Source organism: Fringilla coelebs (assembly GCF_963513975.1).
Source record: "Fringilla coelebs genome assembly, chromosome: 1".
In the NCBI taxonomy this organism is placed as follows: Eukaryota; Metazoa; Chordata; class Aves; order Passeriformes; family Fringillidae; genus Fringilla; species Fringilla coelebs.
Window position 1 is genome coordinate 56,699,881 of NC_140028.1, and position 72,089 is coordinate 56,771,969.

Genomic DNA, 72,089 nt, shown 5'->3' on the forward strand with positions numbered 1-72,089 from the left:
TCAGAGTTTTCAATTAATCTGTCATTGAATTTGCGACATTAATTGATGATGATGATGATAATCATTAAGCAAAATTTTGAATCTTTCCTCCCAGTGTAATTCCTAAAACAATAATTCAAATATAGGCAAATTAAAGCCTCATAAAGCAGAATTTTAATATCAGCCTGAAATTTTGTCTTGTAATGATCTGGTATAATGAAAGAGATCTTGTTTCTTCCAGAAAAAGACATTAATTATGGAAACAGGCGTTTATGTTCTTCTACACATTTCTACTTCGCAGCATATGGTATGCCTAGGTGCTCTATGCAAGTGTTTTACACTGGCTGATATTTTCTGGCCGAAGAAAACATTGCTTTTCTGATAGACAGCTGCAGCTTTATCTTTGTATTGAGTATAGAGTCCAGAATTGAAATTTCAATGAAACAATTTTTAAACTGTCATAAGAATCTCTAAACCTTGAGAAATTAAGGAAAGACTACAGTTTACCTGTCACCATACATGTAGTATTGACATGGTGTTGATTTTTGAGTGATCACCCTAAAGGGAATTCAGCTGTTGATATTTAACACTGTACACATCTCACTTCTCACCACTATTAGGAAGTCTCCACAAACCCTAAAAACCAACCAGCTCCTAAAAAGAACAGAGTATTAGACAATTTCACCCTCTTACCTTCCCGTGGACCCAGTGTGACATTCACACTGTCTTTCCAAAACTGATCCATTGGGCAACCGCTGTAGGTTATAATTTGTGCGCACAAATTGAACTTCAGGGTTTTGTTCTCATTACGCAAATTTTCAAGCAGCCAGTTCAGTTGGACATCTTCACCATACATTGGGCAGTTGGCCATCTTTAACCTCATGTTAATTCCAGAGTCACTCAGAAATGGGTTTTTCAGAGACGATAATTCTCTGTCGATATGGCAGTTGGAAGCATTGCAATACCCTGGGTGAATCCTTCTGTAAGCCCGGTAATAGGCTTCTTTGTTTTTCACAGAACCTGTTGAAGAAGATATATGATAATGAATCTGCTGGAGGCGCAAGAACCCTATTATTATTCTACCCAAATAATAAAGATAATTAAATTTATTGCTTCTTCTTCTTGAAACCCAAAGTAGCAGGTTGTTGTAGAACAAATGCACCAGATAATGAAATATTAAATACAGCAGACTGAATGCATTGAAGAAAATGAACACCTTAGGGAAAAAAAAATTATAAACCTTATTTTACTTTAAGTAGTTAAATGTAAAAAATGGTCATGTAAATCTCAAAATGTATGGTTAGTACAAAACGGAAAATATGACTCTCTAAAAGGATAAGGGTGAATATGAGATGCTACCATTCTCTCAAAAGACAAAATATGCCATTAAAACAAAGAAACTGTTGATTGTTTTCCAGCCAACCAACCAAAAAGAAACAAAAATCCCCACAGAGCTTGCAAATGTACAATCAGCTGTGATCTGCTGTTCATTCCTTTATGCAGTCTTGCTGGTTGAACTCCTCCCACCTACTGGAATATGAAAATCAATAATCCATGGCTCAAAGTAACAACAGCAGGATATGCGAATAGTACATTAATTTAGTAAGTAGGGATATTTGCTGACAGACCCAGTACAAGAAGCAACAAGCAAGATGTTAATCCTAGGTTTAGAAGAATTTGTGGGTTTTTTTAGATTATCTCGAGTCTTCTAATCTTTTAAACTACTTTCAAGGTGAAACCAAAACATGTACATATAAACAGTGTTATTTAAAGGGCTGGAATGCACATCCTGTGAAGAGCAGGTAAGAACTTTGGCTTTATCTTGTTTGGAGAAAAGGAGGCTAAGCAGCAACCGCATTATTCTTCCTTGCTTCCTGAGAAAAGGAAGTGGAAAAGGAGGTGCTGAGCTCTTTTTCCTGGTGTCCAGTGACAGGAAGCATGGGAATGGTTCAAAGCTGTGCCATGGAAGGTTTAGTCTAGATATGAGGAACAATTTCTTTATTGTGAGTCTGGTCAAACAGTAGAACAGGCTTCCTAGAGAGGTGGTTGACGGGCCTTAAAAAGAGGTATTTAATGGTATGTTTCACTTAGTCCTGACATGTAAGGCAGTTGGACGAGATGGTCGCTGTAGGTCCTTCCAGCTGAAATTATCCTATCCTGTCCTGTCCTGTCCTATCCTATCCATTAGTATGTGCTTTGTTTGAATTATCTAAATATATTTAGAAGTTTTAAAAGCAAGATCTTTGATGCCTCTTTCTCAAAAAATGAAAATACTTTCTTCACATTTAAACACAGGAGAGATTACTTTGATACTTTTATATGATTAGCCTGTAAAATTTCCTCTAGCCCATTCAATATCTTTTCGTCTTACCTAGTTCATACTTGTAAGCTCCAGTGATATCTTCAAATTGCTCACTGCCAACACTCTTGGTGATTAGACGTTGTCCACACGGCCATGTGTCACAGAAAAATTTTGTTCTTTTGGCATTGTTTTGGGAAAGCCAGCCAACATAGTTTGAATTTACTCGAGAAAACATATGATGGCCATCATAATCCAAGTCCAGTTCCCCTTCCCTGATGCTTCGAACCCATGTAGGACCACTGCAAGCTGAACCTAAACGAGAGAATAAAAATGTTATAAAACATTGTAACCTGAATAGTAGGGAAACTCAGCAATGTAATCTGAGGAAAATCATTCCAACTATAGAAAAATTACCTCTGCCTGTTTCCAGAGGTGTTGGATCCAGACACTGCCAGTCACCACAGCACTGATTGATATCTCTGCGAGCCATCCAAGATTCATTCCAGCAGTGGTATCGCCTGTAGAATGAAGGAATATACAATTAAAGATGTCTCTTGGATTACCAAATTTAACACCTATGACAGAGGAAAACTATGTCAGCATTGATCAATTGAAGATTTTCTATGTCTAAACACTGTTAATGACGTTTATGACAGGAGTGGTTTTGTTCGCTTTATAGCTCTCAGGCTGGAAATTTGTTCCAGAACCCCACAGACCTGATTGCAAAACCTGTCTCTTTTAGTAGATAATATGATGACACTGTTCTTTTGTTTAAGTGTAATAGGAATTGAAAGGTTTATATGAATGAAGCAATCCATTACAAGGAACATCAGGAGGACAACATAGGTATCAACCAAGTGATTATGACTGAAGATAAAAGTCCAAATTAGGGATAAATTTTCCTTAGCATTTAATGATCTACTTTACACTTTTACAGCTTCTAAGCTTGATGGCCTTATTTTCCTCAGCTGAGAGGGATAAGCAGGCAGCATGGATTCTCACAAGAGGTTTTGCTTTTTTCTTTTTTGAAAATCTACATTTAGTAGACTGCCTCTTTCATAATGTCATGGTTTTGAAATGCATTATTAGGAAACTGAAGAGCATTACCCAGATAAAGAAAGAGATGCACCAAAGAGAGACTCTGATCTGCTAAATTTATACTGGTTTTCCTATCTTGTAATTTTTAAAAGGGCAAAAGAGCTTTATATTTTTCTTATTTACCATAGTTTGTCTTTGCCACACAGGTTTTTACCAGTAGAGTCAAAAATCTCATTGATACCAAGGGGATTCTCAATTGAGCAAGGAAAACAGAAGCTTGTGACAACACGGCTTGGAATTCCCAAACACCTCATCACTGTAAGAAAAAAATATGAATGAATCATTACAAATCACAATTAGTCAGGCAAATCCTTCACTTATTTTATAAAAAATTATCTGATATTCTAATTTGCAGTTATAGAAACAAAAGGGATAGGAAGAAATATTCGGGATGCAGTATCTTCAAAATTCTTTTTAGTTCTTGAAAAGCAGTTCGAAAAAAAGCCTAGCAGAAAGGAATGTTTCCTTGCTCTTCTATCTTAAAATAAAAACCAAAAACATCCATGAAACCAGATGGTTTAAGTTCAGTAATCATTAACCTGATTCTGCACTATTAAAACAATTTTTTTTTTTTTTAATAAATAGTGTGGTCCATATAGAGCCACCTACAGGACTTCAATTTATTTTTTTTCATTCAATGTAGAAGCAGGTTCAGTGTTATAATGTTATAAATGTTATAAAGCTGGAACTCAGATCTTCTGTCTGTAGAGCTTAGTGCACTATTATCTAATATTTTTCATTAAAAGGAGAATTTAGCATAATGCACTTGTGTTTTGGGTGAGATATTACTATAGATCTTCCTGTTCGTAACTTAATGTTTTTTCTTATCCTTCAAACATCACCCAAAGCATAAATTTTGGCTCCACAATGGCATTGTGGAGGTTGTGTTGATTCCTTCCAACCCCAACTACTCTATGATTTAATGATGCTGCACTTAGTCTGTGTTTTAATAAAAGTTTCAGTATTGATAACTGTATAATATAAAGGTCACAGAGAAGATGAAACTACTTTTCTTGCTCTTCAACCTGTATAGGAAAGCAGAAGGTTGATAATAAACACTAGATCAGGAGCATGAGAAAAATGTTCAATTTCTTTTCTAGTACAATGCTTATGAGTGAAATTATTCAAGTAGTTTTTAGGGTCAGAAGTTTTTGATCCTTGGTTTCTTTCTTCTTTGCTCTATTAACTAGGTAAGGGCCAACTAAAATATCATACCTGTGCACATTACTGAAGCAAGAGATCCACAGTACCCATATCTGACTGGCCTGCATCTCCCACTGTACCACTGCTGTAGAATAGGGACACTTCCATTCCAGGAAAATGGCTTTGTTCCTTTCAGGTAATCATTGTTTTCCGGAATCTTCATGATACTGTTAGTGGTGTGGCTGCTTATCTAGAAAGAGAACAGAAAAACAACCTTTTCAAATGGCCGACCATGTCTTCGCATTCTAAGCATGTCTCAAAGTCACCAAAGATTAGCATTAAAAGTTTAGTTTTCCTGTGAATCTGAGCACAAGAAGGATTTCCCCTGCTTGCCTGCTGTGTTAGAGTACTGTGCAGTTTGTCCTTCTACAATACAATGAAGTGTGACGTGATCTCTTCAGAGGTCTCACACCCCCATAGATCTTACCATGTGATTCACCACCATGCTGACATGCACAGGGTCATTGCGCCAGCAGTGGTCACGATCAGAGCCATGATGGTAACTCGCACCCATATCTAAGATCTTCAAGCAGATATCCAGAATCCCATCTTCAAACTGAGGAAAAATACAATAACATAGGCATCATGGTATGCTGATGTTGCTAAAGTACCTTTCTTATCAATAATCCAGTATTTTTCAAATATATGAGTTGCCTTTCACCTCTCCTGCCCTTTTTTTTTTCTTTTTCTTTTTTTTTTCTTTTGTTAAATCAAGCACAGCTCCTAGTGGTCTGCGTGGTATTGCCTATCTGCCTGAAGGAAAACCAAAGGCAAAAACATGTCATGTTTACTTATGTTTGACCAATGGAATAATTTTTCTTCTGAAGTACAGTGTTTGTGTCACCTGTTTCCAGAACATTGTGCAATTTCCCTCATTTTACTAGATAAAACTTTATTCCAGTTATTTGGGCTGCAGTGAAATTCTCAGGCATTTGGTTCTTGTATGCATAGTCCTAACTGATCTTAAAAACCTTTGCATTACAAATAGAGCATATATTTCTGAAAAAATACAAACACTTCATTTATCAGTATATGGATATCATCTATTTCTGACCAAGCGTTAAAAAAATACCTGTCCAAAGTGCCATGGTCGAGAGGTTATGTGCTTGTGGACTCCTTCATACAGTATTCCATGTTCATTCAGAACATATTCTTCTCTATGGGCCTGATTGTCCAAATATACAGGGTCATCTGGAAAAGATGAAGGGCTTTCATTCAGACAGAATGTACCTTTCTAGTACTTCTGTATTTCTGCATCACTGGTTCCCTCTTTCCTTTCCTACCAGTTTTTGATGTATACTTTTATGTTAAAGATTGTGGGCTCTTTAAGCGCTCACAGACAATTCATTCCTACTTACAGCTAGATAATATCTTTATTAAGTCTCTCCCTGCTGTAGAACGCATTAATGGAAGAGTTTGCAATTTATCTTCACACTAAGCTGTTCTACAAGTCAAACACTCAGCAACATAGAGTTGTGTATCTGATTTAGATTAAATCAGCACAGACAATGTGAATATTTGTCATGTAATGATTTTGGTGAGGTCCTACAGACTCCAGAATTGCTTGCTACCTGAGCCAGATCTACAGAATTTATTTTGTATTTGTACTGTATTATTTTATGATGGCAAAACAGTATTCACAGAATTACAAAATGGTTGAAGTTGGAAGGGGTCTCTGGAGGTGATCTGGTCCAGCCTCCAGTCAGTCCCAGGCCACATCCAGATGGCTTTTGAATATCTCCAAGGATGCAGACTCCACAGCCCATCTGGGCAACCTGTGCTAATGCTCAGTCACTAACAGCAAAAATGTGTTTCCTGATGAACAGAGGAAACTTCCCAATGCTTTCTATACTGTAAAGACACTGTAATAGTTGTGGAGAAAAAATTATGCCTCACCCCTACTACCACTAAAAAAACAAATTGAAACAGTGGCTTGAGACAGTCTTGAACTTGGAGGAAAAAGATTAAAAATAACAGAATTAAATCTCTCCTTGATTCTCATTGTTTCTGTTACCACATCCTTATGCACCAGTTAAATAATAAATATCTTCAACAGTTTTACTCAGCACTAGCTATTTTTCTTAAAACAATCTGATTGTCATTAGAGTTCTTACCTGCGCACCAAGGGTTAAAAAGAACATAAAAATCTCCAAGACACCGCTGATATGTGTGACCACAAGATGTGATTTGCATATTGAGAATATAACGGCCAATGCAGACATTGGAAGGAGGAAACACGCTGATACTGATGCATTTTGGCTGATGAACTTTGTAGGAAGCACTCCAGCAGGTTTGATCCAGACATCTGCCCATTGGGAAGGTGCATTTTGTCTCATTTGATTCACAGGGTCTGAGGCCTTTTCAGGAAAATAAAAACCACTTCCATCAGACTACTAAACAAAGCACATGTAAAAGGCTAGTAATTTGCTTAGGCATCATTTGCAAGGCGAAGCTCCCAAGGGTGGATTTCTTTTACACTTGTCACTTCTCTAGCAGAGTGAGAAAACTTTACATATTAGAAGAACTTTAGGGGAAGGTAGTCTCTTCACATGGAACCTGAGTAGGCTATGGAATATGAAGACTATGAAAAAAGTCTTCTGAAGTCTATGGGAAATATTAATCAACAAAGGATTAGGAAAGTCTGCAGAGTGTTTGGGAGTGAGTACCTGTCTCCACGGTGAAAGCAGCCTGGTCCACGGAGTCATCCCATTCTCGATTTTGGAAGCGAGCATATAAGCTAAAGGCTTGCCCTCTCCTTATTATCTGTCTGTCAGTTCCAAAGAAATGGGTATTATGTATTTGACAGTTGGAAGGACAGTTCAAGTCGACTTCTCCCAGCTCAATAACTGCAGGACAGAGAAAGGAGCACAAAGAAAAAGCCTCATATAATTAAGTTCCCAGTTTTGACTGCGGTTAAGATTAGGTGAAAGAGGAGACAACAATGAAAGACAGGGAAAACTCTTTCAAAATTCATTCAAGACTTTGTTCAAAATTCAGCAAGACTGAAATTAAGACATACACCCATAAAAGTTCCTTTACAAGTTCACCATTTTCCTAGCTTGCAGATGGAAACTTGTCCCTTTGATTTTTGTAGCTGTGCTACAAGTTTCACTTCTTTTATATAGTGCCTGACACTGAAGGCCAATATTAGTATCTCTACTTGAAAAGCTGACTTTGCATTGTAATATTCTCTCCACACATTACAACATGCTGTCTACAGTTACAGTTTTGCACATGCTATCATTTGAGATGTTTTGGTTTGTTTTATAAAAGAAATAAAATATTAAATAGAATAAGTAAAAAATTTGATAATGTGTATGTATTTGAAAGCTTAAGTGGCACTCCAAATTATTTATGAAAAAAATAGATATGTATAAATATCTATCCAAGACTTAAAATAATGTTAAATATGAATGCAGATGTCTCAGTCTGCACTCCCAAAGTCATAAAAAACTTTGCAGATATCATTGAGGAACTTAATGGAGAAGGAAATATTCACAAATTGTGACATTTTAAAATGCTGACAATCTATCCCAGGTGCTGTGATTAGCTTGACAAAAATCTTGGCTGATTCCCCCTTAGGCATCCTGCCTGCATATCAGTCATTTCATAGGAGTAATTATGACACTGGTGCCAGAAGGATGGGTGGCAACATTCATCTTTACTTATTTGCATACAACTTTTTATTTTCCAAAGTTTTTCATTCTAATTGAAGGTGATGGGAGCCACATATTCTCAGCAGTTTTGGAAATTGAGTTTACTGATGTACAAACTCTTGTATATTATTATAGTTTTAAAGGGTTATGTTTGGTCCTGTTAAGCCTACAGAAAAATCTAACTATGGCACTTCTCTTAACTACGTGGGTACCTACAGAATTAATATTTAAGGGAAAATCATTTTTCCCATCCAAAACCAAGGGTGTATCTACTCAAGGGGAGACTCATAGCTAAGCCCTTAGGACGAGGGAATTTTTACCACAAACCAGTGGAGTTTCCCAGGACCACATCTTGAATTAAATAATAATTTAAATTAGTTGAGGAGGGGGTGGGGGTGGGTGGAATAGGTAGGGAAGAAGCAAAAAGAAAAGCTTTTTTATCTGTTTTTTTTTTCCTTGAATAAAAATAATCTTGTTTCTCATCTAACTATTTAAACTTGGTCATGCATTGGTCATTCAGATTTTCAACAGAGATCAGCAACAAATGTAGAGCTGGGTGCTACCCATGATAAAAATATGCACACAATCAATAATAACCAAAAAAATATAGGAGTGCATTACATCATTATTGCTCATGAATACAACATACCTGCTGACAAGAACAAGCAACAGAACTGAACTGAAAATCTCATATCTTAATGAGAGCTGTCAACCATAACACAAAGTATTCTGGTCAAACCGAGAGTACTTATAGCACACATGGCAAATTCCTGCGGTCAAGAACACTGAAAGAACCTGATCCTTGCCTGGTCTCTGGAGGTGTTTATAAACCAAGACAACTACTCTTCATCCACTCAGTAATCCAGCTGAACTGGAACATCAGGGAATGAGGTATTACATTTCCCAGGGAAGCTTTCTAAAGTCAGCCCACAGCTTGCTTATCAGATTTAAGTATTGCAACTGGATCACAAACGAGCTAATGATTATTTTCTTAAGTAAAGACAGCTCAGAAAAAATACAAAAGGCAATTCAGTTTCACATTTCTTGCTGGTTTTCTGCCTCTGGTAGAAACCTAACCATCAAAACCAGTCACGGGTTTTCTCTATCAATTCATATTTTTCCTTCATTCAAGACAGAATACTTCAGGTATTCATTGGAAAATAATTGCTTCTAGCATGAGGATACTAAAAGCTTGCACTCTGTACTTAATGCTAGCAGTAAAGTTTATTCTTTTCCATGCTATTTTCTATTTTGAGAATTGGCTGTTGTTTCACTAAATCTTTTCCATAGCTTTTTCCTTCACAGTAGTTTTTTTCAAAAGTTGTTTTTTCCTGTCTCACTAGTTCCACAAAGAACATCCAAACATACAAGTAATCCTCACATAAAAATATGTGCAATTTTTTAGGTCTGTACACATGATCATTAAATTATTTCTGTTTTCAGTGCTGGTTTAAAGGACATTAAAGTTTCAAGACACTTACCTTCCATTTTTTCTTCTACATGTACTGGAATCTGAAGCGCAGTACTGGTGGATATACCAGCTCCTCAGCAAGACGCACTGCAAGGTCTGGCCGATCTCCTCTGCCAACCAACCTAATTTCCTCTCAGTAACACTTATATTCAGAACTAAGAGGCCGTCACACGTGTTGCATCAACAAAATACCAGTTTTAAAAGAGGCCCCACCCATGTGTCTACTGATGCTCATAAATGATTCATTTTAACTTCCAGCATTATTAGGGAGAGTCCTGTGGCTGAAGGGAGGGAAGAGATCCTGGTAACCTCACCTATAGCACAGTGCTCTCAGTGTCCCACAGCTTGCCCTGTCTCAAAAATACTTTAAAGCTAGGATGAATCTAAACACATTTCAGGGTAAGCCATTATTTGTAGCCATCCAAAGTTGCCATAAATACCAGCACCTACTGTTCCCTCCTGGCTAGACACCTTCAGACAGCTATGGAAAACAATAAGGAACACTAGACTAAAGCTGAATTTACACTCAGAATGTGATAAGCAGTGGACATTTTTAGCATAATGTAAGCAGAAAGCCCAGCTTTCAGACAGTCTGCACAGCGCTCCCTCCAAGAGGAGGTCAGAACCAAAACAATCAGTTACAAACTTTTCCAAATAAATTGTAAAATATGCAGAGAGCATTGAAGTTGACAATAAAATTTAACCTGAAAATTACATAAGTTGTTTATGCTGTGTATGTGTTTATTTCCTAGCACACGGTTTTACAGTTTCATAGCTTACTCACCTCCCTTCCCCTGAAATTTTGAAAACCATTTCCAACACTATCTGTAAACAAAAACCATGTTAATGCTTTAACACAAAATTTGTGCTATTTTATTTAGGTTTCAGGCATATTTAATAAAATAAAACAAAACAACCACAACACTGTTCTCTTTGTATTCTCAGTGATGAGTAGTTTTGCCTGCAAATAGGAGACATGGATTGAAATTTCTTCTGGCAAAACCAGAACGAACATGTGCTACTAGTTTCCTCCTATCCTTCTTATACCTCTGTGCCAAGCTTTACCCCATAAGCTATCTTTTGAATCCCTTATTCTTTGGACTGAAAAAACCTAACCATAAAATAAAACAAAAAATTACCCTAAACCAAGAAAAACACACAAAAATCATTCATTGATATAGAAAGATTCAGACACAATGACTGAAGTTTAGTGATTTGCATAACTGCCTGGGTTCTAGACAGTGCTTTAAGAAATCATGAAATGAAAAAGCTTAGCAAACAGTGAAATAACTTAGTAAGCATAACCTAACAGCTCAGATATTGTGAAATAACTTCAGAGAAATTAAAGCAAAGAAAAAAAAAATCAGCACGTCAACAGTGGGTTTGGAAGAGAGCAGTTAAAAAAGTTTATATGACTGATACCTATGAAAGTGAATGTAATTTTCAGTGTGCTCATATTTTGAAAATTAGAAATGTTTGGCTAGTCAGTAGACAAACATAAAAAGTCTGAATCCTCATTCACCTCTCATGTATCTGAAAGATTTCATTTCTTAGTATTTGCTATTTGACTATTAAAATTCATCTCACTGAAAAAAGAAAAATTAAAACCACCACTTTTTCATAAGAAATAATTTAGCAGCCATACACACGTAACCCCCAACCAAATTTCAATCAGCCTGCAAAATGGGAATGGTAGTGGTCAAGTCAGCCACCAGAGACCTGCCTACAAGCAGATGCACATACTTGCATCCAGAGAATACAACAGAAAAGTACCAAAGTTGTTCACAGTTTCCAAGAATATATTAAAATCTCTTCAAATACACCTAGTTCAATCTTCTGACTGAAATATCTTGGTAAATGAAAGCCTGTGACAAATAAAAGAAAACAAATAGCAAGCATCAGTAAGTGGCTGCACCTGTGGGTTCAAAGAGACTTAATTAAGCATTTAAAATAATAAAGACCTGAATCAGGAGAAGAACACTTTCTGTATGGATGTGAGTCACCAGCTTTAGTAAGTATGCTTGCTTAGATCCTTGAAGCTGCTTTGGTGCCTATCTGTCTCTGCAGGATCATTATATAGATGCCCAGCCCCAAAGCAAAGCCTCCCAGATACCCGAGTTCCTGCCTATCGGTGTCTGCAGAGCCGTCCAATTGCTGCTGCCAGCTCACAGCTATCAGACTGGTTGGTCCTCTCACTCAAGCCCAAGCCTCATGCACCTAAAGTAAGAATCTTTAACAAGGCAGAAAATCATAGCACTCTGGCTCTCTTGATGCACTCAGTCTGTTCTTACTCCTTTTGCCTGCTAAGCCCTGCATCATATTCCTTGCATTCGGGTCATCCATACAACAGCGCCACCACACAATAAAAGAGCCATGGGAAACTGAGCACCAACAGGAAACACAGCTATGGTTCAGTGAAAGGTTTTGCCTCTCAGTTTATGGCCTCTCCGATGTGTCCAGACTGCTGACGTCCCAGGCAGCTTGCTGGCATCTGTACAAAATGTCTCCTCCTGGATAGAAACAGTTCCCCTCCCTGCCTGACGGTGAGGTTGCCAAGCTGAGGCTGATGAGCCCTTGGTCCCAGCTGAGGGTGCTTTCCCCTCTGCCTCCATCTTTTTCCCTCACACTTACTCATTATCACATAAGTTGTCCTCGAGGTTACTACAGTATTTTGCGCGTCCAAAATTCTCTGACATGTGTAAATCAGATGAATGCCTGATGCAAGCCTGAAAATTCTGCAAGATAGAATAATTAATGAAGATTTAGGCACTTCCAGAATTTAAGCCATTTAGGTTGTTAAGTTTCTTTAATGACCTTGACACTTGCCTTACAACAGTAAGACTACACTTACATTTCACAGTGGCTTGGTCTTCTTTTTAGATATTACTAATGTTGCAATAGACTGACACGTGATGAGCAATTACAAAGTGGGACTGCTAAGGGTCCAAAACCCCCATAGCTTTCAATTACCCATTAAGCCACCAGGAAAGGGTGAGGATTGAACAACAGGGCATTGCAATCACAGAAAGAACACCTGTGAATGGCACTGATGCAGTTCCACTGCATCACTAATATATTTGTGAACAGTAGAGAGGTTGCAGTAATCAAGCATCCAAGGAAGGAATCCTTTCAAGAAAAAGGTACACAAAATGACCACTCAACAGGGGAAAAAGGAAGGAATCAGAAATTACATGCACTGAGATTAGTGTTTTGGTGAAAGTGTCATCTACTGGAAAGCTGGGGTAATTGCAGTTGTTAAAAAAACATTTTTCAACTTATGCGTGTTTCAACAACCAGCCCTAAAGTTCATTTTTTTGTACTTGGTAATATAATTGTATTCCTTTGATCACTGGAGCTGGAGTTGATCTTATAGCAATGACTGACAGAGTAAAAAGATACCCGTCGAGATAGTCTATTTGAAATCGTTAAGTGGCATCACCCTCTGCTCCTGAGAGTTCAGGAGTGTTCATGTCTAACAAGGAAAAGGGATAGAGAAGAAAAATCAGATGCCACAGGTTAACTTTAAAATAAGCACATATGTTAGGAATCCACATCTGACATTTAGAACTTTCATATTACAAGGACTACAGGCTGGCAAACTAATATGAACTCTGTCACAGAACACACCCAGAGTTTCTTAAAATTCATAAATTAATTTGCAATGAAGTTGCCTTTCATTAAAGAGCCTGAAAGCACTGGCAGGTACTCTGGTAAATGTAAGCAAGCATTACAACATCATATTTACGGATGAATTAGGACAAAGAAATGCTTCAAATGAAATCTTAAACAAGAAGTCTGTGTGCTTTAAGAACTACATGGCAGCTTTGTCTTTCTAGAAGCTGGAGGAAATTAGTAGCATTAAATAATTATAGGTGGTTTCTGACACAACAAAACCACCAGTCCTCATACAAAGAAACCAAAAACTCCTTCAAGGGAGCTCCCATCCCATCCAAGCTGGACCATCACTTGGAGTTCTGGTGGAGCTACTTGCTCTCTCGTCTCAGCCTTTTTACTGGGTTTCCATCAACTGTGTAAGCCACTATTTTGCTCCATGCATTAGGATGTTTTTTGAGTATCTCTGGTGCAGATGAGGAACACACACACCTATATAATGTTGCAGTATATGCAGAATTCAGAAAGGTCAATTACAGGACATGTACCTCATGACAGCAGGCAACATCATTTGTGCTTAAGGCATATTGTCAACATATTTAGAATAGAACCTAGGTAAAATGCTAATCCATGTACCTTAGTAACAACAGTGACCAGGTTAACTGAATAGAATATAACCATAAACATTACATAAGTTTCAATTAGTAGGTTATAATAAAAAGAAAAATTTTATTTGTTTACCAAAAAAAAAAACCCCAAAAACCAAACAAACCCAAAGAACCAAGGCCCCCAGCCCCTTTTCACAAACTGAAGCTAGCATTTATAGCTGAGTAATTTGCCAGGTAACCTACTCTAAGTACCATAAGTTCACTTTCAAATGAGCTTGTCCCCAACTATATTTAAAGATGGGACTGGAATAATCTAGCACTACTGTAAATTCAAACCTCAGCTCACTGAGCAGTAACTTTCCCACACCGAGAAACCTATAAATCACCCAACCTGTGATTATAACCCACCAGTCTAACTGCCCCAACAATCCAGTAGATACCATGGATCTGCTACTTGTGAGACAATGCTAATTGGAAGAGACTCAGTCTGAGCAGTGGGAGTTGAAAGAATGAAATGAGGTGAGACATTTACCAAGTTGGATCATAGGAGATTTGAGGCTCTCTGGAAGAATGCAAATTGGCTCCTACTCTGGTAATTTAAAGCTTTAATTTTTAATGAGCCTTGTTTGCTGTTTTAAAATACCCATTTTCTCCTCTAATACTATTTTACTAGATGTTTGCTTAAAATTTACTTATATAGCAGTAGGGTTCAACATCTTGGGGCACAGGTCCAAAATACAGATCTACATCCCAGTAAAAAAGTGAGTCCCAAGTACTGTTATTTGCAATATAGAGAACTCTTGATTTCAGCTGGGAACTACTTAATGTTAAAAACAGAGATGAGGAAATACTTTTATTCTAACAAACTGAGTTCAACACCTGACTGATGTGACTTTCTCAAGATTTCTAAAATTTTCCATGCACTGCTTATTTTGAACTTAAAAATTTGTAGTTATCATCTGGTTTTATTTTAAGCAGTCAGGAGTAGAAGATAAAATAGAGTTATAATTAAACAGGACAGACTCTTAAAATTATCGTCCCTTTCAGATCTCTACAGTAGATATCTTACACATACACACAACATGGTTTATCAAGAAGTCAGTAATGTGTATGAAGAGTAAGGAAGATGCCTTGTATCAGAAATGCAAACCCCAATTTTTATTGTTTTTTTGAACATGTACAGGCACACTTTCTACACTGAGAAACAGCATATTAACTCACTTGTAGGCTCTGGTGCCACTTTGGCATTGTTTGCTTGGCTTGTTCAGGACTAATTAGACAGCAGGATGGGGCAGACAAACCAACACATTTGTTGGAATACGAATCAATGGCATTGCTCTAATAGTATTTGCTTCAGCTTTCAGAGTCTCCCCAATAGTAGGGGATTAGCAATTGATTTTAGTGAAACGTGGAGCTCTGTTTTCAGCAGTATAAACACAGCACAAGATACAGAATAAAAGTGTCAGAGGGTAAGGAGCTGGAAGTGCTGGTTTAGATGGAGACGGGCAGTAGCACAAACCAAAGTAATAACTATTGTTCCCCCTTGATGGAAGCATTTTTATGGGTTTTTTTTAGCTGTGTTATAGGTTCCACTTCACTTCTGATTGCTCATCCAACTCAAACTCTGCTCCCGCAACAGATTTTTACTTCTAGTTCATTACTTTGTCATAAGGGACAGACAGGTCACATCAACCACTAATAGCAATGTATGAAAGGAGGTCAGAACATAAGTCAGGGCTGGCATGAACACAGCTGATGCCTCTCAGTATAAAGCAACAAATACTTCCAGCTCCTGCAGAAGCTCCTGTACAAACATAGTCTTAGAATGATGCAGTAAATACTTCCAACTCTTTTACAAATCCAGCCATACAGACACGGATATAAACACCAACGCCTTTCTTTGAAGGCCCTTTTCTCCCTTTACTAGAAGTTCCTGAGTCAGTAGGCTTTCTTTTACTGCAATAAACATTCTTGGCCTGCTTTGAGGTGTCTGTCTTTCGGCAAGAGGATCCTTGTTGTCATATGTGGTGACACATGAGGTGTCATAAAGCACCTTAACATAGAGTGGCTACAATCAGATTTTTAACACAACCATTTCATAGTATTCTATCTTTTCTACACTAGTTTCTGATACTCACCTAATTTGATATTAAATAAGTTTTACTAAGCAAAACACTCATAGACTATATAGGTGCTACCATCTTTAAAATAGAAAGATACAGGAAGTCTTACTAGATTAAGAAAGGTTTAAGATTAAGAAACTACTTTAGCTTAATTTAGACTCAATATACAGATGTTATTCAGTAAGCTGTCATATGCACAATGCAGGTGTTTTGGCAAAACTTTGTGTAGTTCTTATTGACTCAGCATTAATTTATACCATCAAAAGACATTACAGAATTCACAGGAAGACAGCTATTTTGGTTTTTTGGTTAGAGATTTTTAGCAAGATGCAGTATGTAATGTCATTATGTTCACTGGACTGAATTTTAAGTAAGGTAGTAAACCGGGGTTAGAAAAATGTAAGGTGTTAGTTACATCTTGCCACTCTTTGTTTTGTCCTGAAAATGGGCATGGACAATTCATTTTCACCTTTTAATGAAATTCCTTCACAATTTGAAAAACATACCATAGGACTGAATATGCACTTTTATACCAAGATGATCAGTAATTCAGAAATTATTGGCGATGTACTGTTCCCTTCTGTACACAGGGAACTTCTCGTAATGCAGCTGAGCAAAATTTCATGATGATGAAAGTAGAGGAATGACAACTTAATTGCATCATAAAAGCAAGCAAGGAGACACCTACACACCCAGATATCACATACTTCAAGCAGCACCTTCCAGTTTTTCTAGTCAGCTTTTAAATATGACTGTGTTTTAAAGACGTACTAAAATGCTTTGGGCAAGTTTGCTACCTACAAGCATGGATTCTCTGCTTGCTGAAGTTTCAGTAGCCATAACCTTGGTTTGCTGCATTTGAAACTAATACAGTTGCCTTCAATAATGTCTTGGTCTAATCATGAGCTTAATTATGTTTCAAAGCTTTTTTTTAACATCAAGTTTCTCAGTGCAAAGAAACTGAATACTTACAAGTTCTATGTCAAATAATTTTGCTACACTAAGAAATCAATAAGAATATCGGGTCTATTTTTTTGCTGGTTTCAAATGCCACACATTAGAGAGTGCCATCCTACCAGCCCATACAATAATCTGAAATGAGTTCTTTTTCATAAGCACACATCCAGCTGAGCAGTAATTACAGTGAAATGTCCTGTCATCTTTCCAGAGAATAGTAATTAGGGATATGAGCCTGGATGTCTTGTAGGGTTATGGAAACATTTTTTTTCCCAGCTAATGATCAGCCAAATAATAAATCATTAAAAGGAAAATGACAAAGGGTGTGGGTAGTGACTGTCATCAACCTGGTTCACCAGCCCCAAACTTTGTCATCAACCTTTTGAAGAGAAAGCCTGATGATGCCAAAGTTGCAATTCTTTGTGCTTCTTTGGAGAAGAAAACAAGTATAGCTAATTAATCTTGTTAATTTTTATTGGTAACAAGTCTCTTCCTCTTTACTGATCTGGGAAAACATCTTTGTATTAGACAAACTATCCCTGTTATGGGGGGGCAAAAGGAGTCAAAAGCATCTCACAGAAAATGTAGCACTGTATCTATTACTACTACAACAATTTAAAACACCACCTAAGAGCTCAGGCATATACCTCTCTGAAACTAAGAATAACCATCACCTTCCTCTTTCTAGTCAGACCAATTTTTACTGCTCATGTATTGATTGCCAGAAGGAATGGAAAGGACCTGAGAACAAGAATCGTTCCTGTTACATGCACAGGTGGACATGAAATCTGGAGCTGGCTTTGGTTCAATGTCATGGTGTCAAATAAATATTTAACAGAGCAACTATTACCAACTCTTAGTATTATAATTATTTTTTAATTATTATTTTGCAATTAACACTACCAGTTGCAACTGGTACCTTCTTTGCAGGTTTTTGAGTGATACACACCAGTGTTATATGACCAACACACCAGTAACCGTAACATTTTCTTGGGACTTAGGAGAACAGACTCCAGATATACAGGAAAAGCTGCTTCACACAGTGTAGGTGTGACTTTAGCTCTTATCTTTCAAATTATGTATGACCTAATCCTAAAGCCCTTACGGCAAAGTTTTATCCTCTTCACAATTTCGGTGAAAAATCATATTGTTAATCAAGTAAGCACCTTTTTTTTTTCTTTTTCTTTCTAATCTCATGTATGGCAAATTTAGGTGAATTTCCCTTCAATGAGTGAACACATTCCAATGTAAAAATTTTTTTTTTATTTACTGCTAATTTTGAACTTGTTCAGAATTGTGAGACCTTCAGGCCAGTTGTTGGCCACCACAATAATGATGTCGCTTTGATTTTGGAAGCCGGAATGCGACAGTTCAGAAAAAGAATTTTTAGAACATAAGACACATCAGCATAGAAAGAAAACAAAAATTGTGAAGATGATGACAGCAAAGCAGGATTGAGAGATTGTTTAATAAAAAATGCTTCCTGCTTTTCTAAATAATCTGATCAATTTTTTATTGTTTTTTTTTCCCCCAAAAAATTAAATGTCATCAAATCTCCTCAAAAACTATTCCCCTTACAAGTGTTTGTTTTTCTTCTACCAAGCAATAATGCATTTCAGGTTTTGCATTTCTTAAGCCAATATACTGCATACAAACCTCAGGCATGTTAAGACACAAAGACACACGTTGCTCTTCATCACCTCACCGTGATGAAACTGGTTTGTACATATTCCTGGAGCATTTTATTGCTCACATTGAAGAAATTCCCAAAGTGCGATGGCTGCCATTCATACTCGTGATATAAAATATTTAAAACTGATAACAATCCACAACAATATAATTTAAACACAACCCCAGTAAAGTATGATAATAGATAGGACACAGGACAAGAACAATAATGGTTTAGGATATTATGCAAGATTTACAAACAATGTAGTTACAATCTGCATTAAGCACCACAAGCAAGCTAATAACACACAGCCCATGGTTTAATCCCAACACAATAACCAGAGATATATTTTTTCAGATGTTTGATGACACACAAAACTGTAATTATAGTGGCATTCCCATTTAGCTGTGTGTAAGGACTGGCAAACAAATTATAAAAGCCTCGTGCACAGAAGGAACAGGCCGGCAGCACCTCAAGAGCACGTCTATCTAACATTTGTCATTTACCACCGTCAACAAATCACTCTTGCAGAACAGGTTACATATTTGTACTGAAATTCCACTGCTTTCATTATGACATCAAAGAGCTTCCAATCTAGGAAAACATCAGGGCTGATCTGGATATCAGAGCTTTGCCATTATGGCAGCATTTTTCTTTAATCATTTTTTTTTAATGGACATATATGTATTATAAATTGCATATTATATTAGGACACATTTACAATTTGCCAGTCTTTTCTAATCCATGTTGTTGCTCAATTTTCTCCCTTTGTGTTCAAAATTCCCATAGATTTTCCACATTGAGAAACAGATTTATTAGACCTTTTAAATAAGTAAATCCAATACATCCTTCAAAGTCTGCCTGTACCCCGGACCAAAGTATATTTTTCACATGGTTCTTCTCATATTCAATTACTATTTATGACTTGGTAGAAATCATGACAAAGTTATGAACCATTCTCATTTGTTTATAAATCAGCTATACTTTATTTATAAAGTCATTTATAACCTGCTGAAAATTAGATAATTCTTTCCTGCACTTCAGTGTTTATTGATAAGAGTCTATCTTGTTCATATATCAATCCTTGTTTATATAATGAAAAATCTGTATTAAAATCTCTATCCTGCTGCTGAATGACCTTTCAAAAGTATCTGTTCTGACAATCCATCAGTATGATATAAAATTTACACAAGTTTGGCTATATCTGGCAAGTTAACTTTCTGAAATAGCTTAGTCTTTCAAGTTCATTTAAAGATATATACAGAAATTGTTGGAGCAAAAAGAGCAGGTAAAAATGACAGAAAAAAATAGCATTATTCCTTACTAGACATATTATTAACCTGAATGACTTTTCCTTGAGACAAATTTAAATAGATTAATAAGTTTATTAAAAAAAAAAAAAGCTCTTCCATAAAACAGAAAAAAATGCCTTTGTATTTAAAAAAATGAGTGCTTGCTGTACTCTGAGTTGGAATATAACTTCTCATATTTTATTAAGAATCATCATAAAAGACAGCTTAAAAAGTACTCTAAACACAACTGGCCTTTTTAAAAAAAAGTCATGATAAAATACAAACTATTTGTTATATCAGAAGTGCAAATACGTAGCCAAGTAAGGCATATATGGCATATTTTTGAATCATTTGATGACTTATTTGCCCACCATTAATTAGTAACTTAACTATTACAAAAGAAACAGGCAAATTGTAATCATATCTCAGCTAGTGCACTGCTCAGTTCCCTGGGGATTTCTTCTTTTTTTTTCCTATTAGTGAAACAGGCTCAGAAAATAAGGCTTAAAGTAGAAAATATTGGGGGTCACACATAAAAGTTTTTCTTGTCTTTCCAGGAGTTCCTACATGAAAATCATACAGAGCTTATGGTCAGACTGCCAAAGTAGCTAACATTTATGTATTATCAGTGTGATGCAGACCTAAGACATGTTTATGAAGAACATTCAGGCACCGACGTGGATGAGGCTCTTGGCTTCCTTTGAACTGGCATTCCATTCTTTTGGTGAAGAACTGCCTCAATATCTTACATATTGAGCTATTGGGTAGTCAGAAAAAGAACTCACTCTCTAGTGTTTTGAAGTATATTTGAAAAAAAACCATTGGTAGATTGCTCTAAAAGTTGCATTTTAGAAGAAAATATAGAGTTCTGTGACAATTCCATAGTGCACCACATAAGAAATGTTTCTAGAACAGGACAGAGTATCTTCATATTAGAAATGCCTGCATTCACATACTAAGGTTGAGTAGAATTTGTATGATGAGAAAGGTACTAAAATTAACAAACATGTAAATATAACCCATTTTATTTTGCTGCCTCTGTCCCAAATACAGACTACTGAAGAGTATCCCAGCATGGAAAAAAATAGTGTATTCATGCATGAGTCACAACAGTAAAACCAAATGCATGGCTTTACAGTACTCATGCTTCAGAAAAAAAGAAAAATAGGGTTGAATTCTGTTTTTTTTTTTCTTTTCTTTGGTTTGGAAATAGCATCATCATTGACATTTTGCAAGCCCACTTGGAACACCACAGCAAAGTAATTTTCAAATTTTCACCATTTTAGTGCATAACTTTTCTACAGAAAGGTATTATTTTGGATTACTCAAAAGGCAGCTGAAGTGGGTAATCAAAGCATTTCTGAAAACTTGTTTATAAAAATCATGCAAACAGCTTGCAGCAGATAATTTATCTCTACAACTAATGTTACAACTTTGACTCAATCATAACTTTTACACATGGAACTATTTTAGAGCTGAATCAAACCTGTGATTCCTTGTAGCAATGTAGTCTCTTTTGAGACTCTTTTGAGTAGTAGAATTTTTAACTGATAATCATCATTTTCTTAAATATATATGTTAGAATATTAAACCAGTTGACCAGTTGACCAATTATATAAATTATTTAAACTGCTGACCAATTACTTTCAAACATAAAGCATTAAAAGCCACTCTGGGTTTTATTGGTTGACTTTAACTAAAGAGTCACAAAGTGACTCTTCTGAGAGGTGGGGATCATGAATGAATGCCAGAACATTGCAAAAAGAAAACATTAAAGGAAAAGACTTTAAAACATTATTATTTGAATTTTCTTTTTTTTTCCTTTGCTATGATTTTTTTCCCCAATTGAATTACTTATAAATATTCTATTATATTGCAGTTGCCTTGAACTAGGAGGACTGGCTTAGGCTCTTGATTTTTAAGATCCCACATTAAGAACACACAGATTCAGAGACTTGGTATTTACTTATATTACCATGTTGACAGAGAGAAATGGCTAGAAGATTAGGACTTGAAATCCCAATTAAATTCCATGGTCTGTTCTCACAAGCAATTGTCCAGTACTATCTACATTTTTGTTAAAAAATGTGAAGTGTTAACTACAGAGATGTTCCCATAGCATTCTGAAAGTATTTTTTTGGGGGGGAGATCTATATTTTCTCTATCAATCTCCCTAGTAACTGAATCATGTGCTGTTAGAAAATTGAATTATACAAATGACTGACGGTTATAATCTTTTTTGCTTTTTATTCATTAGTGTGATTTTTTTCTTGAATCTCAGAAGACTTACAGGATAGATAATTGAACAATGCTTTAATATTGCCCTCATATGAATATACTAAACTGGAAAGAGATAGATATTAATTTAAATAAGTGTATTATAATTTTTACCTGTGTAACAGTAACACCTCTGATCTAGGTATAAAATTTTATTTTCTAAATGACAAATTTACTTTGAAGTTTTATATTTTGTCTCTCATTGGGATTTTCAGTTTTAAAGGCAGTTCAATCGTTTCTATGTTTCCACTGTTCACATTTAAAGACATTTCATAGCAACTGTGTAGCTATATGGAGTCTATATCATTATAAATTTAGATTATTTACCATTATGCAGCAACTTACTCTAGAAAAGCATTAAGGTGCTGATTGTGAAATGGAATCCAAAAGCAATGAGAGTGAAGTATATTAGTTTAGAATTCTGTTTCAACCAGTAGTCTTTTAGAAAGTTGAAAGGGAGAGGTTATTTTGCTTTGAAGAATCTGTAGATAAACTTCTGTTTAGGTTACATATTATCTTAGTCTTTTATCTCCCAGGATCATGGTTCAAATATTTCAAGGAGCCACAGTTTGTCAGACCTCAACTACAGTGCTGCAGAACCAAGTTAATAAATTTTTTTTCTGAGAGACTTGGGGTGTGGCACAGCCTAAACAGCACCATAAAAAAATTGAACATTTCAGCTCATTGCAGCAGACATGGATACTAGAAATTACATTAACTAGCAGTCTGAATCCTAGGAGTTAATGAATACAGGCAAATTAACTTTTGTGATGTTTGGGGGTTGCATTCTACAGGACAGCGTTTGCTGAATCATCATTTTTCCTGTTGCATTTCTGTAGGTTGCAGAGAAATTTAGGGCTTGCACAACTAGAAGTTTGCTAACACAATACCACTGTCAAACAAGAAATTCACAAAAAAAAAAAAAAACAAAACAAAACAACAAACACACCTTGCAAAAAGGCAATAATCTACAGTGGTAGAAACATTGGAAAAACCCAGAGATCTTACAGCTGTGTTCAATTATAAACTATTTGGACTAATTGGGAATTATTCTTGTAAATACTACACAAGCACTGGTCATATCTCAAACAAGGGAAATGAGGTCTTTTAATTCTGAGAACTATGCTTGTGGCTTATCAATGGCATGGGACACAGTACTTTGTTTCTAAGGTAGTCTGCTTCTGTCTATGCTAACAAAGAAGGGGAAGGAGAAAGAGGTCTCCATGAGCACACCTTGGCTATTTGAGAATCAGAGCACCATTACAGCAGCCTGGAAAAACAAAGAACATTAGTTCTGCTCAGTTAAAATAGTTCTGCCAAGGGAACATCAACTCTTCAACAGTAACCATTGTGTTTTCCACAGACACTCTGCCAGTGCATTAAAATGATTCCCTTCTAAATCACATCTTCTTTCTTTAGATTCCTCTCAAAACTATAAAAACAGGAGACAAGGAGGAAAGAAAAGGCTCTGAAGAAAAAACTGAAAGCCTACATTGCTTTATAAATCTGGAAAACATGCATACATATCCTAATTAACAGGACATCAATTGATGAAAATAAGATTAACTATATGAACACCAAGAGTAGCAGATAAGTTTGTTTGTACAATAATTGTGGAAATTAATAAATGCCTAGGGAGAAAGTAGCTTGCAAGACCATGTTTATTGTCTGAGTTCAAGATAAAACTAATGAGCAAATGCTTGTATGTTTGAAGGGGAGCCTTAAATCCTGCATTAAGTGCTGCAAAAATTCAAAAGGAGCAATAATAAAATTCTAGTTTTCTAAATAAAGGAGTGAAATCTGGTAATTCCTAAGCAAAAAGTTCAAAGACAACAAGTTTTCTGTACTGCACACAAATCTGCTCAATCTCAAATCTGCAAGTTACCTGGAAGAAGTTTTAACCTTATTTTAATAATAAAATAGCCCATTATTTTCAACTGAGCTGGTCAAAATTAATGAGCAATACTAGAATATTGAGCATGTTGGACCACTAAGGAAACAAAATCCTTATGAAACAAAGTGAGAGGTCACACAGTAGCCTGAATGAAGATTTCTAATTATTTATTGTTACAATGCTATCTGCTTTTTATGTATATTTATCCTTGCTATTATATAGGGAGGGAAATAATGAGGGATTAAAAAAAAAGAAAAAAAAAAGCTTGGGAAGGAAACAAGATGGTAAAAGAATAAGAATGCAAAATATAAAAGGAGACAAAGAAAATTAGAGCAATGGGAAAAAGAAGCGAAAGAAATCAGAATAAATTGCTAAATATAACAGGCAAGTGATCATCTGGTTGAAGAAAGTGTCATAAGGAGGGGTCAGCACACATCTCTGGCCACTGCTAGTTAAAGGTGCTTTTTGCTTTTCTGTCAAGTTACTAGGAGTATAAAATAAATAACTTTTAGTACTGTCTCCTCTGCTTCTTCAAGGTTACAACCACATTGTTCTCATCTAACTTGGAAAGTATTTCCAAAATAAAGCATTTCACACAATTGAGATTTTCATTTGACCTTCTCTTGCTACAGTCCTTAAACATATCCAGCTCATAAAGCTCTTAGATTCTCAGAAAATTATAACCAAAAAATTTTGCAATTGCTACATGCCAGATGGATCAGTCTAGAATTCCTTTAGTTCTTCTCTCTGTACATGAAACAATTTTTTCTTTTAAAATGCAAGTGTGAAAATCCTGTTCCTTCTTATAATGTAGCTCCTGCTTCGCTTGGTTATTTGCCTAAGTAGTCATGCACAAATGAAATGGATTGCTGAGTCTGGACTCAGACTTCAGGCCTGTAAAGGTTTGAAATGCACATGCAGAGCTTTAAAGCAGAATTTGTCTACAAATGTATAACCTAGTGAGTCATCGTATCCCTGTGACAGTGATGACTCCCCAGTTATACTCTGTACATCCCACTCGTATCCAGTTACATCCTTGCAAGATGCATTTTCTCTAACATGACAAGGCTTCAAATTTTTCTTCTTCTATTTTAACTCTCTCCTAGAAAGGAGATGTTAAGAGACATTACAAACAATATTACTTCACCACTGAAAGAGGGATCTTGGGATAGCAACCCATGGTTCCTTCATTATAGGGACATGGCCAAATCACCTTTGAATTCTGGAGGGAGCAAGTAGAGGGCAAAATAAATATCTGAGTCAGCAAACCAGCTTGTCATGAAATACCATTAAAATCTTTCCCACTCTGCTGCTTCCTCCAAACTCTTGCTCTCTCATACACAATGTTCTGTCCAAGGAGTTGTATTCACCAGGATCATTTGGTTGCTCCACTCACAGCACTGCTTTTCCAGTAGCTTCCCTGGCTGTAATTTGAAGGACAGCCTACAGTGGTATGAGGATAGAAACTCCTTAAGCCAGCACTGTCATTAAAGTTGCAGTATAATGAAATATGGCCTAAGTAACTCACTTAAAACTGTACTTCACGTCAAAGGAAGATGTCCAGAAACTGAACTTAATGCTCCATGGCATGTCTACACTCTAATTGAAACATGACAGGGCAAATTCACTGCCCAAGGACCAAGCTCCGTCTGTGATCATGAACTTGCTGTCCCCAAAACAGAGTGGCCTTGTCCCAGCTTCAAACAAGCATGCATGGGCCTGAGCAGAGGAAATACCCCACAGGCTTTTGTGTCTGCTCGCCTCTGCACCTCATGTATTCTTCCTCACCTTATGATACATCATCACAGCAATGCAGTGATGGCTTTTTGAAGTGTGTAGAGCGTCCTTTGCCCTGTGCCTTCAGCAGGCCATTAAAGCACACATCCTGGGTGTCAAAGCTGGGGCTCCTAAAGTCTCTGCTACCACCACTTTTCTGGCTGCTGTTCAGCATCACCAACTCCTAATTCTTTCTGAAAACCACCACGGGTGACCCACATGTGTGTGGCACAGGCTACCAAAGCTGCAGTTCACCAGAGATGCTGCTTTGTGCAGTCAAGCTCCTGCTCCTGGGAAATGGTGTGAGAAAAGCAACTGGCTTGGAGATCAGCAGTGCTAATTCACACCAAGAGTCAGCACAGAGGTATTCCTTCGTCCAAAGGGAAGAAGTGAAAAGAACTGCCAGTGCTGTGGAAACTTCCCTTTTCCTTACCAACAAGGTGCATCATATCCTGACACAACCACAGGCTTATTAACACTCTTTAAAGATGATTTGCACAGTAGAGTAGCACATCATTTGAACATGGATATTACAAGCTTCATTCCTTTATTATGTGTTTACTTTACAACTCTTTTCTAGCCTCCATTGCAGCTAAGCATGAGGAATAGTTTTACTTTGAGATCACCATACCTTTAGCTCTCATTGCAAATTTCATTCCCTAATAACGAGCCTTGCTGCACATTTCTAGCCAAGATCACACCTTTTAGATGTAGTATGAAATCATGTCAGTATGAAAAATTCCTCCCATCTCATAACCACTGTTTGCAAAACCAAAAGAATGGTTGCAACTTCTCTTCTTGAGATTGTTCAAGTCACAGATAATCACTCTTCATTAGCTAACACACAATGCCTGAGTAGGATTAATTTTCCTCACGTGGCTTGAGACTTTGCAAGGCTAAGTGAGCAACTCAAAGTACTATTTTTAGTGTATCTTAGCATTTAGATTTCTGGCATCTGAAGCTGAGGCAGCTACAGCCCACAGAAAGAACCCCGTGCTTCTGAATTATGCTTGAATTCCAGGTGCTCTCTGAAAAGTAAACCCAACACAGATTCACATTAATGCACTGACAGCTTTCCTAAGACAGACCACCTAAACTGTAACAGCACATATGCAATGTGTAAAAACAGAAATACACTATGTTCCAGATTCATACCTTCATTTAAATCCTGTTATAGAAATCAAGAATTACTTACCCTTCCTCTGCTAGAAATCCTTCTATTTTAAATCATGACAATGTGATACAAGAAGCTCCCAGCTCCTTAAAGATCCAAAACCAACTTCTCATATTCTGGTATTTCTGTCTGTCAAAGGAACTGAGACAATACTTCTATTTACCTTTTAAAAAATACTATCTCTTCTTCAACCCACTCCAAAACACTTTTGATCTTCTTACCTCACAGTAATGTAAGATAAATCTTAAGAAGTAAACACCACAATATATTGAACAATATATTGAATCTCTTGTAACCCACAGCATTTTTGGATGCAATAGAAGCATTTGGTGATTTCATGAATGAGCCACGAAGACTAAAAATATGTAATCCTTCTGCATTTGATTTTAAAAAAGGTATTTTCAAATGATGGGAAAGGAAAAGGGTAGATATTTAGCATGACAATGCCATCTCAAGGTTTAGCTCAATTTTGAACTGTTTATTTGCATAAAACACAATTTTGCATGAAGGCACAGCATAATTTATAATTATTTTATCCACCGGGAGCCAGACACAGCTTTTACATGTTAAATCTGCTGACGGCAATTAATCTCTTCCTCCATCTTAGAAGCAACTAATGCATTGTCAAGGGCTTGTCTGGGCCAACAAGTATTTCTCCCTCTTCTGCAGGAATTACCCTTAAATTTAATTTTCATAGTGACTGAAAAGAAGGAAGCCTTACCTTTCTTCTACTTTATGTAAAGAAGATCTCTTCTTTTCACAGTTGAATTTTATTCCTAGAAACTTTGTATTTCTATACAGACCATCTACATCCTTTGAGAGGCAGTCTACCATAGGAGAACTGTTGTGCTGAAGTATCTCCTGTTCTACCAGATGTTCTGTTCAGAAAGCTATTCTGATATTTGAAGATTTAACAGTTTGTTGACAAAATAATCTCCAAAAATGTCTTACAAAAACACTCTGATATTAGTGGTATCTCTACAGGAATTTTATTTTACTTCAGCTTTAGTCTGCTTTCAGAAAATGTTACCGAGTAGATTATAATATCGACCTGAGGACAACAAGCTATGTTTAGTGAGTTGTCTGATCCTTCAAGAAGCACGAAGAAGAAGCGGCCCAACTGGCCCAACATGCAAAGTTAAGATCAAAAAAGATGTATTTTACAAAAGCAAAGAGGAAATGAACAAAATTACTCAGTGGCCATCCAAATCACCAGGTCTGCATTTCAATTTTTCAAGTACAGTATGCTGCCACAATACTCAAACAAATGCTTTCATAAAAGCAAGCTAAGGAAAAAAAAAAGATTTACAGAAAAGGTACAGTCAGTTCCAAGCAAAAAAGACTCAATGATAAAAGAAAAAGAGAACTTCTTTGGGAGGGGATTAAAAGCTTAGGTACTGAAGTCATAACGTCCTTTTGTTTTCTGTTAGGGTTGTGACACAGTTTTAACAGTCTATGAACAGCATATTGTCTATTTTAGATTGAGTCAACATTTGCTATTCAAGTAAAGAGAATAAAATTGCAGCCACTATTGCAATATATGTATTTTTTTAATTTAGAAAAACCCGAGCCACTTCTTTAACATGAAAATATACATCCTACATTTTTGATTAGATCTTTAATTCCTGAAAGCATTAAGACTACAAGTTGCCACCTTAGCACAAATTTAAGTACGCTACAAAGTGTCATTCCTTTAAAGTAGAGGTGTAGCAACCTAAGACAAAAGAGAGCTGGGCTTCAGGTCTTAGTTTTGAACAAATAATGACCATTAAAGTATCTTGAGTAACCTGGGATGTACATTTCTGTGGAGGAACAGCAAAAACTTCCGCAAATAACCTTGATTTGGTAGTAATGTTACTCGTGGTATGGCAGGCAAATTTAACAGCCAAAGGCTCTCTGCACAGTAAGTAGAGAATAGATTTCTTTTGGAAGGACTTACATGCATACATGTGGGAGTTTATGTTAAACATAGCTCATAGCACGAGACACTGGTATGAAAACACATGGCCCTTCTCCATTCCTTTCTCCCATTCCCATTGCTTCTCACTACACATTTTCATCCCCTTCATGTGTAAACCGTAGAGCTTAGCAAAGCTTCCATCTACTGAGACAGCATAAAACCAGCCAGCATTTTGGCCAGGACAGTCATCAACCCAGATAAAGTCTACACCAATCTTGCAACTGAACTACAAAGCAATTCTGTTCCTCTTACTAGTAATTCCCTTAGAAGTTTCCTTGCTTCTCTTCAAAGGTTTTATTGCTGAATAATATTATTGCCACAATTCTTCATTCAAAAATGCTTTATGTAAAATACTTTTAGTCTACATATTCTTGCTATTCCTGCATTTTTTCTCTACTCAGTGTATAAGCAGAAGGAAGTTTGCTAGCAACAGGAGAGTTCACATCAGCTGCTAAATGGTGCTTTATGTCAGTAAACAGGATAGTTGCAGTAATTCTTTAAAATGGTTAAAATTTCAGAAATCAGAGAATTGTTTCAGGAACATGTACACTGCCTAGGCAGCTTACGAAAACCTCCCAGGAGCCCAACAAAGCATTCAGCATAATACTGTCAAAATTGTCTTTGTTGGTTCCAGCAATGTCAGGTGCCAGAGCTCAGTGTGATTCTGTTAGAGATGTGCTCAGTGATGAGAACAAAACTGCAGAAAGTGGCTTTGCTCCCCGAGAAGATTTGAAAGCCAGTACCAGTCTGCCACAGGATAATACAGCCTGAAACATCTGTAGTCTTAGGAGATTTCAACAGCTTAAGGGAAATACATTCTGGTTTTGCACCCTTTTCACTGACTTGAGCTTTTGGCTGTTAACAGCACAATTCTCCACCCTCCCACTCCTCCAAATACAATTGCTTCTCCAAGTATGCTGACAAAAGAGGAATACAGTAAATTAGTTCTGGACCAAAACAGAGCAAGCTGAACCTTTTACTTAAGCACTCCATGAGAATTAAGCACTTTTGTGCCATCTTCATCACATCAGATGTCTGAGAGTGCCATCCTCCTGTCCTTTAAGCAGCGAGCACCACACTGTGGACAAGAGCTGTTAAAACAGCCCAGGCAAACAATGAAGCAGCATGAGACTGTGCACGTCCAAGTGCCAGGACTCCTCAAGTGCTTCCAGAAGGAAATGGAAGCTAGGACAGGCTGACTCAGGTTCCCTTTGCTACAGAAATTCCCGTAGGTCTGGTCTTTCAAAACTGCTTCTTCAGAAATTCATTTGTGTTGTACTGCTAGAGTGCTTACTAAATCATAGACAAGCAAATATAAACTCCTACCTCTAGAGACTGTTTTCAAAATCCTGCAGAATAACAGCTGAATTTCTGCACTGCAGGACTGGGGGCTAAAGCACACTTATAACAAATATCCCAGGAAACAGCCTCCTACACAACATGTAACATCTAAGCTTGACACTGTAAATTAATCCAAAGGAAACAAGCTCTTTTAAATCCTTTTTATTACAGAAAAACAAAAGGCTTACACTTGACTTAAAAAAGCAGCATTGTTTTATGAATCCAAAGTTATTACACTGAAGTTGCTTTAAGAAACCTCTAGAGACTGAAGAAAAGAAATAAAATGCCCCTCCTCAGACAGCATTCTAGATTACTTGAGTGACCACAGCAAACACCTTAATTTCACATCACTTCTGACACCCAGTATATGACTTTTCTCCCCATGACTTGTTCAATGTAGCTGGGGGAAGGACTTGATGAAAACAGCAGTACATTTCAAGTCTAATGTGCAACATTCAGTACACATCTGATAGATATCAGAGTTCAGAAGTGACTGACATACAGGCTTTCCTCCTAACTCCAGCTATTAAGTGCTACAGTTTGAACAGATCCCAGTGTGATCCGTTTCTTCCACAGTATTTATCATTATTCAGGTCCACATCTCAGAATACTTCCCAGCTAGTCAACTGGCTACTACTGACTAGAAGCACAAACAAAAATAACCACAAAAAAAGAAGGCTCCATGTTGAAACAGTTCTTAGCAGTGCAGCAGAACTCAGGCTTTTTTTTTTCTTCTCATTACACTCCAGAGAAGGAACAGCATGGTTCCAGTGACCACTTCAGGTTTTTTAAGTCAAAAGCTGCAGGTTTCCAGCCTGAGCCAATATTAAATATGCAACTGATCTGTACTGAAATCTTAAGAAAATAGACAAAGAAAACATACTACTGCCTTAATAGCCCAAAAATTTGACTATCAGCACTGAGTTGTACAGAAGTCCAAAGAAATGTACAAGTTTTTCATTAAGTGATTTAAAAAATTTTTTTCAATAAACAGCTCAGGAGCTCAAGACCATTAATAAAAATACCCCTTTCTAAACACATTTTTAAGCACCTATTCCTCATGTATATGCTAAACCTATACCTCTTAAAGCTTCTACCAAAAAAATAAAACTTCAACAAAAAGCAAGAAATCTCAAGTCATTACGTACAACTGGCTATAATGAGAAAAATGAAAAAAGGCAATTCATAGAAAGAAAACAGAAAAAACATAAAAAGGGAGGAAAAACCCTATCAGATACCTGCTACTCATCGTTCTATGACCTCACTTATAATCTTTCCTTCAGAAACTAAAAGGTTTGTATTCATAATCAGACATGGAATTTTTAAAAAAAATTTCCTAATCTCTTTACATGTTTATCACAGTTTATACTGTTTGATAACCAAAATCTTTCAAGTCAGAGATCTACCTACTCTGCATGGCAACCTGAAGCCAGTTGTTACCAAGCTACTTAAACAAAAGAAACAAGTTTCTTTCCCACAGGGAAAAAGAATGCAATACATTTTCCCTGCTTATGATTCTACAGCATCATCAAATTTACTCAAACATAGAACTCGTTTATTTAAGCTTATTCATGGTTACTATTTAAAATTCCTTAATTTAGTGCTGTAGCACTAAATAGCAGTTTCTTATGTGATCAAGCTGCCTTATAAGAAGGACAGGAGGACATAATATTTTGTATTATACAATAATATACCCTTAAAAAAAAAGAGAAATAAAACTAAAAAACCCAGCATGAATAGTTTGAGGCAGAGTAATATAAGTTTTGTTTTTGTGGTACTTTCCAGGACATTGATGCCAAAGGCTGCTTTATAGCTTATCATTGGAGAGCTTTAGCCCTGGACACAAATTAGTCCTTTTTGCAGTCACAGGTTCGTATTAAAAGTGGTTTTTATGATGAAACAGGTAACAAACATGCTTTATACTGATAAATCTTTATCAATGTTAATATTAAGCTTCATTAACTCCCTCCTTCAGAGTAGGTAACAGTCTCAAACAAAAGTACCTATCTCAAAGAATATAACAATCTCAAGTAAACACTGTAAAATGAATGAATATACACCATTCAAAAAGCTTGTCATTAGAGAGTTATACAGATAGTCAGAAGGTGTTCATACTGACATCTTCCTTTATCCAGCTGTGCTGTGGATTCAGAAATCTTAAAGATCTTTTGCACTCTAAGTGTGCAAGCACTCACAGAAAGTAATTAACAGGCAATCATGTTCTAAAAGGTTTTTAACATAATTTTCCAGTATTTTTAGCTGCTAAAGCACTAATAAACAGCATATAATTCCCATATTCTGTATCTAGTAAACATTCTTGACTGCTAAGAATTATATTATTACATGGCAGAATGGTCCTCCAATTCCCAAAAATTTACATTTAATTTGAGGAAACAGAAAAGTTTGTTGTTTTGGTTTTGTTTTTCTTTTCCCATAATAATGTGTGACAGGTAGAACATGTGACTTCTTAGGGAACTTTTAAGTTGTCTTCAGCTTTCAGGCTCTAAAACACTTTACAGCTCTCTTAACCTTCCCTTGTTTCCAGCTTTAATTTTATATGAATCAGTGCATAACTGGGCTATATTAGTAGCAGTTCATCACATATAGTAAGGTCGAGTAACATTATCTGTGTTCTGGAAATGAACAATTCAAAACTCTTACAAAAATGGTATAGAACTGTACCTGAAAATTTCTTCAGTTTAAATTGCTCTTTGTTAATCTACTAAGGACAATTAAGAGAACATCCATTTTTTTTTTCTGTCAATTTCTGAGAAAATGTGAATACATGCAAGTCAAAACTACCATTATGCAGATAAAACGATCCTCTTTCATAAAGATAACCAATAAATGACAACCGCCAATAAATAAGTCTATTTGGAAATTCTAGAGAATTCTCTTGCTAAACAAGTTAGTCTTTTTTCTTTTCCATAATGTCTTTCTGTTTAAGCTCTCCATCTGAAAGTTCTGTGTATTTTCCATTCTTTTCCTCCTCTTGTTCTTCCTCACTGCCTTCATCTGTGAGCTCTCGATCACCACTTTCTTTTTTGGCTCCCTCATGCTCAAATACCTCTCCCTCTGTATCAGCTGTGCAGATTCCATAACACATGATGCTGATGACCCCCAAGGGTAACCCAAAGAGAAAGCATCCCAGCAGTGGTGAACTCTTGAACACAGACTGTTGAAATAGAAAGTAAAAACCACTTTCAGTGAACACAGAAAGTTACTGCATTACTTCTCTTAGGACTCTGTGTATTTATTCAAAAAACATCCAAAATGAAAATCAGTGATTTTTAGAGGGATCACGGAAACAACTAAGTTGGAAAGACCTTTCAGATCATCGAGTCCGACCTATGACATAACACCATCACCAAGAGCACAGCACTAAGTGCCACATCCACTCTTTTATTAAAGACCTCCAGGGATGGTGAACCCCATCACATCCCTAGGCAGCCCATTCCAATGCCCAATCACCCTTTCCGTCAACAACCTCTTCCTAATGTCCAACCTAAACCTTCCCTGGCACAACTCAAGACTGTGCCCTCTCATCCTAATGGATGTGTTATTTAGATTTTTCTGCTTGTTTGCTTTGGGTTTTATTATTGCTATTGTTTTGTGGGGTTTTTTAATAAGGTTCATCTGTTTGCTTTCTTCTGCAAAAATGGCAAGGAGTCCTCAACTTCAACAATTTCTACTCTAAGTTCATAAAAAAGGACACAAGTTCAGTATTACAATATTGCATTGGGACAGTCAATGTTTATATGCCAACTGCATATCCTATGCATTCTTTGAAGTTTTAGAAACAACTGTTCTAAGAGCGTTAAAATCCATTTTGAAGAAAAAAGTTTCACCTCTTACTTGTGTCTTGTCAAAAATTAGTCTGCAGAAAAATTCTATAGAGCTTCCTGTTGAAGAGTAGCTTAATGGCACAGGAAGAATGATCAATGGTTTCAGAAACTGGTGGCTAAACACTTTACTTTCACAGAAGTTTGGAAGACACTCATTTAGAAGCAAGTGAATTTCAACTTAAATTCACAGCATAGGTTTATTTGCTTGTGTAGGACAAAAGAAAAAATGGATTTGTGATCATCTTCCTAAGAAAATTTTGTTAAGCATAATTAACTTATGAGAAAGATAGTAAAAATATTTGTTTTAAAACTACACAAAGAGTAGTATTTAATCCTCTTATGCTCTAAGTAATTAAGTAAAAATGCAACATTCGTCAGAACAGTGAAGTGGTACCAGTTTCAGGTAAGGATGTCAAAAGTGTCAAGGAAATTACCTTGAATTCTCTCTGTTCTATCTCTTAAAATACATGTCAGGCATACAGAAAAGCAGTGAAAAATGAAGAAACTAAGATATATTGAATATTTATCATACACATTATTAAAAAATTTAATCAATAATTGAATTTGGCTTAAACCTATACATATACCTATAATATATACACAATATATACAATATAAAACAACTCATATAAAAAATATTTTTAAAACCCTCTTAAAATATTTGTATCCTGATTGAAAAGGGCACCATCCAAATCAATGAAAAATATAACTTACCACTATAGTAGACTTGGCGTCATAGATTATTCTCTTGATTCGTTGCAGAAGTCCATCACCACCCTGTGCCTGAAATTTCAAATGGAACCATGTCAAAACTGCTGACACTTTTCAGTTATGATTCCAAAAGTTCATTCTTCAGACCTTGCAATCTTAAGTCCCTTTAGAAGGAAATGAAAAGTAATTATTCTTACATCTCATGACGCCCAGACACTCTCACTTGCCAAGCTTGGATAAAGATTATTCAGAAGTCTCATGAAAAGGTCTCTCACAATCGTTTTAAACAATCAGTGCCAACTAAGACAATGGGCTGACACTCTCTCTTGTACGATAAAGAAACACTAACAAAAACTAGCAACTCTCCCGATGTAACAATGGTTAAACTGCAGAGTTCTTCTGAACTTTCCTGCAGTTGTTGAACATCCACTTATGGATTACAACAGCACAGTTAGAAACATCTAAGAACTAAGCAAAGAGAAGATATAAATGTGTAATAAATAAAACCTGTGTCAAGCAATGACAGGCTATACCTACACCGCCCCCTAATTCAGCAGTGTTCAAAATAACTACCTGAACCAGAAGGCAGTCTGTCTGCTGAACAGGACCAGTTTTCACCTTCCTTGAGTAGCCAGAGAAACAAACTCGTATTTGGAAGTCAACTCATCAGCACATGATCTGACCAAAAACCCCCTCAAACAGCAAAAGAAGTCCACAAAGATGAGAGAGATTCGCAAATGTTACCTATAGAGTCTTACAGAATAACAGTATCATCCAGGTGAATAATCCAACACTTCCCAAGGAAGAGAGGGGGGAAAGCCAGACTTCTCAGAAACTTCTCTGTGGTTCAGAAAGTCTGCATCCTATTAGTTGTTTACCAGCATACTTTGAAGACTCTCATTCCTCAAGAGCTGCACAATTTCTTGGGCAGAGAATGCAGCCAAAGTAACGCAATTTTATGTCTACAGACACCTTAAATATAGACAGCTTAAATGAAGTCATATCCTATATTTTTGTATTGTACAGAGAAGTGAATTTAGACTGACCTTTAATCACTCTAGCTATATATATGACCTTTAATCTAGAGATATTGCAAACAAAAGACAGAAAGACCTAATTGACAGTACAGCAACAAACATGAGGCATCACAAATGATTCTTTTCCAAGTAAAAAAAAAGACAGAAACCAATTACATTTGTTGTTTCAACCAGAAAGAGACATACAATTAGAGTCTAACTGATGTTGATAACTCAATGCACTTAAAAACCATTAAAAAAGCAAGAAGTCAAGAACAAAGAACCACCAAATTACAGCAATACCCCTCCCATTGCAATGGAAAGCATGGCCAGTAAAGTCCTGAACAGCTCATAAATCCACCTATATCATGTTCTACATCAACCAGGCAGATTAAATAAACCCCATATGACAAATATATTCTGTATTATTTGCCATTACCAGGCAATGACCTACAACTGCAGGCATAAAGCAAAGTGGGATTCAGCTAACACAGGAAGCCCTCAATGTACAGTCAATTGGGGCTTGAACCAAAAACAGGCTTCTCCCAGAAGGCAGCCAAATTATTAGCTATTAGCTCCCCTTTGTGGCAAAGCCTCCTTGCCCCAGAAGCACAAACAAAAGTTCTGCTCCATGACCTCTTTCCTCATCCATACAACATAGCTTTCTGTTCAACTTACAGTACACTGAGGGAATTAATACTCAAAAAATATCCAAGTCATCAATTCCAATTAACTTTTTAACAAAAGACAGCTCTTTTTTAGTTTTAGAGCAGAGAGGAGTAAGCTTGTGTCCATTTCTAACATTCAAAGTAAGTATAATACTGGTTTTTTTGACTCTGAAGTTATAATTCCTCCAGCTATTTGGTTTTTTAATTTTCCACCCAAAAGGAAGGGTGCAGTTCAATTATGCACTATCACTCAAAATTTTAAAAAATGCATTTAATACAAACCAGGAGATGAATAAAAATCTCTCTATTTACAACTGCACCAGTAAAAGGAATATCAAAATAAGCTGTCTACCATGGTGCTATAACAAAAGAAAGCTTGCTTTGTACAACATATAAGAGCATGACTCCAGAATTTACAATCACATATTCAGTGACAGCACCCAAGACAGTAAGACAGAACAGGAATATTAAACACACACATAACTATCAAAGCAACAAATTTTTTTCCTTTCTTTAGCATCTAAGGAAATAAACACTAACCAATATATTCCAAGCCACAATGAAGACTTACTTCAGCTGTACCATCCAGGATATTGTTAATAAACTGAACCATGTCTTCTGTGCTCTCAATGTGCCTATCTGGTAGAAAATATTGCTGATTGGAGGTATTCAATACAACAATAGTAGGGATTGTCAAGTCACTGGAAACATAAAACAGAGAGTTTATCTATTTAAAGAACTACCATATAAAATATTCCAATTCAAGTAATCCCTACATCATTTCAAAAGGGAATCTATTCATCTTCATACGTGCTCTTCATAGTAATTCTTTAAAAACAAGGAAGCAAGAGAAAAGGTATGGCATGGTATGGTACGAGCATGAATGGTATGGGCACATTTCTCATTAATATATTAATATTGTTTTCCTTCACACTGTGTCAGTAGCACTACTGAAGCTTACAGCATTTTACATACCCAAAGCAACTGCAAACCTTATGGCTTTCCAAATAGTAAGAGATCACAAATAGCAGCCTTGTATACAAAATGCATTAAGTATTTAAGTTCACAAAGGCAGAAGTGTAACTCAAAAATTTAATCCCACACAACCATTGTCTAACTGATCACCTTTATCTGCTGGTCAAGTCAAAAGAACAAACCATGACAAGCATAGCTTTTCTACAGCTCTTTTAGCTATGGTTTAAGAGGAACAGAGTTTTTAAAGAATTATTACTCAGCATTTAACCTTCATGTGCATGTGCACATACATTATAATTGGAAAGAAAAAAAATGTTAGAAATTATATCTGGACACAAACCAGTTTAATCTTCTGTCTGCTGTAGCACTAAATTCAAAATAAGATCAGATTAAGAAATTTTATTACTTCAAAAGTACACTGTTTGAAAAGAAAAATTTAAATATATTAAACAGGTTTAAAATCTCCTGTAGTCTTTATCAATTTTCTACAGTTCTGTCAGTAATGAATTCAAGTACTTCCTTCACAGCAGAAGGAATGTAAACCTTGTTTTTCTACATTTTCACCCTTGTCTAATGTGTCCCATCCATGTACGTTTGTAATACATGTAAAATTGAGGATTATTCCAATCTTATCTGTGGCTATCAATTCCTAGTAAATTATTTAATGAAAATACTGGTTATTTACCCAAGATGCCCATTTTCCTTTGGAGTCATTGAAATTATCCTAAATTTTCTCTCACATTTTAGGTGGGGCTTTTGGTTTTGATTTAAATTCAAATGCAAACCTAAAGGTGAAAAAGCTTAATAATATATGACAATTTTCTGAACTTCTAGAAAGCTGAATACATAAAGACTTAAGGTGCAGACTCTCTTCCCAGTACTGAAGCTGAAAGCATGGTAACATCTCAAAAACTGTAAGGGCAATTACAGGGATAGCAAAATAATGCCATCCTTTAAATGGAACTTAAGAAAAAAAACCCCAAATAACACAACTTTGTACAGCAAGGCAACCTGTAACATAAAACTCAATAAATACAATATTTCCCCTTGAAATTTTTATTCTCTTCTAACTAGGGACAAAGAAGAAATCTAAGTAGAAGGCACTCAAACCAGGTCATTGTTTCTGCAAGCATTTGGTAACAAGTTCCCAATTCTGCCAAAATACGTTCTCCCAGCAAAACTGAACAAGCTTTATTAATAAAGATGCAGTGTTTCTGTTGCATTTAACAGTCTGATAACTGATGTTCTTGGAGTTGGTTGTAGAGCAGCTGAAAGGTAACCTCCATGTACAGATTTCTTTATGCTATACAAAAGTTCACAAAAGCACAATTAATGTCTTACTTTTGAGAGCAGAGGAGAGTTCTACATACACCCATAGCTGACATTGATATTATACACCTTAGCTCATAAAAAGCTGTATTTTTGCTTTCAGTAAAATACTCAAAAGCATTATCAAGTAAAATTTTAGGTAAAATCATGTATTTTAATTAAAATACATAAGATTCTGATTTCTTCTTTTGTGCATGGTTTTAAATGCACCATTTCTAACCCAACAAAAGCATGTACATGTACTGCTGAAAAGACAGAAGAATTATAATGTCTACTAATAGAGTTACAGTCAAGTTCATAAATCTGCTTTTGTTGAGGTTTTATTCTATCCCCAGAAATCATAAAATATTTTGTCCTTTGTAAAGAAAACGGAATTTGTTCCTATGTGCATCCAGCACAGTAAAAAGTGTTTGGTGATACATTTCTCATAATTCAGATTTTTTCTATTTATACTTGCTGCCACCTGGTGACAAACTGAAGCAGTTGTAATACTTTTTTTTAACTCAAATTATTCATGTAGCCACATGAAGAGCCACTACTTTCAACATAATTTGCTGCAAATTGCAAACTTGCACATTCCTACTCATGCTTGAAAAGTATACACTGGGTTTAGAAAACAATTAAAAGCCAGTGAGTACTTGAACCAGAACTTTCCATATACTACAAATAATAAAATCAGGCATTTAGCAGATTCTGTTAAACAAACCAGCTGAACAGACCTTGCTACTAGATCACTACCACTCCAAGTGGCAGTTCTATCTTCCTTCCCTTCATTTCCTTCCTCCCAGGTATCTCATCTCCCTTCCCTACTTCTATGCACATCTGTGCTGGCACTCAGCAGAGTAGAAGGGAATAACATTGTTGCATCAGCAAAATAACTTCCCTACTTGATCAGACAAAAAAACAGACTTTTCTGACAGATAAGATGAAAGAGCTCAGCAGACAGACATAAGAACCTGCACAGGGGGAGCAATTAAGCAAGTGAGGAAGGTCTCACTTTTGGCAATTATAAAGCACCAGCTCAATCAAATCACATAATTTTAATGGACAGACAATTGTTTTTAAATCAGGTGTTAATCTACAGACGTTCTACAAAAATACAGACCTTGTGCTTTTGGGTCCACATGAAACTCCTAAAATATTTACGGGGCATGAACACATGCTTAATTAACGTTTTGATCCCTGAGAAATGGATTTGGAAAACTTACAGGACTATAATACTGACTCCTGGTTTTCCTTTCTTTCAGACCTCCAAAGGCCAGAGGAGAAGTAGGTAACTACAAATGCCAAACAATTCAGCTCTCTAATTGTGTATTTTGTAGAAAAGGATCACAGTAAAGGCAACTGTCAAGCATCTTGTTAAACCACTTATATATTTCAAAATACACCATGTACATATCAAGTGCAGACAGCATCTTCCATGCATTCTATACTTTTCTGCTGAAGTGCATTTCTATGCATGCCATAAAAATACATCAAGAATGAAAGCCTCACAACTCTAAGAGTAATTTAACAAAGCAGACCTAAAAGATAAGCTTTGTCAATCAGCATTATCAGTAAGCCAAACATCTAACATTAAATTATTTATTTATACAGTTTAACTTAACAAGTAATTGATACTATGGCACAGGCTGAATTCTGATGACAGTGTTTTCTTCTTAAGTCAGGAAAGCCAAGAACTTTTTGTGAGATTATTTTCAATTAAATACATTTGGTAACAAATACAACCAAAGAAAGAATATTCAAGTAAGAATTTACTTACTCCATTAGTAAACTATTAATGTAATCATTTCCATCCATATGGCCAAACTGGAAATCCCTGAAAGAGAAGTAGTTAAAAATAAAATGATGAAAAAGAAAACACAGTAGTGGGTTTCAGCAAAAGTTCTTCATTAAATATTTTTCCTATAACTGAAAATGAGAGCACACACTTAGACATGTAATTCAAAAAAAGTGATGATCTAGAACACAGCATTATGAAAAACAGTCATTTAATGAAATGGTCCTATTAAATATCAGTATAAAAATATAAAAGCACGCACTGTAACATTTTTCACTTAGGGAAAATGTGACTGCTGTCTTAGAAAGAATAATGCAGAAGAAGTATTAGAACATCAGAGTCCCACCTGTGAAAGTGGTCCCGATAATCTCTGGCAACTTCCTGAATAATAGACTTTAATCTGAAAGGAAAAAAATTGACATGGATCCAGGATAAACTCTTTCTAAATACAAACAATAAACACTGAGATTTCCGCAGTATGCAGCCATTCATACCTCATCAGCAACAAGGACTATCAAAAAAAACCTTGTTCATCTTGCTTAGTTCCTAAAGGTTGAAAATATCATACACAGTACTTGAACATTATTTTTTTAGTCTGTATACACCACCAGAAAGGGACAAGGGAAGGTCTTGTTCCTCTCAGCCTCTTTGGCAAATCCCAACCCCAGCAAAAACATCCCTTGTTTAAAGTTCCACAGACAACTAATATATAAAGCATCACTAGCTTAATTTTCAATGTGAGTGAACTTTAGTACAGTCATTTGTTTAAACTCACTGAGTTCATCTCAAAGTCATCTGAACTCAAGCACTTTTGTCTTTGTTCAAAAGGTGACACAACAGCTTTTAAAAGCCATGAGATCACCATTTCCTCCTGTGATCCCATTAACAAATGACAAAAAAGCGATATAGGAACTTCCACCATCGCAGTGAACTCACACACGCTTCAACCAAGCCATAAATTAAGTAAAGTTAGTGTACCAAGTCAGAACATTTACAAGTTGAACCCACTAATTTAACCTATATTTCTCAATATTTAAGCAACTTCCAAACTTCCCTATGTCATACCAGCACATCTCTCCCATAGTGTCACCAATACTCAAGTCTGTACCTGGTATGTTCCACTGAAGAGTTTTTATCATCAATGACTGCAATAGCCACAAGTTTTCCTAAAATAAGGAAGAAAATTCTTGAAACCATTTACAAAGAAACACACATTCTCCAATGGGAAATATGTCAACTTAGAAGATCAGGTACAGGAATTAGTTTTTAAATATAAATAAGCATCACAGTCAAAGAGCCTCTTCAACCTGACCAAGCTGTGGTCTTAAAGCTACTGAAAATTAAGATGGAGCTCAATGCCACACCACTAGCACTGCATGAAAAGCCTATCTATAGAAAGAAGTTAAAAGGGAGAAAATACAGATAAAAATAAATTTCCTACTCAAGCTGCATATTTACATATACTTCAATATGAGGCTATGGAGACCTGCATTATATAGCAGCAATTACAAACTGATTGTAAGTGATTAAATCACTACTGTATGGATTTAATAACAACTATTTTTCATACTGTTGTGAGCATTATGAAAAAAAAATTGGAAAATTTACTTGCAGAGCCTAGAATTCATGACATCAGAAACACAATTTAGTTCACAGACCTCTGTCAGAGGAGCTTAAAGGTCAACACCAAAATATACCGATCTCTTCAAGTCTTACTTTGTAAAGTTTTCCTGATTAAAAGAAAAAAAAAACTCCAAACCCAAAGAATGCTATGGTCAATCAGATAAAAGTATGTTTAAAAAGCTGGCCAAAGTTTCTCCAGATCAAACCTTTGCAGTTAAGAAAGCAGATCTGTTAACAGTGCAGTCATCAACCAGATTAACCCAAGGCTCCAGAGGGCTGATTTTTCAGTTCTCTCCAGATGCCACAATTCACTCAAAATGCTCCCCATCAAGACAATCAATTGCTCAGTTCCTACCTATCACCATGCCACAGGAAGCATGAACTCCCCTCAAAAATAAGAAGTCGCTCTTGTTCAAGTAACACTGAAGGGTTTTAAGGGCAAGACCTATGATTCATTCCCATGCTTCCTTGTGAAATAGCAGTAGCTTCTCCCCATTCCACTTCTTCCATACATCAATTCTCACTTTTTCCCCTTTTCTTTCTACCCTAAGATACTACCAAATAAATACACCAGTAGACAAGCTTTTAGACTATAAAAGATGATGTAAATAAACTCCAGGTACTACGTATTAATACATAAACCTCTTTAAAGTAAATGATGGCTTCTCCAGTGTATTGATAAAGTTTTGTTTTGTTTTATTTTTTTTGTTATTTGAGGAATTGTTAGTCAAAAATGTAACAGGAAGCAATACGCTATATTTAAACAACTCACAACAGCATTTCTGTAAATAACCATTCAAAATGTAGGTGTAACAATATGATCTTCATAAACATGTAAGAACATAGATGCTTCCTACTCTTTAAAACCTGAAAGAACTCAGTGTTGATTGAATTTAAGTATTTTGAACTGGAATATAGATGATAAGATGTCCTGGCCTGAAAAAGTCAACACTTAGAGTATTTCTACTGGTACCTCAGCGTGTGTATACACTTCAAGAGCAGTACAAGTCATGTGCCTTTTCCAGAGGTCACTTGGCTGCAAAATTTTCATTTGGACTTCAGAACTTTTGCTAAAGAAAAGCTGCAGTTTTCTGGGACAAGTCCACTTAAATACTCCTCTCCCTTACCTGCCACATCTATTTCAAAGATATCTATATCCACTAGATGTAAGATATCTGGATAATACATATTTGATGCTTCCAAATTGTTTTAAAATTCCATGCATGTATTCCAAGAGGTAATATGCAACTTATGGAAATGTAGGGTGCTCTTAAATTAAAATTCCTACTAACTTCTACGATTACCACAGGATTAGTCACATTAACTTTTATGTTGTGAGGAATGGACTAGTGTAGACTGTACGCGAACCCTCTTGTCACAAGTCAGTCCAACATCAACAAAATACTGCCACTATCAGCTCTAACCTGATATTGATTAATTTCTAAAGTTTAAAAACTTTAGTACTTACTTTAGTACATGTTCTTAGTACTCTTTTGACTTTTCTTACTGTGTAGTACATAGTGTCAAATGGTTTAGCAGCAGCAGCATCTCACCTGTATCTCCAAGTTCATACAGAGTAAAACCATCTACATGAAGGTAACCTTGAAATCTTTCTCTGTTTATCCAGGATGACAAATCACCATCTTCATACTCTGACATTTAAAAAAAAGAAAAAAAAGAGGGTTACATGCATTTTTTTAAGAGGTGGGCCATCAGATTCACTATTTCAGTACTATTGAGGCAACCACTAATTTTTCTTCCTATTTCCTTTTATCTGTTACATCAATTATCACACTCTGATAAGCTTTCCTTCTCTGGAATTGCTAAAAGAGATCAAAAAAATTAAATGAAAATCACAGAGGCTGTAGAGTGAATTTTTATCTGGAGGCAACAAACTGAAGAGGAAGACAAGTACATCCATTCTACAAGGTAACAAAGAATACCCTTGGCGACCAATGTGAAATAATTTGCTGTGGTATTACTTATCCTGAGAAATTAAACCTGCAATTAAATCTTCTGAGTGACATGTTTCCAACTTAAAGTGAGAACTTGCATTTGAATCTAAATCAAAAGTAGATGCTCTTGCAAATAACTGGTGTGCTTACAAGCCCAGGCTATGCAATGTAACTATGAGTACGTGCTTCTAACACGCCTTATGGTACAGTCTGAGCACAATATAATATTTCTATATGGATATACACACATATATACAGATATACACTGTTACAGCAGTGGCAGGTGGACTGACCTTATGTACTGCATAAATACACTGTAGAAATAACTGCTCTAAAACACTACTAGTTTCAAGTGATCTTTCTACATCTTACACACTGAACAAACCAGGTAAAGTAGTCTATGTATATGATGAATTTGTACAGTGAGGGAAGCAGTAACTTTTCTAAGTATGTTAATGCAGGCAAAACTGTAATATTGGAAGCTACATATTACTGAAAATATAAAGCAAACATCACCACTTCAACTTCAGTATTGCTTGCATTGCAAAATGCAAAATTCCTTGCAATGAGAAATTCCTTGCATTTTGTTGTGGAAGACCTAGTAATTTATTTCTCTTTTCCTTCATGAAAGAGCTGCTATCCTAAAACTGGGGTATTTCCAAGCATCCCTACATATGCTTCAAAATAATCCCAACTCCTCTAGTTTCTCCATATATGCTTTAAATATCTTGTCTTAAGGTAATGTCCACTTTTACTTACCATCATAAACAAAGTAAGTTCCATCTTTGAAGACCATAACAGCAGGTAATTCAGGCAATGTCACATACTGAAAGAGCCAGGTTTTAATCAATCCATGGAAGATTAAAAGATTTTAAAACAAAACAAAAAAAAATCTGAAAACATGTAAATGTAGTTCATGGGGTAAATCTCTAAGTATACCTAAATATTTTCTGTCAACATCTACTAGGATAAATTTATCGGGTTCTGTATATTAAAAATAATGCAACATAAATATATTTTTTAGAGGTGGATCTCACAAAGCATAAAATAAATGTGATTTTTATTCGTATCTGCAGTAGCATGAACAGTTTATAGATTGGACATGGACTCTAGATAGGCAACTGTAACTTGAGGGTTTTATCAATCATGCTCTCACTTCCCAATTTGTGCTGCTGTCAGCATACCTGTCATACTGTTGCTTCTACTAAATGGACAGTCAATTTTGCAGAGTAAAATAGTACCACCAGTAACATGTGCCACTAAATCTGGGCTATTTCCTGTGCTTCAGACTAATGGGAATATAAAGCAAAAAGCTTCAGCACACAGGGCTGCAAACAGACCTAATTTAGACAAATAAAAGCCTGTATTACTATGCTACCCCTGATATTTAAGAAGGCCAGCAACATACTAAAAAACAAGCTGTAGAACTTTTCTTCTTAGAACTCAAAATAATTTTACTCAGCTCATATTTTTAGTGAACTGCCATGGAAAAAATACTCCATCTACTTCTTACAGCTTGCTAGCATTCTAAGCTAAAATTTTAATAGCATTTGTGGTTAAGAAAGAACTGCATCATTAGCTTAATTTTGATCATGTAATCTGAATTGTTTGATTTACTGATGTTTTGGAATGGTTAAGGACAGCATCACTGCAAAATGACATGCTTTCTGTCATTCTGCATTAACTTTCTTGTAAGTTAAAAAAAAGTTAAAGCAGTAATTTATAATATAATAGCTGATATGAACAATCAAGAAGGTAGTCCCAGATGATGCTTTGTTCTCCCACTTGCCCAAAACATAATTTAACATTGTTGAAGGACAATTCAATCTGTGTACAGCTTAAAGCTTGCAAAAAATGTCTAATGCTTGGAATAAGCATTAAGGTGATGAAACAGTCTAACAGTGAACACTGTAATGCAAAGGCTCATTACAACTCACAACCACAAATTTCTGAACATTTTTTGCTTCTCTCCATAGAATACTCAACACCATCACTACTTCAGCTTAAAGGACACTGGTGGGAAATTACCTTCTGCAGGGAAAAAAACCCTCACTGCTTACATTCGTGTGATCACAGAACCTCAAAGACTTCCAGCCTTTTTTACTCTTTCCACTGCACAACTGAACAGTACTTTTCTTGCTCAACTGTAGCTGAAGTGCAAATAGCAATATTTAAATTAAGGTAGCTTTTGATACAAAGCTTCTGGAGAACTAACAATAAACTATTTGTAATGAGGCCAGTTCTACTTATGGTGTTGTAAAATGCAGCCGCCTAAAAAAACACCCCACAAAACAATAAACCAAATTATTCTAGTTCTCACCCCATTAATCACCAACTAACTTCAAAGTCACATGTTAGTAGGCATGGGGCAGACTTAGGTCTCACTTGGAGATAATAAATGAAAAAGTCTTTTAATTTTGCTACAAGTAAGCAACAATGGTTAGACTCATTACAGTAACATCAATTTTTTCCACCCTGGTGGTGAACTGTAAACAATTTCCTTATCACAGAATGCTCAAAAAAAGCCACAAGAGAATTCTGTAGCCAGTGGACTGGACTGGCTGATCCTGGGGGCAGATTAATGTGTTGATCAGCTCTACTGTACAAGATGAAAGTAACTTACCTCTTCACTTACTTCTGATTACTAAGGTACCAGCAGTAACTCATGCGACAAACCTTCTAATTAGCTTTAAAAGTGTTTGGTGAAAAGACTGCTGGGAGCGACAAGTTTTGCACTCACTGGCTGAAAATCCAAGTATCTACTTTCTTGAGCAAGTTCTGTGGCCCACATTGAGTTCTGCTCATCCTCTGATTAATTTTATTAATATGACTGAACAAGTATTTTGGCCAAAACAAAGCAATGACAGACTGGAATTTGGGTTGCATTCTTTCCCCATACAGAGTCAAACATTACATGTTTCAGTGTAATTACTTAGATATCTACCAAAGCTAAACATACTGTAAGAAGCCACCTCTGTGCCATCAAAACAGCAAAATTACATAATGAGGAGAAAAATGCCATTTCTGAGGAAGCAGTACAAATTGAAACAGCTTACCTCAGGCAGCACATCTTCTGAGGCAGAAAAAAAGTATGTATAAACTATTAGTTCTGAAGCAACCTCAATGTATTTTTCCTGAAAAAATACAAACAATGTTTTTTTTAATTTCTGAACTTTTAGTATGTGTCAAACAAAAGCTCTGTCACACACCTTATCTTCAAAGAGCAATTTGAAAATATGTTTATGGCATAAGATTGTAAAAGATAAGTGTAAAAAATCCCTAGAATTTGTTACAAGCATGCACTTCAATCTTTCGAAAGGTTTTAAAAATTACTTCCTACACGGCCACAAGAAGTAACTTTATTTAATTGAGCTTCAAACCTTTAAAGGAGATTCACCACCAACATACACAAAAAGTACACGATGTCTCTTTTGCACATGCTCAAACATATGCTGGCTAGGAAGTGGCCTGATGAGAGGTCTGGAAAGGGAAACAAAAACATAGAAAAATCTTAGTTTGTGCAACCTGCAAAACCCAAACAAATAAAAATTCACAAGAAAATGTCATTCAAAAAATAAATTCCAAAATGCAAATTAATGTAGTTTTTCAACTTATTATTCTATTTTATACTAAAAGAAAAAAAGAACATTTCCACCCCCTACCAAATAACATGCCATGTTCATCAAATAGCACGCTTAAATATGAAATTCAGATCTTACTATAAAATGTTGCTGTGATGTAAACATGCATGCCTTTTACTGGTCACAGAATCACAGTCTGGGATAGACTGGAAGGAACCTTAAAGATCGTCTGGTCCAACCCTGCCACCATGAGGAGGGACAGTTTTCACCAGACCAGGTTCCTCAGAGCTCCACCCAAACTGGCCTTGAACACTTCCAGAGATGGGATATCCAAAACTTCTCTGGGTAACAGGTTCCAATGTCTTACCACCCTCACAGTAGAGAATTTCTTCCTAATATTTTTTCTAAATCTATCCTCTTTCTGTTGAAAACCATTTCCCCTTATCCTGTCAGTATGGACCTTGATAAAAACTCTCCTGTCTTTCTTAGAAGATGCCTTTATACAGCAGAAGGCCACAGTAAAGTCTTCATCATTTGAGAGAGAAAACTCAGAACGTAAGTACAACACCCAGGAAATGCGGCCTTAGAAATAAATAATCTTAGATTAGCACCAGTCTCCCATGCAGCCACACACATAGTACATACAGCTTTTTACTTCAGTATCTTGCTCTTTTTAAATAAGTCTTGGCCCACCTCGAAGTCCCACATAAGTTTGAAGTCAGCAGAAGCAGTCTCTGAGAAGAGTATACTTACCCTGCCACTCTATTAGCAAATTCAATTATATCGTCTTTGGTTCTAGGTCCTCTGTAGTTGTATGCCAAGTCACCTTTCAAGCTAGACAAACAGACAAAAAAAGAACAGAAAAGCAATCATCTCAACTACATTCATACATATAAGATTTCTCAACCTTCATGTTTACAGTCAGCTTTCAGCAAGTGATAAGCCAACAAAGTGGTCAGTAAAATATAAAACTCAATAATGCAATACAATGGAGTTATGGAATAAAAGCTTATTTATACAGTATCTGATTTACTGACTTGTTGAAATACTTAAAATCATTTTACAATTCTTTTTTCTAGTGCACAGCGATCATTCACTTTGTAAGCATACAGATTATTTAGAACACTTGTTTATGACCATATTAAAAAGCCTCCCTAAAATGACAAAACACGCCACACACAAACCAAACCCAACACACTCAACATTTATACTACTCAGGGATTAGTCCTTGTAAAAGGAAAGCATATAAACTTCTTTAATTTTTTTCATAATTGAAATGTATCAAATGATCTGCAAAACCTTTCAAATTTATGTATTATTCTTCAGTGAAGTGTTGGTCAGCTTACAGTATTCTGCTGAGAAGGGATGTAGCATGCTTGCATTAGCAAAGTATTCAAGTAACTTTTACTAATTCTGACAGGCTTTCTCTAAATCTATAGTGGATTAGGAAATACAGGGGAATTTTCAGAACCTCTATATAGCATGAAAAGTTTCATCCTTAAAGATTATCAAGCTGAACATCTCTGCTTCCTTCTTTGAGAAAACTAACTTGACAAGATTTATTATCACCTATTAGAAATACTGCTCGCTTAAACAATAACCTGCTAAAATCCCCAGTATGTCCACAGTAAAAAGTACTCAGAATCACTGAGTCTTTATTTACCATGACATTTTACTGGACTACACATTACATGGGTTTGAGACTTCTAAATGGACACGGGTATTTTTAATTTTTTGTCATAAGACCATTAACAGAAATTAAATAGGAAGGATCAACTTACAGCTTGATTGTTGGATAGCCTCGCACTCCAAACTCAGATGCAATACCTGAAAGAAATGTGTTAATGCCAAGGTGAACCAAGACCTTTTTTCTCTCCTACCTTAATCTTTAAACATGTTTTACTATTCAATCCACATAAACCAATGAAAAAACTATCACTTAGCTCAATATGGATTACTCGCTTACAAGGAAAAGCTCGCTGTTATCAAGCTACATCATTAAATTTTGGACTTCTTTCAGAGGTGCTGCAGGGTGCCAGGATAGCCTCCCAATTCATGTGCCACAACTTAAATGTCGTGAGAATCCTCCAGACAGACATGCTTGATCTGCTTTCACCTAAAGTAGCATGCACTGAATATGCACATACAATTGCCAGAAAATATAAGAGGCAAAAATTAAGCATTGAGGATGAAGAACTGTAAATGCTAATGCTTGAAATAAACAGAAGACAATTAAGTACTCAAGTGCTAGAGTAGTGGCTCATGAGAAGTGCAGTATCATACTGCAGTAATTACAAAAAAGTTTTTAAATCATATTTCACACAAGTAAATGTCTACTATCATGAACCTTACCAGAAGCAGGCACTTTCTAAGCAGATACTTACCTGCTGCTTAGTGAAGTGATTAAAAGTAAGACAACTGCAGAACTTTTTCCCTCACCTCAGATCTTTTTAAAAACACCTTTCTTGCTTCCACCAATTGGAGGAGTATAATTTGCAACAACCCTTCCACTTGTGAACATAGCAACAGTCACCTCAAACTATACTTTCCAGCAAATTCAGTTTTTTCTAAAAATTAAACTACAAGTCTCAAAAAAGGGTTAAATAAGTCTAAAATTGTGGCAATACTTGTGCAATTCCCTGTTGAGTGACAATCCCTGTACTCAGAAGGCACCTAGAATCAATGCTTGTTACAAAATCATTCTGAAGCTACCAACAACGTGCCACAGCAAGCAGATGCTGGACGTCTTGCGTGCAAAGAGTTTAGAAATTGACCCTAAGGCTGTTCACCTGGATCAGGTGCACGTACCTTATTGCACAGCACTGCAAATAAAACTAGCAGCTCACCTACACACATCTAATCAAAGACAACTGTTCAAAGAAATACACATATGAGGATCAATTTGACTCTGATCCTTTTCTCTTACAGCTCTACTACACAGAACTACAATGCATTGAAACGTGTAATAGAACATTCAATCACAAGACCTGTCAGCAGTTTATTTCTCCTCATACAGCTCTTGTGTGTGCTTAGGAGAATGAGAAGAGACAATTTTTAATACTTTTTCTAAACATTCCAGCCATGGGGATTACCAAAATTCTCTCATCTTCATGGAAATTACTTGCTTACATCATCACCTCTACTTGATATGAAGAATACAGTACAGGCAAACAACAGCAATTGTGCCAGCCTTAGATGTGATGTATTTCTACTCTGCTCACACACAGTGGACTCCTGAGGCTGAACGCCTTGAAAATCAAACAGACACCACAGCAGGTGACTGCTCTGTTGATGCAAGAGCTGTATCCTCATTCCACAGAGCCACCAGAGGTAACATTTACTGGATTATTTATATGTTCACCTGTGATCTCAGCTTTCTGACAACAAGCTTCCCAAAGTTCAGCTCTTTCATACTACCTCATATTCCTACTATTAACAAAAACCATGCAGAGCAAACCACTCATGTTCCTTCCTAGTGACACGTACACATTACAGCTGCATCTCCTTCTGATATTTTCAAGACTGAGCTACTTTAATTTCAGAGAATCTTTAGGTTGCAATGGCATTAAGCAGAGTTGACTTGAGTTTCCTTATTCAGATGCAAAATTTCCCCTTTCAAAATGAGAGTATAGAACTGTTTTAAAAGATTTATCAGACACTATGAAACCAGTAGCAAATCTGAGAAGAAAATCTTTTCCAGGGCACAAAGGAACCCTTGAAGCTTTTAGCGATTTTTATATAAGTAAAAAATAATATAACAAAAACATAGTACCAATTCTGTTCTAGGTATAAAGCACAATATTTCAGTAACAGGGTGACAAATACAAATATTTCAGGGTAATATTTTATACAATTTATATGATTTAGCATTTTATATACATGACTGGAAAGTTAGAGAACCATGAAATGTATTCCCAGTTTTGAAGTTACGTGGTTGCATGAACTTGAAACTTCTAATCCTCCAGACTTACTTTTCTATAGAAAATAAGTATCTTTAAGATGAAGCATGAAGTCATATTTATTTGGTTTTATAGAATATACAATATATACAATATATATACAATATATATATACAATAAATTAGTCTTTGAGACAAAATCATTTTAATCTCAAAAGACCAAACTCTCCTATATCTAAGCACAGGAAAAATTGGAATACCACTGAGAAAAGTATTCTGCATAACATTTTAGGCAAATACAACAAACCTGAATAATCAGATTTAATGGATATTAACTAAAAACACTACATGTATTTACAAAATTTTATTACATGTAGATCTCACTTGGGCCCCACTCCTCCCTACACCTCCTCTTTTAAATAGTCTCCTGGTTCAACATAGATTTAAGTGAATTGACAGTAAAGAAGCACACAAACACAAAGGAAGTACTGTTAAGCATTCAACAATCCTCTCACATCTACCCAAACCACTTCTCAGAGCAGCGAAGGTTTGGGGTTTTCTCTGAAAAGGTTGATACATATGAAAGGCATCAGCAAACAAAAAAGCACTGTAACACTGAATTTGGTTCTTTGAGAAGACATTTACAGAGAAACACGGGAAGAAATTGGCTGAGCAGTGATCACTGATGCAATGAATTCAGTTATTTCAGCAGGCTTTGTGTAAGACTTTCAGGCCCGATTACCTGAAATGAGTAAGAGCAAGAACACGGGCACTCCTCCAGCAGTAATAGAAGGAACCTAAAACTGGATGCTCTCCAGAGACACACCACATAGAAATGCTTATATAACAGTACTCTTAAGAGGCATATCAAAAGCAGATCTTTGAGAAGCTTTTACCTTCCATTTGTCAGGAAGAATTCCCTACTCAAGCAGAAACAAATGCGATAAAAAGCACATACTACAGAAAGTTGTCACTTTTAGAAAGAACAATAATCAGGAATTTTTTTTACAATTACTGTTTGCATATTTGTGCTATGACACAGAAGAACAACTACAAGAAAAAAAAAATAATAGTTTCAAAACAGAGGCTGTGATGAAAATACCCCTAAACAAACCATACTTACTAGAAAAGGAAGTTGCATCCATCTTCCCAACTTTTACTGGAGAACCCATGTTTCTCATTTCTATGCCCACTTCATTCCACACAGGCTCCAGTTTCTTACAGTGGCCACACCAAGGTGCATAAAACTGAGAATTAAATACATATCACAAAAAAAAAAATTAAAATTAGTAGAAATTGATTCTACAATTAACCATCAAATTATTAGCAAGATTTATTTTCCAGTCATGGTACTCCTTACGTCTTAATAAAATATCAAGTTAGTTATAAGTTTAGCATGACAAGCAGCATTTATGAATTAGTCCTACTTTTAATATGAAAGCACAAGTTTGAAAAGAATACATTAAACTGCTGCACTATTATATGATTTCTTATTTCGGAACAGACTGCATGGTAACTTTTTTTTTGAAAGTAAAAAGATCATATAAACAACCTATCTAGAAATATGAATTTGTCAACAGGCAGAAGATATCAGTGTTCTGGTATAACAAGATAAGGTCACAATTTAAAAAAAAGTTGGATTTTGTTTTGCTATACACTGCTGATAACTCCGAAGTAGCACGTATAGTTTTTCCCACTCAAAAATCACTAATCTGAGTAATACAATTTTGAGAATTACAGTACATATTCGGGTGAGAAAAGGAATGTTACCTCATTCACAAGCAAACTCAATCTTTTTAAAAACTCTTTGTCCCTGAAATAAAGGGCACTGTATCTTTCCAAATAATTTAGAAAAGTAACAGGGGTCTCATATATCTGGTCTTCCAGTGCTAACAGAAGTCTAGAACACAAATCAACTGATATAATTAATGAAAGGAACTACAAAAATTCTCAACAGAGGTTATCACCTCCTGATGCGTTAGGTAATCTGCTTTTCTTTTTAAAGGACTGCAAAACATAGACTGAAGCCTATTCAGCAGGCTATTCAGCAGTCTATTCAGTCTGTTCCTGGCTCACCCTGAACAGCAGACAGATTGCTTATCTCTCCTGTCAGAATTATGTCATGAAGTTTTCCTGCATCATGTACAAACAATTTTCCAAGCAATGAAGCAGCCTGGCTACAGGGTCTATCACTGTGCATTTGTCTTTTGATTTTCACCAGCAGATCTTCCCGGTTTTCTTATATACTCACATCTACAAGCCAAATATCATCTTTACGGTTTTCTTTAAACCTGGAAAGGGGAAAAAATGAAAGCAGTAAGTTATGTATCTGAAAATAAAATAGTGAAATGCATGGTGAAAATAAAACCTCTACAATAAGGTTAATATACAGCTATAGATACAAGATTTCTGGCTTGTCTCTTTCTTTGAGGGTGGAGAAACAGAGGAGATGCTTATTTTTTAGCATAATACTGCCCCTGTACATGACAGCTACACACACAGCTGTGCCAATTAGGTTTCTCTAACTATTTCCTATGACAAAAACAGAAAAACCCCAACAAAACAGAAAAACAGCAAGAAATAAGAATACACACCAAAACACATAGAATATATTTGACTAGCATGTGGAATCTAGGGTGAAGAAGTATTTTTCAGTTGTCTTAGTTATATTAAATATATTTGTTGTTCTATTTTTATATACCAACTAATACAGACTCTTTAAACTGTTTAATCTTAGCTTTACTAAATGTAAACTAACTAAAATATCTTTAATATTAACATGCAAAGCAATTTTAGTTCAACCTCCTTTAACATTCTACAACAGGTGTGTCAGTTTATAGTTCTATTAAAGTTGCACACAACCAAGAAACCAACTTAATGGAATAAAAATGATCAAGTTATTGATAAAACCCAGGGATAAACAGGCACTACTGAATTTTCTTAATGCTTGACAAATGGCATTTAAATTAACTGACTGGTTTTATTAACTGTAAATCCGTCACTGAATTCTAAAATCTCTAATACAAAACTAAGCTTGATAAATCAAAGTTCTTTGGTATCTCCCAAAATGCTGCTTACACATTTCACTGTTGTCACTACAAGATCATAGAAATGACTGTATTAGTGAACTAGCTCTGTGCAGAGAATTAAATTAGCTAGAACTTTAACCTAAGGTTTTATTTCTGTACAAGACAGACTTTGTAAGTGACTAGGACTAGGACTAAAGTCACACACGATAGCGTACATGATACAACATTTCTACTGCACCACTCATGGGATATTCACATATAATTATGTCATAAGCATGGATCTACACTCTATGATCCAATTAATACAAGTTATAGCCTAACCTGTCAGTTCCCAATATGCAGCATGCCTATAAATGGCCCATAAGCAGCAGACAGAATGTATTATATTTCATTTAAAGATTAATCTGTAATAGTCCATAATGGTCCTGAAGAAATACTAATGCTGATATTGGCTTACTGTTTAACAGAAATAATTCAGAATCGTGAATACAATCTAATTACAGTGTTGAGTGTTTGAAACTCAGAATTGCAGCATGTCACAGGTAAATTCCAGCCTATTTTATTGATGGCATACCAAGGCTGCAATGCCTGTACAGCAGCAGGAAGGGTATTTGCAAAGACTATGCTATGGAACTGCTAAAGGAAAGCAGCATTTTTAAGTCACAAAATTGCTTAGTTGACAACCTCACTAAAAATTTACTTCAGCACCCTAAGCACTATAGAGCTAATGAAAGAACCAGTCAGAGGCCACACCTCCTGAGAACTCTAACAGAGCTACAGCTAACTTCCAATTACAATGCCAAATAATTGGCTATGATGCAAGAGGCAGAAAGCAGTTACTGAACCATAGGCTGTGCTTCAATTTAGCATACCGCTTTTTCTTTGTATAAGAAGAATTTACAATTAAATGTTCTTCCTCTGCCATAGTACAACTGTTATGGCAAATTGTAAAGAGCATTTAAGTACTGAGAAAAGTAGACTGCAACCTTGCCAGCACACAGAAACAAAGAGAGAAAGAACGAAACATCTGGAGGCTGAGCTTTCCAACAGAACTTAATACTTTTGACTTAAGATTGTATAAAAAATACTGTAGTTTTTGTAGTAGTAAATTTCAATGTACTTCTTATTTACAAGCACCTATTTCATCAACTTCCACAGAAAATAAAATCTGAAGTGTAACAAAACCCTGACTATCAAAACTCACTCTAGTTTTGCTAATGTCAATGATTAAATTACTAGACAATATTGAGGAAGTTCAATTTCACACTGCTGAAGAAAAAGAGAAATCTCTTTACAAATGAGCAGTGAAACGTTTTCTGAAGATGCTGTTTCTAGGCCCTATAAATATGTTTTCCAGGCACAAAATTTCAGTGTCTCTTTTTAACTGTTCTGTGTAAGTCTCTGTCAGCTGACAGAAACACAATCACACTGATGGGAAGCTGGCATAAGTGTTGCACATCCTTGAATCAAAATTATTTGTCTCAAACCCATACATCTTCCCAGCTACATGAGTGAATGTTCTCTCAGCCCCAACTTAAACCAAGCACTGCACTTAATCATGAGCAGTTAAAAGAAAGCAGCAAGAAGCAAAACTGAACACCAAGGTCACAATTCCAAGGGCCTTAAAACAACCCAGCTACTGTATCTCTTCCTTGCTTCTGCCTTGCATCATTTCTGATGATTCTGATCCTGGTTTGAGCCACCCCACGGACAGAAAAACACTTACTTTTTAAGTCAGGTTACTTATCTACTTCATTACCTCAGTAGAACAAGTGCACACCCATCACAATATGAGTACTGACCTGAGGCAGCAGATCTGTTATCAGAGCAGCACAAGCCAAGAGGAACCACAGTTCATTTTATGCTGAGCACTTCTGTCAGCTCTGCTCTGCTACTTGTTTTCCTACATCCTGTAAGCTTAGGAAAGGGACCTGCATCTTGTACCAGTCCACATTGTTTACAGCTAGCAAAATTCCAAGAGAACACAAAACTTTCAGCAACAGCAGAACATCCATAATGTTTAGGCATCTATAAAATGGAAAACTTGAAACTTCAGCAGTCACTGCTCCCTGGTTTGGAGCAAAATTAAACTAAACTGTTTAAAATAAATTTTAATTTCAATTAAATTTAAATTGTTTTCCTGACCTCTCTCACCACTTGCCAACTACCTACAAAAAATTCAAAAAATCCCCTGCAAAACCTGCCTGAACAATTCTTCAATTCTTATTCTCAATTGCAAATACATGCATCTGTATAGTTCTGTAATTGAAAAATTCAAGTGTCCTTAAATAAGATTTCCTTTTATCAGTTACTTAAAGAAATTATGTGACAACAGAATCATGATTCTTCATTCCAAAACAGCAAATATATTTAAATACACATGTATGGAAACATGATACAGGAACATGATGTAGAAGCACAGACAGGCTAAGTGAATGCATCTTCAGTCTGTGAATATATGAGCATGTTTTAAAAACAAGCTTTGAAAATCAAGTCCAAACAGTTCCCATTGTTCAGTTGTTTTCTCACACCACCAGACACTGCTTTGTCTCTCCTGAGAACTCCTTCTATATGTTCCCATCCCCTCACCCATAAAATCACTATGCCTCACCTGATCTTATGATTAACAAGCAATATTGTAAAAATGTGAGTGGTTTCCTGAGAGTTTAGCTCTTTGATGCATTTTATTGTGGACTGAACCCTCATGAAAACATCACCTTTAACTGGCTGACTATATCCCAAAGCAGTCATCTAATGCCAATTTCTCTTCTTCTACAGTCATACCTTCTCTTCCATTTCCAATAATCATGATGCTTTGTTGCACTTGATCTCAACCTGCTAATCTGACAAAAAAAACCCCAAAAAACATTTGGGTAATTTTCATGGAAACAGCCACTATGTAGCTATCAAACTGCTACAGTAAACCAGCACACCATCAGCGACACTAGACAAGCCAGCTCATGGCAGGACTAGCCACTTCAACTCCGGCACAGTCTTGGCACTAATTCTGTCATAAAGGCACATTTTTACACAAATATTACTGGTACTTCAAGCAGCCATGAACTAGTCCTGCAGCCTCTTTCTCTCTGCCGTTTCTGGCCATGCATGAATGCACTTTTAGACACATTTTCCCAATCCCTCATGGCAGCCACGCTGCAAACCCTAATGAAGGACTTGGTTAAACGCAATCAGCTTTTACTTTGGGCAAGCACCAACACACCAATGTATTCACCCTACCAAAAAGGAAGAACAAGCAAGGAAGTCTAAGAACATTTCTGTCAACACCACCACAGTAACAGCTTTAAAGAAGCTGAAAAATTAAAATGTTCCTCGGCTTCATTAATTGAACCTCCTCAGCTTCATTAATTGAACCTCCTCAATAGGTAAGACTGAGGACAAACCTCATAGGAGTCTACAACTTCCTCAAGAGAGGAAGAAGAGTTGCAGCAACTGATCTCTCTGGTGGCCAGTGGCATGGCCCAAGGGAACAGCATGAAGCTGCGTTGGTGAGGTTTAGGTTGGATATCAGGAAAATGTTTTACACCCAGACGGTGCTTAGGCTCTGGAACAGGCTCCCCAGGGAAATGGTCACAGCACCAAGCCCGACAGAGCTCAAGAAGGGTTTTGACAACATTCTCAGGCAAAGGTGTGACTTTCTGGGAGTCCTATGCAGGAACAGGAATTGTACTCCAGTGATCCTTTTGGGTCCCTTCCAACAAAGAACAGTCTATGATATTTCAGGCCACAACCTTTCTGTCCTTCCTGCTACAAAAATCGCAATCTTTTCCAGTGTAGCTTTCTCGACAAGCACACTATGCACAAAGACGGGGGTCATGTTCCTTACAAGAAGACAAACAATATCTTGGCAATTAGGCAAGACCCCCCAATACTTACGACTCATCTAGATCCTCCACAAAACCCGCACCTGACGCCACCACATGTGCAACCACTACGAGGGAAAGGAAAAGCGTTCCGTGAGCGATGCCCGAAGCGACCCGGGGTGCTCACCCACGCCAGCAGACAGCCTCCCTTCCCTCCTGGCCCCTCAGCCCCCAGCGCTTCCCTACACTCCTGCCTGCCCCAGCGCTGCCCGCCTCCCAACCCCACCGCTTTTCCCCCCGTGCCCTGCAGCCCAGCCCGCCGGAGCCGGCACCGCCCGCCCGTCACCTGCCGCCCAGAGGAGGCAGCGCGGCCGCCCGCCCGGCGCCGCTGCCATGTTGACAGAGCCGCGGCACGGCCGGAAGGGGAAGCGCGGCGCTCTGGGCAGGGCGCAGGCGCGGAGCGTGCGGCGGGCCCGGCCGGTCTGCGGGGCGCTGGGCCTGCGAAGGGCGCCCGAGGGGGCGAGAGGGGCACAGCAGCACGGTGACGGAACGCGGGGTGCGCGGAGTCTGTCATATCCCCAGTGGGGACACTCTCGTTCAGTTGAATCAATGCTCTGCTCCTTTGGAAGAACAAGCCTGGCTCTCCCTCCCGCAGGAACACGTGTGCCGCCTGTGCTGTTGCCGGCTCTCCGCCCTGGGGAGAGCTCACCCCTTGCCTTGCTGCTGTGTCAGCAGCCTTCCTTCGGCACGGGCCTGAAATTTGCTCAATTTAATGTCAAGTGTCATTCCCTCGTTCGTTCAAACCTATTACGGTCTTTCCTATCTTCACCTGTGGGGTTTTTTTTTTCTGTCAATGGAGATCTGCAGGTCCTGGTAGGGCAAGTAGTCCTGCTTGTTTAAAAACTTCAATTAAAGCAGGTCTGGGATTGTTCAGCCTGAAAAAGAGAAGGCTTAGGGGAACCTTATTAATGTGTGTAAATACCTGAAAGGGACTGCAAGTAGACCAAAGCTTGCTCTTGGCAGTGGTGCCAAGTGACAGGACAAAAGGGAAGGGCCATAGAGTGAAACAGCAGAGATTATCTCAGAATTTGCGAAAACACTTCTTTGCTGGGAGGCTGACTTGAGTGTTGGCCACCGGTCTCCCACGTCAGCGATACTCATAAGCCACCTGGACGTGGTCCTCAACAACCATCTCTAAATGGTCCTGCCTGAGCAGAGGGTTTGGACCAAAGGATTTCCAGAGGTCCCTCCCAATCTCAACTACTCTATCCCATTTCAGTTTTGATCCCTGTAGTGTAAACTTCTATCCTTTCTCCCTACACTAGAATTACTTTCTTCCACTGTACCTGCAGATGTTTGAGATCTTTTGTTAGAAAAGGGTAGATTCTTTCCAGGGACCGTCCAGTTTCTCTGAATTGAGTGTTAAAGCCTTTTTGTCAAATGGTAGGGTCTGTTATCTCTTTGAATAATGTCTGCAAGCTGCAGACGCTGAAGTTGCTTCATTGTTGGGCTGCTCTGTGTGTGTGCACATGTGCTTGTACTCACATGGATGTAGGTACATGTTCTCTTGGCTACTGATTGCCTTCCACACCAGCCCATACCTGGTGTGGTGAAGATGTACTGTTCACTTAATGCTTTGATGAATCCAACACCCTGTTGGATTCATCAAATAACCCCCAGAGTTGTCCAGCCCTTTGCAAAAGCCATCTTCATAGGCTGAGAAACAGGTCAAGGCCTGAGAGTATATGCCATAGCTCACATTAGATTTCTAAAGTATTTGACTCTGGGCTATGGTAGATGCTTTTTTTCCTTCTCACATTTTAGTGAAGGATTTTGCAATATTAAGACTATTTAATTTTTTTCCCCCCTCACCCCTCAAGCTCCAATGATGGGAGAACTAACAAGTTCCAAACATCTGTATTGAATAAACGGTGACAATTATTCACTGAGTGCAGAAAATTTCTTTTCCACAGCATTTCATCCTCTGTACACCGCAGTTAGCTAAGTGGTGTCTGTATGCCTGACAGACATATGACCAAATGAGAAATGGCATCTTTTTGATCCTAATCTAGCGACTGTCTAGACTGAGACAATGAAAACAATTTACTCCATCAATCCGTTAGTAGAAAATCCATATGGGAGAAAATGGGCATAGCCAAGTAACTGTTAAATTAGTATAATCCTGTTCTCTTACTCAGACAGTTCATGACTGGCTTTAAAACACTTCTAAAAATAAATAAACATTTTATATAGATTTTTAGAGATTTGAATGAAGCTCTTTGTGCACCCTCTAGGTCCTATTTGCCAGCTTTTATTCTTTTTGCAGGTAATGGAATATGATTTTTCTAACTTTGCATTTAGTGAGTCAAACTTGTCTCCTGAAAAAAACAGCCTGTACACTATTCTTGAGCTATTTTATCTTGAAATTGAAGTTGTTGTATATTTACTTCTTTGTAACTGAATTTATGCTCACATAGACAACTCTATGTTATATTTATTTATACAGTTCTTGCTGGAGCTTTACTGTGTAAAATCCATAAAAGATGGTTCTTGCACTGCAGCCAAGTAAAAGTATCATGGGAAAAACATGTAACATGCAACCCAAATAAGCTGAATAATGATAGATGGTATCCAGAGAAATGGCACGGGGTTTTTGTGGTTTTATTATTTCTACTATGGACATTTTGTTTGAAGAGAATGCAGGATTAATGTATTACTATTAATAGATTATTATATTCAGTGGAGAATTTAGTGTAGAAAAGGGATGATTTGGGATATGAACAGGAGATATGAAAAGAAAAAAATACAGTGAAGGGTAAGAAGCAAAAAGCTCAGAGAATAGTGTTGAAATCCTGGGAGGTACTGCAGGGAAAAATGGGAATTATAGGGAAATTAGCAAACAATGAAATATTGGAAATTGAACGTGCAAGGGTTCAAAGACTCCTTCCAATCCATATTGGGAAGGATGATTTAACGGTCCTGCTCTCCCATTTTTTTTGAATCTCATAGTGGGGAGTTTCAACAAAGACAAGAGCCAGGCTTTGCCTTGTGGCCTTGCCTTGAAGGGGAATTTGCAGAGGAATCTCACCGATTTTCAGTCTATTCATGCAGGTTGTGCACTCTTCTTGCTCTGTATGAAGGGCATGGAAAAGGATTTATATGTAACTCTGTCTAATTTATACAATGTGGACTTCGTTTTACTGGAATGCATTAACTTTCACTTTAAGAGAATTAATATCTTTCAAATAATTTCCTGTCTAACTTACATTGACATTTGTAAACAGAATATCAAGGTTGATATCAATACACATTTGCATAATTAAATGACTTAGAAAATTTAAATTCTTTGTGCACATATTTATTATTTTACAGGGGATAGCATATCCATGACACCATATTCAAGGAGACTTTCCTGGAGGAATGGCCCAGGAAAATCAAAGGCAATGCAATGAAAAGGGTAACTTCTAAAATTAAGAATGAGGGCAGCCTATCTGGACACTACCTCTCTCCCTATACTAACAGTGCTAAACTTATGGCCTGTGAGCTTGCTATGACTCACCAGAACAGTTACAGAATGACAGAATGGTTTGGGTTGGAAGGGACCTTCAACATCATCTAGTACCAACCCCCTTCTTGGGGCAGGGACAGCTTTCATTAGACTCAGTTGCACTGCCAGTTGCACTCAGTTGAACACTGCCAGGGATGGAGTATGCACAACTTCTCTGGGCAACCTGTTCTATTGTTTCACCATTGCCACACTAATGAATTTCTTCCCAATATCTAATCTAAACCTGCCCTCTTTCAGTCTAAAGCCACCCCAGCTTGTCCTGTCACTACCTGCCCCTGTAAAAAGTCTCTCTCCAGCTCTCTGGTAGGTCCCCTTCAGGTACAAGAAGGTGATATAAGCTCCCACTGGAGCCTTCTCTACACTGAACAACTCCAACTCCCTCAGCCTGTCTCCATAGAAGTGCTCCAGGCCTTTAGTCATCTTTGTAGACCAAAGGTTACTTTATAACTTGCTTCTGATGCCTTCTTTCATTCCTGAGAACCATGAAAGCAGCCAGTGGCTAAATCTACTAAATTATTTGTTAATGTCACCATGCTCCCAGCCACCATCTTTCTAGAGCAAGTCACAAGCAACTTCAGGGCAACTTCAGGACATGTGTGTACTTTTTGCAGTGAATTAAGCCTGTTAGTCCTAGGAGTCTGATCCAAGTTTGTGAGCATCACCCATTTTTTTGTCATCTCAGGCATATTAATTTCCTCCTTTGCCTTGGGAAAACGGGCTGTTTCTATTTGGTTAAAAAATTCATGCATCCATTTTCTGTGCTGTCCCTCAGAATTAAAAGAGCAAAAGCTGAGGTGCTTGACTGTAGATAACCTAAAGTAAGATAACTCTAACAATCACACACATGACTGACATAGTGCAAGTGTTATATAAATTAATAATGTCTTCAGTCCTAACTCTGTCATGCACAACAGCCAGTAGACTGAGCTTATTTACTAGCACTGAAAGAACCAACGAGCCTTAATTGTAGCATTTTTTGATGGTAAATAGCAAGTCACACTGATGATAAGGAGATGAAGACAGCAAAGAATGTTAAGAGAACTCACAAAAATTACTAAAATTCACATTACAGATTTCCTTATTTTTGATCTTCCAGTAACTCAACTACTTTTTTTCATCAGTTCACTGAAGGAGTCAGACTTGATGATCCTTCTGCGTCCCTTCCAACTGAGATGATTCTGTGACCTGTACCGTGGCACCAACCCTCATGCCCCCCATCAATCCCCCGCATGGCCGCTGTGTTGGGGACCCCAGTGGCCAGAGATGCAGTTCTGCCTGTGACTCACCAGGCTCACACCCTGCCTGTCCCATGGCAGCCCTGGAGGCCCTCACCGAGCCCTCCCCATGGCACAGCATGGCCACAGCTCCCCCAAGGCTGGGGCACCTCGCTGCCCCTTCCGATGTCCTCATCCTCGAGCCAAGGCTTCAGTGGTTCTGGAAGGGGAGTCATTAGCAGGCCCCAGCCTCCCTCCTGGCCCTGTGCTGTTTCCCTTGCATTGCCAGGCGGTGCTCAGGAGCTGAGGGCAAAAACAAGCCCTGTGGCAGAGGTGAGTAATGAAGCCTCCACCCTGGGCACACCTGTGCTGGCTCTGCCCATCCCATTGTTCCCTGTGGCTGCCCTCGCTCAGGCCTCCAGGAGCCTGGGAAGGAACAGCCTCAGCTCATCCTCTGCAATCTGCTGGCCAGACAAGGCAAGGCTGTTCCTGCTGACTGACAGAGTTTTGCTGAAATGATATCCTGTTGTGATACAGGCAGAGGGGAGGGAGGAACATAAGGCGCAAATGGGCTATAGAACATAGAACTTCTTTAGTGTGGGTAACCCCAGGAGTGACCCTGACCTTTAGCACTGTCTCTGAGTGTCACAGGACATTCACCATTAACTACTCAAGAGCCTGTCAACAGACAGGGGGTGAGAAACAGAAGATAGGAAGGAAGGGCGTACTGACAAGGTGAAGAACAAAGTGAATCGCTGACAATTTTGCACTTTCTTCTCATTTTTCTTTGCCACCAGATTTTTTGTGTAAGGTCATGAAAGTAAAGGAGGAGAAACACTGGCTGTGATCTCCCAGCCTACACTATTTTAGGGAGGATGAGAGCTGTATTGAAGCCCAGTGCAGGAGAGGAGGATGCACAGATGTTAATTCTAGCTGGTGACATCTAACTGAGGACCGACAGGGCTGTGGGTGTTCAGATTATTTACAAGTGTGTGTATGTGGAAAGGGGGAATGTAATGTGGGGAAGAATTATCTGCACATAGTTTCATCTCAAAGAAACCGTAGCTTATCCCTTCACTGTATCAGAACTTCTGTTACCTCTCAGCTTCTGCATATCCTTTAATTTACATTGGAACCTAATACACTTCTTCTAGCATTGCTGCTTCTTACATCCTGAAAGACTGAATTTTGCCTTTTGGTGCAACTCAAAGCTCAGTCCAGTCTGTATCAGAAAGGGAGACATGCCAGGGACTTGTATGAGGATTTTTGAAAATAATTTTCTTATAACCTTTGGAAACTTGATGCAATGGACCCTCTCTCCTCGCTCGCAGTGCTTGCTACGTGTCCCATTGTAATCACTCATGAACCTATGCTTTTGCCAAAAAATTGCTTTAAGAAGAAGGGAGGGGAAAGACATGTCAGGGTTTTCCTAGTGAATTCCTGTGACTCTGTCCTTCAGGTAAGGAGATTGCAGAGTAAAAGGTTGTGTTCCTTACCTGCTAACATTTTGAAGAGTGGAGAGAAGGTTTTAATCTCTTTTTTCACATTGATTTGGGAAGTTGCTAATGAGTTAGGAAATAGTTCAGTGACACAGCATTTCACACACACTGAGTAGCCATTTGATTTCATCTTGGTGGGGTTTTATTGGTTTGGTTTGGTTTGGTTTTGCCTGCACAACTGTTTTTTTCAATGCCTAGGGAAAAAAATTCAATTTCAGTAGGTTCTGGACCCAGTCCTATCATATCAATCACTTGCTAATAATACACTGTTTATTTATCTGTTTCAGATACTGACATACAAATACTATATGCTACACAGATTTTGAAAAGTGGTGGCTTCCTTCAGCTTGTGATAAATCCTGTTTGCAAACAATGCATAGATAGCACAAAGGGAAACTTGAAGAATGGGAAAAGGCAAGCACCCCTCCATAGCCTGTACAGCCCGAGAGAGGAAGCTGTGGCCACTTGCAGCACCACAACAAAGAACACCATGCAGACATGATTGTGGGCCTGCAAGGGCTCAGCTGAAGTATGTATAGGCCTCAGAAAAATATGCTTTTGTACTGTTTCATATGAGGAGCTACACCCTGGCAGTCTGCTGCAGAGCACAGTACAGACCCTGGAATGCATCAGCTGTGCCAGATGTGAGCTCTGTGGACACGAGGTGCCCTGCACAGCTCATCAGCATGTCAGCACATCCTTCTGTGCCTCTGCTGTCAGGATTTTTCTACCACCCTGAGCACCTGAACTCCATATTTCAACTACAAGCTGACAGCATCACCGTTCTTGTAATTTGCAGCTCTTGCCAGCATGTGGCACAAGAGACTGACATGGATTGCCTTCCTAAAATGTCTGTGCAGCTTCTGCCAAGTCCATGCCTCAACACCATCAGGATTGTATTCTATAAAAGAGGGAAGGTTCTCCAGTTTTCTTACGGCACAATAGTGATGTTTCTTAACCACACACACAGAATGATTGCATATGGATTTGACTGTGTCTGAGTACTAGGTGCAAGGAAAAGGGTACTGAAATGCCACTTTTGCAAGCAACAGAGTGATAGAGGAACTTGTGCTCATGTCAAAAAGAGTAATTACCAAAAATCAGAATCTCATGCACAGAAATGGCAGCTTTCCTGTTGTTAAACAGGAACAGTTGGTGCCCTATTGAATAAGGACTCGTAAATGTGTCAATACATCGATGCAGTGGGGCATGCAACTGTGAGAGAATGGAGGAGATTGCTGGCTGGAGAGATTTTGAATGCATGTGTGTGAAGGGAAGGGGCAAGTTGGGCCTTGCTCTGGTGAGGCAATTCCCTGCCCCACACACCCCATGACCTTGGGCTTATCCCAGCCTGGCAGCGGCCACCAATCCCTGGCACACTGAAGGCAATGTTCCACACCTGCCTCTGGGATCCCCATCCAGGCTTTAAGTGGCCAAGACAGGGGAAAGGAGGAAAGAAAGCAAAATTAGAGCTTTAACAGGAAAAAGAGGGAAAAGGAGGAAAGAAAGCAAAATGAGAGCTTTAACAGGAAAAAGAGGCATAGAGGAAGATGTAAGAGCGTTCTGATATGGACAAAGTTTTGGAGGTAGATTTGCTGGTTAGTTGGTAATGCAGCCCATGCCAAGAACTTGAGAGGGAGGAAGAGAAGTAATGAAAAGCCAAGAAGCTGAGATGCTGTCTAATGAAGAAGGCAAACCAAAGAAATTACACACCTTCTAATATTGCATCCAGTAGTATCCCTCAATGATGCCAGTATATTTTTGGTTGTATTTTAATATTTGGTTTATATACATTTTTTGTATATTTTCACTTCATTGTTTATTTGCTAAATATGTTGGCTATTATATGAAACATCAAAATGAAGTTTACAAAATGCTATTTCTGAACACTTACATAAAGCTTTTATACAAAAATTTTCCCGCTATTTGTGGTTTTTTGCTGTTATATGAAATCTGTCATGTGTTATATGAAAGTATATAAAATATGTTTCAATTTTAGTAATAATCTAATAATTAATTTACTAATTTCTAAATTAAAACATATTCTGAAATTATAGAAAAATATATTTTTTCTCTTTAATTAGGTCTGTACTTTTAGAATATTCACCTCCTTAGTATTTACCTGGTATCAAAGGGTTAAGATACCAAATAAGAACTGCTGTGAAAGACAAGTTTAAACAGAACAATAAATAAATATTACTCAAATAGCCTTTCACATGGATCAGACTGCAGCAACAAAGGGGAAAGGAAGATATGTACTTTAATTTGAAAGTGGTAAGTGCACATTTGTGAACAAATATTTCGTGTTGTTATATTTTTATGCACTTTTATAACTACATGCCACTTACAGAAGTGTTTGTCTTCATCTTTAATACCAATACTGTCACAAACAAGGTTATCAGTAATTGCATCATTCAGTATTGGATATTTTGATAAAAATATGCCAATTTGTGCTGCTATAAGTGTTTATATCAGTAATTTTTTCAGTAAAAGAATAAGCTATACTGATATGTAGTATCTTCCCCTAATGACTTTATCTATGATAATGGGTTTGTACAACTTTATCAGGATGTTCTTAAGTCTGTGCCATAAAATGAACTAACCAGTGACACATTTGTCATAAATCATAATTAAATTCAAAGCAATGATAAACTTGTAGTGAGATAAATTCATGTCTAATTAGAAGAACAGATAATTACACGTTATCTGGTACACTTTGAGGATTTTTTAATGTGCTTTGCATAAGATTCCTTTCAGTTTTTGCAAGGCACATCATAAAGTACAATCTGAATTAAAAGCATAATTTTGAAGGCATTAATACTGCTGACACTGGCAGTAGGGTTTGCCTGGTCTTGCATTAAAACTTCACATTTCCATATAACTCTAGTTTTTAAAACAGTTTGGACTGATCACTAGAGGGGTTTTTTTTGGTCACAGTTTTTTTGGGGTTGTTTTGTTTTTTTCTGGTTTTTGGGATTGTTGTTTTGTTGGTTTTTTTTTTTTTTTTTTGCTTGGGTTTGTGTGTGTGTATGTGTTGAAGATTGAATTCCTTTTAAAACTTTTTTTTTAAACATTCTTTTTTCATGTATTTCTGTGTGCATTCCTTTTATTACAGAGACACCTGGTGGTCTTTGGGTGGTATTTACAAAAATAGTGTTTTCCTTCTTTATTGCTGGATTTGTTTCAAAGTTTCCTTTATCATTTATAATATATCACTTATTTAGAATCCCCTACATTACGGGACTATGTAATTTGAAAATCAGACTAAGAGCACTTACACATTATCCAGCATGCAATAGGTATTGATTCTCATGGCTAATCATGGGGTTTTCTCTTGAATCTTTCCTATCTCTCCTATAAGGGAGATTTGAGCATATTGTTGACCAAGTGGTGTAAAAATATAGTTCTTCCAAAATTTATTTTTAGAAAACTGGGTGTTTGGGTTTCATGCTTTGAGCATTCAGTTTGTGTTTTTGTTTCTGATTTGTCTGTTCTGAGAGCTTGAAATGATGACCAAAATTTATGTCAGAATGAGTTTAGTGTCCAGATCAGCATGTTAGTACATTAAGGAAAAGCTTTCTACACTAGAAACACCTGCAAGAAGAGGACTATTCTGCTGTAGAAAAGCTGTAATAATACTTCTTGCATTTTCTAAGTAATAGGCAATTACAGGTAATTACACAGTATAATTACACGGGATGCTGGTGTAAGATCTCTTCTCACGCCACTCCCAGACTGTCAGGCAGACAGCGTTGATCAGGTCCTGGGGCAGTGCCTCTGGTGTTAGAGCAGCTTCTCCCACTTTCCCTGACTGTAACTGCCCTGTCACAGCAGGGCCCTGCTGGCACAGCTCCAGCAGATTCCTGCCTCCTTGTAATGCAGCTGGGCACAGCCACAAGCAGCTGCACTTAGGTGGACATCTGCTGTGCTCCAGCCATGGCCATCCTAACCAGCAGCTAGGTTTAGATTTTAGGTGAAAAAAACCCCTTCCATTCACTCTTTCCTCATAGGCATGTTCTGCAAAGTTTCAAATGCTGGGTATCTATATTTTAGTCATTGTGGTGTTGATGGGAGTCAAACTGATTTTTTTGCTGCTAAAACAAATAGCTATTAATTTCAAGGAATACAAATAATATAGAAACATTCTTATCCAAATGCAGAATGTGCTTTTACAGCTTTTACCTTAGTGAAACAAAATTGCTGTTGTAGTTTTGTCGGTAATTATCCTTGTGAGGTATTTTTTTTGGCTTTCATCAGTTATCAGGTCTGTGCCCATGATGTCATTTAATTATTGCAGTTTTTTGGGGTTTTTTTAAGAAAAGTTTACAGACACTTTGAAGTCATTTTTTGCAATGCTTACATTTACACTTCAGTTGAGAAGTGGTTTTCACATCTGAATTTCTGTTATGCTTACTGCAGTGTTTTTCAGTATGTTGCCACACTGTTTTGTTATAATTTGAAACTCTGAGAGAATAATTAATGCAAAAGAAATGTATGAAATTCTAGGGAGCTGTCCTCTGCAAGATTTGGGTTTAGCAGTACTATACTTTAATTTAAACCCTTCTGCTGGCTGCCAGAATGCTTGCCTATCGCTGTGAGAACCAGAACATATTCATTGTATTTTTGGGAGATACAGAGGAAATATAAAGATTTATTCAACAGTGTTTTATTCCTAACTTGGCCACATCTTTTCATAGCAAAAAAATATTCAGCATATAGGAGGCAAGAGCAAGAAAGCAAAAGAAAATATGCTTTATGTTAGTTAACACAGCTGCTAGTGTAATTTAAGTCAAAGCACATTAGTAATAGTGTGATCAGATAAAATTAGAAGTATCCTTGGTGTGCAGAAGATGGTACCCAGCAAATAAAAACCTTGCAGCTTGAGTCAGTACACAGACAAAAACTTTAAATTGCACACGGACAAAGTAATTAGTGAATTCCTGAGGATCTGAGTGATTAAACAAAGATTACTTGAACATCTTGATGATTTTTAGACCTGGCCTAGAAAACTGAATGCATGTATTTGGAAGTATTGCTTTTTTTGACAGATAAAGATGATTGCAGACAAAGAAATAATCCTTTTGGAATTCATGTCAAATTGTTTGTCAAATTCTTCTTTAATTGAAGGAATGATGCAGAATCCAGGGCCTGATCAAGCTTCTGTTATTGTCACTCACTTAATAAGGGAATGTCTCCCCATGCTAAGAAATGAATGACTTACGTGCTTCATACACTCTGAACCCACACTGAACATAAAGTTAAATTAGAATACACTTTCTCATTAGTTTTTTTCAGTTTAAAAAAATGTTTAATTGTTTCTTAGCAGTGGTGGACTTATCTTTCCCCTTTCAGACTTTCCAGTTATATCTGTCTTTGACTTTATAGTGTTCCTAGAGCAAAGGTTCCCTGCTGATAACAATGTTACACAGTTTTTCTCTGATATCCTGATGACTGTCTGGTTGGGTGATGTCATGTAAATGATGGCACGGGTGTGTCAGAAAGTTGGAAGTCTGAAAGTGGAGAAGGAGCCATCCTCTGAGTGCCAGAAGTAACTAGATTCCAGCCTCTGTCTTCATGGGAGGCTCCATTTTCACACCTGATAAGCACTCAGTCTACCTGCATCCCCTTCGTTACTGTTAGGTAGCTGGAGATGGAGATGATCCAGGTGTTATGGGATGTTATAAATGACCATCATGTCCATCAGCTCCTGGCACAGGGGCTCCTCCTGCCTGGCTACCGAGGAGCATCCCAGTGTGCCAAGACAGACAAGATTCTCTGTCCCAGGCTGGTCCTTGGCACTGTCTCCATTGACCCTTTCTGTGGCCAGGTTTGTGTCTTTGGTGGGCTCTTGTTTTTGGTTTCCCCTTCTACTCATTATTGAGTAAAGAATCACCAGTGTATTGAAAAGGTTTTTGATCAGATGATGATCTTAGTGAAAAGACACTCTCTCTTTTCACATGACCTCACACCAAACTATTTCTCATTATCTCTGATGCTGCACAGTCTGGTGACCTCCTCCTGCAGACACTTTGCTTGGTCACAAGAGCAGGCAACAAGGAACCCAGCTCACCTTGTCCCAGTCTCAGCCAGAAGCCCCAGGCATCTCTGGAGCCAAATCCCTGCAGAGCTGGAGCTCTCTCTGGGTCAAGGCCTCTGCTGTGCAGGATCAGTTCCTCTAGTGGAGTTTGGGAACTGTGCCCTGTGGGATGTCACCACCACTGCTGAGCTCAGGAAGGCTCTTCTCAGTAGAGCATCTGTCCCCTCTTTTCAATGCACCCTTCTGTGCCAACTAGTGCCTCCCCAGGCAGTGTCCTGTGTCTGATGGTGCTGCTCACCAGTCACAGCACAGCAGACATGTCACAGCTGCTCATGAGGCCAAGAAGCAAATACACTGGTTATGGTGCAGTGCAGGTTACATAAGAATTCCAGTTGTGGTCTAGGTGCAAATGAGTTTGGTGGAGAGGGACTAGTGCCTTTCAAGGACTGAGATGGCCATCAAAGACGTCCGGGAGAAATCATGTTCTAGTCAGCTGAGATATGGTAGTGCAGTCAGAAAGAGGTACTCTTGGGGTAGAGCCTTTACAGAACAGGAATTCTCTCTGCACGAATGGTCTGAACATGCTGAACACCATATTTCTTTGTTTTAGGACTTCCATGTAAGATTTTTATTAATCAAAACAGAGCTGCTCTCTGATGATAAAGTTTATGTGTTTACCCAATTCTGTAGTTGCAGGGAATATTTCAGATTTTCAAGTCTCTTGCTTTCATCCTTGTTCCCATAAAGGTAGCATATGGTATGTAGATCCCATAAAGAAAAACTCTTAGAAAACCTAAAAACATTTTTCTGATTTGGAGATGGGAAGTCGGAGGCGTGTAAGAAAAATAATCAGGTGTCTATGCACTACAGCTTTCAGATAACCTAGAGCCCTGGAAGAAACCCCCTGGAGCCCTGGAAGAAACCCCCTGGAGGCTTGGAAGAAACCATGTAAAAAGCCAGAACTAGCACCTAGGGTGCAAAATCCCTAAGTGTAAGAAGTAACCATTTGGCTCTATCTTTGGGAAATACACTGCATTGGTAGTAGGAGCCTGGGGTATCTTACAGGGAAGACACAATCTTTCTACAAAATCTACAAAAAATAAACCAAATCTTCAAAAATCTACAAAAAATATACCAAAGGCTTTTTC

General features: G+C 37.3%; 2 protein-coding genes across 3 annotated transcripts in view; both read right to left on the reverse strand.

Moving 5' to 3' along the window:
* The window catches only part of LOC311153184 (protein-glutamine gamma-glutamyltransferase 5-like), a gene marked incomplete at both ends in the record, with an annotated part of 13,158 nt that extends 3,432 nt beyond the window's left edge, over positions 1 to 9,726 (reverse strand). Inside the window, 10 exons of the mRNA XM_084204814.1 lie at positions 673 to 999; positions 2,351 to 2,593; positions 2,696 to 2,799; positions 3,503 to 3,635; positions 4,595 to 4,772; positions 5,010 to 5,138; positions 5,655 to 5,773; positions 6,697 to 6,939; positions 7,249 to 7,428; positions 9,720 to 9,726. Of these exons, the coding sequence (XP_084060940.1) occupies positions 673 to 999; positions 2,351 to 2,593; positions 2,696 to 2,799; positions 3,503 to 3,635; positions 4,595 to 4,772; positions 5,010 to 5,138; positions 5,655 to 5,773; positions 6,697 to 6,939; positions 7,249 to 7,428; positions 9,720 to 9,726 (1,663 nt within the window). The remainder of the gene's footprint in view (positions 1 to 672; positions 1,000 to 2,350; positions 2,594 to 2,695; positions 2,800 to 3,502; positions 3,636 to 4,594; positions 4,773 to 5,009; positions 5,139 to 5,654; positions 5,774 to 6,696; positions 6,940 to 7,248; positions 7,429 to 9,719) is intronic.
* A 20,813-nt stretch (positions 9,727 to 30,539) lies between these two features.
* Positions 30,540 to 59,035, reverse strand: TMX3 (thioredoxin related transmembrane protein 3). Of its 2 annotated transcripts, XM_084213114.1 has the most exons (16): positions 58,970 to 59,035; positions 58,697 to 58,751; positions 54,025 to 54,064; positions 52,897 to 53,020; positions 49,657 to 49,702; positions 48,629 to 48,709; positions 47,675 to 47,774; positions 47,351 to 47,428; positions 45,054 to 45,120; positions 43,893 to 43,991; positions 41,825 to 41,882; positions 41,063 to 41,116; positions 40,699 to 40,755; positions 37,204 to 37,333; positions 34,952 to 35,020; positions 30,540 to 33,567 (listed from the first exon to the last, which is right to left on the reverse strand). In XM_084213114.1, exons 1-16 carry the CDS (start codon positions 59,016 to 59,018, stop codon positions 33,301 to 33,303), a joined length of 1,374 nt encoding a protein of 457 aa, XP_084069240.1. In that variant the 5' UTR covers positions 59,019 to 59,035; the 3' UTR covers positions 30,540 to 33,300. The 2 variants fall into 2 exon arrangements, with proteins under 2 accessions (XP_084069240.1, XP_084069241.1); XM_084213115.1 differs by lacking the exon at positions 30,540 to 33,567 and having other exon boundaries at positions 34,990 to 35,112.
* Between the last annotated feature and the right edge of the window lie 13,054 nt (positions 59,036 to 72,089).

What these genes read in the sequence shown, in the direction of transcription:
- TMX3 (XM_084213114.1), bottom strand. Translation starts at nt 59,018, where the DNA reads ATGGCAGCGGCGCCGGGCGGGCGGCCGCGCTGCCTCCTCTGGGCGGCA. An exon ending in TATCGGGACCACTTTCACAG is followed by an intron (nt 40,756 to 41,062) that starts GTGGGACTCTGA and finishes CTTCTCTTTCAG; the next exon opens with GGATTTCCAGTTTGGCCATA. An exon ending in ACGCCAAGTCTACTATAGTG is followed by an intron (nt 33,568 to 34,951) that starts GTAAGTTATATT and finishes CTATTTCAACAG; the next exon opens with TCTGTGTTCAAGAGTTCACC.